Below are 72,089 nucleotides of genomic sequence, written 5' to 3' on the forward strand. Positions count from 1 at the left end.
GCACATTTTTGTGCCTACTCTGAATCTGAAGCATGGTTGCCTGAACCCACAGCTGCCTGCTCTGCTTCCGCCATTTCCATGACCCAGCAATTCTCCTTAGACTTGTGTGGTTCTACCACCTGCAACCAGGAATTCTGAGTGGTCTGTCTCGTCCTCTACCATTCAGCCTGGTGAGCAGCCATTTGCATGGCGTTTCTAATCCTTCCTATACTGTATGATAGCACAATGTATCACAAGGCATGAAATGGAACATTTTATCAGATGGCAAAGGGCCAGGGGTGATGTATCTGAGAGGTGGAGGAAATTTCATTCCCGTTGGTGAAAATTCTGACCAGTAGAAAGTATATGATGGCTGGAAACTGAAAACATAAATTCCCCATCTTTCCTCCAATGAACTGTTTATAGATAGCAATTACCTAGCCTATGTACAAACTTCCACAGACATCCTAACTAAATGGACACACTTGCCACACAATCTGCAAAGTAGCACTACATATGACCTTGAATAACCTCCTGGCCTTCCCTTCTTTGCCTTCACCTTCCCCACAAGGGATTTTCCGCCTCCCCAATAAAATTAGCAATTAATCTTTGTCCCAAGATTCAGGGAATTTCACTAAGATGCCCAGTTATAATTCATCTCTTTATACTAAACATCCTTGTATACATGTTGACGGCATTTTAAGTTCCCACAGCAGTAATGGGCAAACTGTTAACACATATTCCAAAAAAAGTTTTCTGGCTGGTCCTGGGGTTTGAACTCGGGGCCTGAGCACTGTCCCTGGCTTCTTTTTGTTCAAGGCTAGCACTCTGCCATTTGAACCACAGCACCATCACTGGCTTTTCCTGTTTATGTGGTGCTGAGGAATTGAACCCACTTCATGCATGCTAGGCAAGCACTCTACCACTAAGCCACATTCCCAGCCCCATATTCCAATTTATATATATATATATATATATATATATTTGGTGAAAAAGTAGTGTCATTCCACTTCAGCCCTAAAATGTCAATGAGGAAATAGGTACTGACTTGCTATATTAGGAATGAGCATGATAAGGTCCCATTTTGTCATGTCACTGAAAGCTCAAAACCTCAATAAAAATGTATGACAAAATAAAATTTCTTTACTTACAAAGAGTAAGAATGGTGTCTTAACTCTGCCACCTACTTTGGTGGGATATTGAAAATCAAATTCCTTATATTCTCAGTTCTCTTTCTTCTTCTATAATGTGTCCCAGGAATCCATATTTTATGATTTTATAAAACAGTACAGTACTTTGAACACTGGAGGTGTTCAATATTTGGTAGCCATAAACTTCATTATCATCATTGTATCTCTATAATAAAGCAAGAAAGACAAAATCGAGTTTCCTATTGAACTGTTGCAAAAGCCGTGACACGTTTGAATTATGAGGAGGTATTTTGTTTACAAGTGGTAGTGCTGCAACTTAAATAAGCTGAAATGCAAAAGGAAATTTCTGACTCAGGTAACAGAGAAACCTGAATCTGTCTTTGAGTGTCAGAGCTCAAGCACTTTGTTCTACTCTTTCTTACTCTCTATCAAGCCTCCTTTCCTCAGTGTTTTCACTCCATTCACTCTTGAAAATACTGTTCCATAATACCCGTGAACTCATCCAGGATTTCTTCTTCCCAGTGAAAAGAAAAGGAACTTTTTCCAAGATCTACATATCAGTTCTATGGGAAGGACACTGAAGGCTTCTTCCCATTTCACGATGTCATCTATCAGAATAGTTTTGAGGAGATGATATACTATGATTGACCAAGTCTGATCATCTTTCCTGTTTAGTGACCAATAGGACAAAACCCACTATGTATCAAGATCAAGACTGCAAAAACTTTCTAGGCCTTTGGAGATGTATACATGCACACATGGGTTAGCAAACTTTTTCTCTGAAGGTAGGCTGAGCATAGGTCAGCCAGTTCTTTCACTAAAGACAGAGCTTAGGCCTTAGGCTAGGCTTACAAGCCATGGAAGATCTCAGTTACATATTCTTCATTTTTGGTATTGTCCACTTGTTTTTTGCTTTTACAACCTTATTCAAATATTACAAAGAGTTCTTAGTTCACTGGTGGTATAAAACCAGGACCAAAGTCATATTTTTTCCAAACTTTGCACAAAAGTATAACACAAGAAAGCGGAATACAAAGTGGTAGTATGTTGAAGACAAGTGTAAATGTTTAGCATTTTAAAACACTATTTTGGGGAGTAGTTTGGGGTACAGTGGGGAGTTGAAGAAACTCTTCAGCAGTCAACAAATATTTGAGAGTAACTGCTTGGGAAATTCCAAAGTTAAAAAGGGACCCATCATTGGGGAATTTAAAGATGCCCAAGTTACCTATATTTTATATATCAATGTATAATTAGAGAGGAATAAAATAGATATTCTAGAACTTTCAAGGAGGCAACAGAAAGAACAAAAGAAAAAAGGGAGAACCTTATAGCAATATCTATCCTTCTTTCCAGTGAAGTAATCTGAATATCAAATCATACGAATAGAGGCAGATACAAACTTTTTTTTTTCCCTGCCCTAGTGAATTCCCTTCCAAATCTGTTTTAATATTAGAAATTTTATGAATATTAGTGTTCTTCAACATAAGTAAATAGAAAAAAAGATGATTCGGCCTTCCTCTCCCAGTCTACCCACTCCCTCTGTCATCACTTCTCTGCCTTTTTATTTCATTTTCTAACAGTGCAATTAAACGTTGAAAAGCCCAAGGTTTTTGTTCACTATTAAGGAAATACAGCAAAATAAGTCATCATTTAGGAGAAACCACAAGATTAAGGGCCATTTTTGAAGATTCACCTCTGAACAGTAGACTAGTAGATTGGAAATTGGTCTGTAAACTTTTGTGAAGAAAAATGTATCTTGGAACTGGAGAGATGGGTCGAGTAATAGAGTACCAACCATGAACAAGACACCCAAGAAAGATCACAGTGCCCTAATTTCAAGTCCCAGTACTGGCCACAAAACTAATGTGTCTTCAAAGCAATTCTACACTTCTATCAGAAAAGATGGCATTGCCTCATTCATAAGTGTCAGGGTCTTTAGCTCCCCCCCACCCGTGTTCCCCTGACCTGTGGGAGAGATGGGGAAGGCACGCCCCAACTGGACCAGCCAAGCAAGGAAAGGGTCGACAGACTGCCCGCACCCAGCCCTCCCTCACCGGAGGACAATCAGAGGGCCTGGGAGTCAAGTCAGCGCAAGATCTCGTTTATTGGGGAAGTATGTGCCACTAATATAAGGCACAGGAGCCAATCAGGTCTAAGATAGGTAGGAAGGGGAGGGGTGTGCACCTATCTAGGGACTGTAAGGGGAGGCATGAGCTGTCCATCAAGTGCAGAAGAGCCAGGGCATCACAGCCCACAGAACCGCCTCCGGGTTATAACCAAAGACACTTGTAGCAGCTGTGTGTTGTTGTTAGGCGCCGCCATCTTAGCCACACGTGGCCCCAAGACTGAGAAACAGGCGGGGCCAGCTAGTTGACTTCCAGGTGTGCCCCACACATAAGGAAATGGGAAGACTTGGAAAAAAATCCTATTAAATGAAGTGAGCCAGGCCCAAAGAAACAGGCTCCATGGTTTCCCTCATTTGTAATAATAAGTATATATCTAAGATAGTCCTAGCAGAGAATCACAATAGCTCAATAGCTATATACATAGGACCATATAAAATGATACTAATCGAAATGAACTCTGAGATATGGAAACCATAGGGATTTTTTGGTTTGTTTGTTTTTGTTTTTTAATATACTGTGTGAAATTCTTTTTTCTTTCATTTTTTCCCTTTATCTTATCCCCTCTTGTCACTGTTTTTTTATTTTGGTACCCTGTGACTTGTATATACATTTATCTGATTTAGGGAAGGGAAGGAGAACATCAAAATGGTGAGACAAAGAAAAAAGGGTGACCCAAGGCAAAAGCAATACTCAGAAGACACTATGTTGGAAATGGACTTTACAACTTGGGGAGAGGGTTGTCAGGGGGATGGGAAAGTGGGAGAAAAACCAGGGAGAAGGTAACAATGTTTGACAAGAAATGTATTCATTACCTTACTTATTTAATTATAACTCCTTTGCACATAATGTTTATAATAAAATAAAACAAAATTTAAAAAATTAAATGTGCCTTGATTTTCACTAATAACTAAGTAAAACTTAGTATTTTCTTGAGTTTTAAGACTAATCATCAAACTATGTTGGTATTAGACATACTTGTGACTTACAAAGAAAAATCAAAACATTTTCATATTGTATCTTATATGGTGCTTTACATTATGCCATAAATATTATATTGGAGCTATTTGTATCTCAAAATATAAATTCTACTTATCACTACTTAGAGGTTTTGATAGTTATTAGACCTGCCACTAGACCCAATTATACAGTATGTTAATAAAAGTATGTATACTTCAATCAACTTGCTATTTTTATATTTTGACATTTCTAGTTCAACGTAATTGGATTCTTATATAATCTTGCATATTTTTGTATACTAAAGAACATTTTTCTAACCCCAGCTACTTAGGAGTTGGAGATAGGACCATAGATTAAGGCCAGCTGTAAGAAAAGCTAAGTAAGATCCTATCTCAAAGAACAAGTTTTCTATGATGGGTCATACCTGTAGTATGTAGGAGGCAGAGATAGGAGGACTGTCCTTCAAGAAGGTCCTAAACAAAGGCCAACACCCTGTTTAAACAATAACTACAACAAAAACTTGGGTGTGGCCTAACTGGTAGAATCTCAGTGCTGCCACATAAAAAGAACTTTTTTTCCTGAAAAGTGTCCATAGATCTCAACATTGTGAAGAAAAAAATCACCATAGCTCAAAATTGTTTTATAGCTGCTGCTTTACATAAAGTTGATTATTAAACTCCTATTTGTAATATCTTTCTCTTGGTTTTCTCAGCTTTATATTCTCTCTATGTGTCTCTCTCTGTCGCTGTCTCTCTCAGTCTGTCTGTCTGTCTGTCTGTCTCTCTCTCTCTCTCTCTCTCTCTCTCTCTCTCACACACACACACACACACACACACATTGGCATGTCCTATGGCTCATACCTGGGTCCCCTTAGCTTTCCCATCTAGAATCTATATTCTCTCACCTCATCCATCGATTTATAGATCACTGATAAATTGAGAATACCAGAGCTCCATGTCCCGCCTATCTTACCAATCCTCTCCTCACCACTTGATGATCTGATAGGGATTGCTTATTTAAGATTTAAAGTTTTCATCATCATTCCACTACTAGAATACGCAGTGACCCCAGTTGTTTCCATCACAAGAAGTGACAGTTTGCTTTAGCCAAGCAAAACAGGCAAAACATACTTGAGTTCTATTTTTCCTCTTGTGCTTCATATTCAACTATCATCAAGTTCTTATAAACTCAACTTTGAAAGCACATTTTAAATCTACTCTTTCTCACACCTTCTCCCTACTTTCATCTGCTACTCAAAATATAGTAGCCTACTCTTTCAAATCTTTACTTCCATTCTTGCCCTATGACAAATAATTTTGCTCACACCAAGAACGTTATCTTTTAAAATAGGAAATATTTCAGAAGGGAAGCAGAGAAATGAATAATATAATAAATATATCCTACCACCAAGTAACACATTTTTTTCATGATAATGAATCAGGTCCGTGTTTTTCTTCTTAAAATCATATTTTTGTTGTTGTTGTTTGCCAGTTAGTGGGCTTGAACTCAGGACCAGAGTACTGGCCCTGGATTCCTTTTTCTCAAAGCTAGAACTCTACCACTTGAGCCACAGCTCCTCTTCCAGCTTTTTCTGTTTATGTGGTGCTGAGGAATCGAACCTAGGGCTTCTTGCATGCTAGGCAAGCAGTCTACCACTAAAACACATTCCCAGGCCTGCAAATCATCTTGTTGTAAGACATTGTATTTTAAAACAAATGACCAAGTCTTTGCCATGGTTTAAAAAGCCCTGCATGAGCCAAGTCTTGCCCATATCTATAACACTGACACTTATTCCTTCCCTACAACACACCATGGTCAGTCAGCGTGACCTCATTGTTGCCCTTAAACCTGCTAAGCTCATCCAGCCCCACAGGCTTTGTATTCACCATTCTCTCTGCCTACGTTTCTCTTTCACCAGACATTTGCATGTTGAGGCTTTCAAATCCTAACAGAAAATCTCCATGGAAAGGTCTTCTGATTGCCCAACATAAGGAACTCCCCCACTAATCACTCTCTATCACATTACTCTTCTTCATAATAATATTTAAAACTAGATATTTATGTTGTATGTTTTAGCTTCCTATTTATCTCACCTCCATGCACATGATTTATCATATGAGCTCCATGATATATGAGATATTTAATCTTAACTCCTGTTAAGTACTCACTCAATAAATGTCTGGGAAAGGTGGGAGGTAAGGCAGGAAAGAAGAAAAGTAGAAAAGAAGAAAGGAGGGCTGGGATGTAGCTCAGTGGCAAAGCGCTTGCCTAGCAAGTACAACGTCCTGGGTTTGATCCCAAGTACCAATAAAGAAAAGACAAAAAAAATACAGTTAAAAAACACAACCAGAAAAAAAAAAAACACAACCAGAAGAGAAGAAAGGAGAAAAGGAAAAGGAAAAGGAGGAAGTAATTTAACATTTTAAGCATATCATTTGGTCATGGTAGCACTTCCCTATAATTTAACATTCAAGTGTCTGAGGCTGGAGAATCACAAATTCTGTGCCATCCTGTGCTACACAGGAAGACCCTCTCTCAAATACAAAGAAACAATAAGAAAATCAGTCATAAAATGATTTAAAGCAGCATCTCAATAGATATTTCCAGAGAGTGAAACTATTTCACAGTGCCCAGTAACTTAAAAAAAGTATGCTTAGATCTTAAAGAAAAGACAATTGTTTAAAGATGATGAAAGCCAAACAATCACTGTTACAGCTCAAGAAGCCTAATTACAAAATATGCCACCCACTCATCTTTCCACTCATCTTGTCCCTGTGCACATTGCCACGCTAACCATGAAAGGTTCTGTGTGGTCACTCAACCAGAGAACAGTGTCCAAGCTTTCCACCCAGCTGAGCTGATTGTCTCCTAGAGAAAAATGGCATTAACAAGAAAATGGTTAACTAGACACTGAGCACAGTAATGATTCCTAAAGGTGAGAATTCTAAAGGCAGTCTCTGTCATGTTGTCCAAATGTGCCACATAGATAGAACTGTAGGATGCCAGAGCTCAAATCTAGTTGCTTTATGCTAGACAACTGGATTCCTATTCAAACTCTCCACACAAAGAGGTTGCTTGGAAAACTGGTGGATTCCTAAGGATTCAAGTTGAGACGGTCCTTCTAGGTGCTCCATGCCTGGGCCTTACACAGTCTTGTGAAGACCAGTTATGAATTAGTCACTACACTGAAGATATGGAGGTTCCCATACCCATTTCACACTAATCTCTGATATTGGGAATAAGAAATTAGCTTCTCTAACCACCAGTTCCTAGCTAGAAAATGGCAACAATGAGAGGACCCACCTCACATGGTTGTTTTCAAAATAAAATGAAGTGACACAAAGCAAGAACATAGTATATCACCTGTGATTAAAAACAGTAGCTCAAGGAATATATTCATTATTGGTTACCAAAAAAACAACAAGCAGCAAGCCTTTGCTCTCTGTTTACAGTTTACTGGAGGAAAAAGACATACAAACAATATATGTGATGCTATAAAAATTTTGTGATGGAGATATATCCAGAAGAAATCAGGATCACTAGAAGCCCAGCAAATTTGAAGATAGAAAATGGTTCTTGGGGCTTGAATGCAGGGTCTCACACTCTTGCTTGGCATTTTTGCTCAAGGCTGGCGCTCTACCACTTGAGCCACAACTCCACTTCTGCTCTTTGGTGGTTAACTGGAAATAAGGGTCTTATAAACTCTACTACCTGGGCTGTTTTTAGCTCTGATCTTCATATCTCAGCTTCTTGAGTAGCTAGGATTACAGGCATGATCCACCAGTGCCTGGCCTACTTTATGTTTTACCTCCTTGTCCCAAATGTCTACACCCCCAACTAACCTTCAGAAAAGCATTCAGTGCATTGATGATCTCAATTATAGACTTCTCACCATACCAATTTTATTCATTAGCATCCTTTGCTGTAATTTTTCCCTATTTCTTTGTATCCCATAAAGAATCGATTTTTTGTATCTTATTCTATGATACTATGCTTTTGTTTTTGATGTACTGGGTGGGGAGAAGAGAAATAAAATTAAAATGCACTAGATAAGAAGAACACGGAGTCAATCCACTGAAACTCATTACATGTCCAGAGACTTTTGTGATCATCAAGAAGAAAAACTGGGATCGTGTGACCCTAAAAATCATGGCAACTGTTTAATGCCAAAGCACAGTCATACTTCCTGGTGTGGTATACAGCCTTTTTGTTGGTACACAGAACTTATTAGTGTTTAATAGATACTTACATATTCATTTTTTACCAAAAAATGTACCAGTCATTGTGCTAGGCTTTGGGAGACAAGCCCTGCAAACAACTATTATCTTCTCTACTCTCAGTGAATTTCTTCATTTACTGGTATATTACTTTTTCATACTGCAAAACAAATGACCATAAATTTAGTAGCTTAAAACAAGATTCATTTGTTGTACAATTACTGATCTGTGGATCCATAGTTCAGGTACAAGATAAACAAATCTTTTGTTTGGGGTATCACAAGGCTATAATCAAAGTGTCAGCCAGGACTGGATTCTCATCAGGAGGCTCAACAGAGGAAGGGTCAGTATGCAGACTCCCTCAGGTCACTGCAGATTTCCTTTCTTTTGTAGCTAGCTATAGGACTCAAGGCAACTGGCTTCTTCAAAGCTATCAAAGACAGTCTCTAGAGAGAGCTTGAAAACAAAACAGTTTTACATAATGTAGCCTAACACGAATGCTATTCCATTACTCAAACCATATTCCACTGGTTTCACAGATACCCAGATCAAGGACAAGAATTTGAATGAATAACTCTGAGGAGGTGGGATCAGGGTTATATTGAAATCTGTCTATCACAGTGGTACATGTCATAGTCAGTCCAGAATGTTCCATACTTTACTCAGTGTGGGGATGTTAATGGTGATTGAAGACTTTCTGGATGAAGAAACAAAATGTGGTAAAGAGGGTGTCTATAAGTTATACAGACATGTATTACACTGTGAATGTTTCAGGCAGAGAGCCTGATAGAATTATTTAAAATAATTATTTTTTTGTTATTTTTATTCTTGATAGATACTCAAATCATGTTTTATTTTGTTTGTATTCTATGGATCAGTGGCATTTCACCAAGGGAAAATTCCCTACCATGGGCGTAAGGTCATACTCGATTAAGTTCACCTAGTCTCTTAAATTGATTTTAAAGGGAAAGTTCTTTTAAAATCATGTTTTTTTTCTCTTATGGATAAATATTTTAATGTGTCTTAAAGATAGAATACTTTCATTTAATGAGCTCCCATCATTATTTAAAACAGTGATATCCTAAAAGTTTGATACACCCTTGGTCCTGAATGATCCCAGCTCAGACCTCAGCTCTTGGTCAATCTCTGAAGTAATTATTTTCTGAAAAGTAATGCCTCATGGGTAGGAGAGCACCAGCTGTTGAGCGTTCAGTATTACATGCCAAGAGCACCATCAGTTGCCCAAATAAAATAGGTATCCAAGCCAGGTGGGATTGTTTATTCTAATTTGCTCTCTCAAACTGGAATGTGGCCAGTTTGTGAAATGTGCTTGCAAAACAATAAACTATTAGTGATTGCAAGACACCATCCTATCATATGTACTCCATTTCAAGAAGGCCACTCACTCCAACATGAGGACTGTCGTTCTTATAATGGGTTGTATGGGAGAGTTTTGCTGAGTAGATTTAAGATGGTCTTGCCACATACTGAGAATAGCAATGTGAAATGATACATAAGGTCACTTGATTTACTCCCCTAACCATTTTACCTCTTCATATCATATAATAGTCTTAAATATATACAATAATTTTTTTCTTCTAAATAAGAAGACCCCTGGATTTGGTCTTTTGCTAAATTCCCAACATTTTTTTAGATTTCTCAACTATGTGTCCCATTGATTCCAGAAAAGTTGTATGTGTCTTTGTTTACATCTGAGAAGAGACTTTCTTCAACCATTCCACAACAACAACAATAAACCACTTTCCATTGTGATACACAGATCATATTTCAAATAATCTCTGGGCTAGAGGACTGTCATTTGCTGATGGAATCCACCCTATGATTTTACAAATGAACATGATTGTATTCTTCCACCTCTATGATACTTATGTGAGGACCTAAGTCCTGTAGCCAGTGAGTAGGTCTAGCAGACTATTCCACAGCTACATTTTAAGATGGCTGTCTTTTCCTTCACTCAACACTGTGTTCCTAATATAGATGAATTAACCAATCTAGGGGTGCCTGAGTGTGTGCTAAGGTTCATAAGGAATGTCAAGGGCCCATCTTTGGGGTTTAATAACACACCAAAATGGATTAATTCAGAGCTATCTACAAGTACCCCAATAAAATGCAGGTCATTACAATTCAGATCTCTAGTGTCCTGGCCCCACCAATCTAACCCTCATAATTCCCTGAAAATTAAACACTTGCTTTCAGAAATTTTGAAGTAGGGGGTTGTCACTAACCAGAAGTCTATATCTGTCCAGTTTATAGAATGATCTTGACTTTTATTTTATCATGACATTTCAAAATTCCTTTTACAATATTCTTTTTGCCCCTCATATTTTCCAGGCCTTCACATTTCTTAACATGATACTTTTAGGAAACAACCAAGTTATACATAATGCATTTTTGTTCCTAAATTAACAAAGTGACTTTAGATCTGTGAAGGGTGTTAAAAATTATATAAGCTATGTAAGTATTTTTATTTGTTCATACATTTCCAGTTTCCTTCAGGGCTTAAAAGTTTCAAAGAACTTTGTATTTCTAAATAAACCCAGTTTATTATGTATGTGGGGGTACTGTTTAAACATGGCCATTTTTTTCCTTAGAAGCCTCACAACCAATTATTTTTTTTATTTTAATTTATAAAGGGGATGTCTAGGGGGCAGGTTACAGTTACCTATGTAAGGTAGTGAGTACATTTCTTGTCAAACTTGTTACCCCCTCCCTCATTTTCCTCCCACCTTCCCTCCTCCAAAGCTCCCCCCCCCAATTGGACAGTTCATTTCCAACATATTGTCTTGTGAGTATCACTGTTACATTAGTTCACCCTTTGTCCTTTGTCCCACCATTTTGATGTTCTCCTTGTGAGTAAAATGGACAATGGAAAAGAAATAGGCTGGATTCGATTGCCAACAGGCAAGGATTTTTATTGCCACTGAGGGGTACACACCTTCCTTTGGAATTGGAGGTTGTGCAAGGGGGTGAATTTGGGATCAGGCTTATGTGGGGTCTCCCTTAGGTCAAGTGAAGTGGGGGGCTTTTCGGTTGGGCCCATAATGGTCTGTTTACAGCTGGGCTTAGGTGAATTGCCCTACCTGCACATCAAAACAGGTTCACACATACCTAGGGTTTTGCCTGGTGCCTGTATGTGCCTGAGACAATAGAGTGGGGGGTCAATCCTTCGTATTCCATCTTTAGAAAAATAGAAAGAATGGGCCTAGAGGACAAAGGCAGATTCTTCACCCCTTCCCTTCCCTAATTCAGGTAAATGTATATACAGTACCTAGGGTACCAAAATCAAATACAGTGACAACAGGGGATAAACCATAGGAAAGTAAAATGAAAGAAAAAATAAATAATTTCACATAGTACATTACAAATAACAATTTTCAAAATTTTTAGAACTATCTTTAAGTAGTTATCTAAAAGAGTTGCCCTTTAAAAATTCAGATTATGAATACAATATATCTTGATCAGTGTCACCTCTTTCCACATTTTCACCCATCCCTCCCCTCTCCACTTTACTCTTCTTCATTTTGTAGGATATACATTGAATTCTTGACTGCATTCTCCCTCTCTTCATTCCTCTACCCTTTTTCCCTTGACCCCATCTCACCCCTTTCCAGTACCCACTTCCTGGTATTTTATTTTGCCAAACTTTGACTTTGCTTTCCTAAGAAATTACACTATTTGAAATCTCCCTTGAATCAACCGTATTTCAGTTAATACATTTATATATACTGGCATACCACCCAACATATTTACTTATAAGTTTATAAGCTAAATCTAGCTTCCACATATAAGGGAAAATATGAATACTTTGTCTCTCTGGGCCTGACTTCTCTTATCACAATTTTTCCAGGTCTTTCCACATTTCTTTACAAATGATACAATATCATTCTTTCTGATGGATGAGTAAAAGGCCATTGTGTGTATATACCACATTGTCTTGATCCATTCATCCATTGAGGGGTATGTGGGCTGGTTCCATACCTTGGCTATGGTAAATAGTGATGCAGTAAACATGATTGTGCTGGTGACTTCAATACATCCTGATTTGTAATCTTTTGGGAAAATGCTCAGGAGTGGAATTGTTGGGTCATAGCTATGTTTAATTTTTTTTGAGGAACCTCCACACTGCATTCCAAGGTGATTGAACAAGTTTACATTCCCATCCACAGTGTATTAGGGATTCCTGTCACAATCAGTTTCTTTTTAACTTCCCATAATACCAAACAGTCATTTGGTTATACCTATTCTCAAGCCATAGACTATGTAGGGTCCTTGTATCCTTATTCAATGTAGTCAAGTAAACATTGAGATAGGTATATGAATTCAACTATTTTACTTGAGGGATGAGCCCAGGAAACACTAGTAGGGAAGTAATAAGGAAGGAAACAGCAGCCAGTTCAAGGTGTGTTGTCAGTGAGCAGGTGTCTATTATATGTTCTTACTTAATCCTACTAGAGACTTCTGAGGGTATTTATTGAGTAATTTTTAATGTTATCTCATCTGAATTCCAAGAAACTGAAATGTTCACTCTTTAAATCCTTTCCATGATTATTCACGGGACTGTCCCCAAAGGGTACTAACTCTTAAATATTTCTGCCTTTCCAAGAAAAATTCCATAATCAGAGAGTTATAATTACCCATAAAAAGGATGTAGATGGCATGCAGTGATCCAGACAGCAAAGTAAATATGTACAATGCCCCCAATATATTTGCAACAATATCTAAAGGAAAAAGCTTAATATATATTTCTTGACAACAACTGCAATTATCATTAGTTGTTTTTTTATAGCATTGTAAAAGAATATTACACTCAATGGAATTTCAGTTCCTTGATGTTTACTGAAGTCATTTCATTACATACCAAGGCATCACAACAGAATAAAATGAGCCTTGAATTTGGGATGAAGCACAGTTGGATCTGAACCCAGACTCTAGCCTTACCAACAATTGTGCATGGCTCTGGATCTCAGTTTCTTCAATGTTTAGTAGGCTTCTGAAACTAATGATGATAACAGGAAAGACATATATGACATGACCTTACTACATACAAGACACCATTGGAATGTTTTTACAGATATTAATGTACATATTCTTCATGGCACTCAAGGAGATGAGAACTGTTGGGGGGTAGAATCTTTAAGAGGTGGACCTGTCATCATTAGGAATATTCCCTTCAAGGGGATTGTGAGACATTGGCCTTTTCTTGTTTCTCTTCTGCTTCTAGGGTCATAACATAAGCATTTTCCCGTGCCATATGCTTTTACCATTATGTACAGCCATCACCATAGGCTCAAAGTGATGCCAACACCAGATATTGGCTTAGAAATCTCTAGAACCATTAATCAGAATAAGGATTTTCTCTTTATGATTGACTCAAGCATTTAACTATAGTAACATAAAAAGATGACTAATATACACAGAACTTTCTAGGTCTCCTTTATTACTAGCAATCTGTAATGCTTGACCTCTGATAAAATCATGCAGGTACAGGCTGTATTGATTGTTCACATGTTTTGATTCCTGTTTTGCCCAACTTGTGCCATTACTCTTGTGGAGTAATTTATAAGATGTATTTATAGAAGCTAGGGAAATGTTAAAATATCCTGTTTCTAGTAGATTTTTAATATACCTCTTCTGGAAAGGGCAATCTATTTCTGCACCAAAGAAAGATGTGTTTTAAATATTTTCCTTAAGAAAGTGAATCAATGTATCTTTCCAATATCCATGCAAACATGTCACTAACCATGGAAGTTGTAGACCGTCAGAAACTTATCTTCTGTCAACTTTATTACTAGCATACCTACTTTCAAATTTAACCTATACTTTTAAAGTAAAATTCCATCATTAGTATAGAGTAGAATTTTCTATTTCTACTGAAAGTAGCATATACCATCTCCAGATAATAATTACAGGCTAATTTTATCCTATAAACTACAGCCCAAAAATAACTCAGAATATTGCTTTTGGGTGCTTTAAAGGTTCTTTTAAGTCATTTCATTATAAGAAAATTATGTGATGTATGAATGAAACATGTTGCATTTTGTACCACACATAGAGCATCGTGTTAAAATCTGAGACCCAATGCTAGTGATTTCTCTTAAATGACCCCGTCCTTTAAGCTGCTTAAAACATGACAAGTGAGAGGTATTTGCCAGTAATATAAGAAGTAAATGAATGATGTGTAAATCTCTAGGCTCTAAGGGTAAGGAAAATATGGAATTGGACAACTTGAAGAGTTATTGTAATTGTGTGTAATAATTTTGGCAAATTTAATTCATTTGTTCATTTATTTACCAAGGAATTACTGAGCACCACTTATGTATCAAAATTTTGCTGTGAAGAAAATAATTCTTGTAATAAACAAATCTGAATCCTGCCTTCACGGAGCTTACAGTTTATTCAGGTGAGTAGCAGATGAACTTCAATCCTAACTTATTGCCTCTATCTCATTCCCTTGCCAATTCCCCTTACCAGGTTCAGGAGGGTTAAGAATAATGTTCCTCTATAAGAAACAGGAAAGGTCATCTTTTTAACTTTAAAATTCCTCAGGATCCAAAAAAATTGAGAAGGAATAAAGCTAAGCAGACAGAGGAATGAGTATGCAATTTACCACATATTTAAGGAACAAGATTCAAAGAAAGAGATTTGATGAGCAATACTCATGCTAGACAACACCAAAAGACAAGACTAAAACTATTTGCTTTCTCTGAACCTTGGGAGACAGTTGTTATGGTTATTCTCTAATGAAAAAAAAAACAACCTTCCTAAAGCGAGAAAGAAATGACAGGGGAAAGAAGGGACCAGATGATGCTATGAAATGTGCGTGACACTCTGGAAAGCAGTATGGGGATTCCTCAGAAGGCTAAACATAGAGCTCCTCTATGACCCAGCAGCCCCACTTTTGGGCATCTATCCAAAAGACCACACACAAGAACACACTAAAGCCACCAGCACAACAAAGTTCATTGCAGCACAATTTGTCATAGCTAAAATATGGAAACAACCCAGATGCCCCTCATTAGACAAATGAATCAGGAAAATGTGGTACATATACACAATGGAACTTTATGCCTCTATCAGAAAGAATGGCATTGCCCCATTCATAAGGAAATGGAAGAACTTGAAAAAAATTATAGTAAGTGAAGTGAGCCAGACCCAAAGGAACATGGACTCTATGGTCTCCCTCACAGGGAATAATTAGCACAGGTTTAGGCTAGTCACAGCAGAGGATCACAAGAGCCCAATAGATATACCCTTATGAACAAATAAGATGATGCTAAGTGAAATGAACTCCACGTTATGGAAACGAGTGTTATATCATTGCTGTAATTACTTTCAACATGCCATGTGAAACTGTAGCTTCTTTTGTTGATGATCCTCTTGTATCCCCTTTCTGTGGTTGTACCTGCACTATCACTGTATCTCATCTGAATACACTGGATACTGTATATACTGGTATTAGAGGTAGGGAAGTGAAAGGGAATATCAAAATCGAGAGACAAAGGATAAAAAGACAAACGACTCCAAAAGCAATACTTGCAAAACCATTTGGTGTAACCAACTAAACAACTCATGGGGGGAGAGGGAAAGAGGAAGGGGGAGGGGGAATGAGGGAGGAGGTAACAAATAGTACAAGAAATGTACCCAAGGCCTAACGTATGAAACTGTAACCCCTCTGTACATCAATTTGACAATAAAATAAAATTTTTAAATAAAATAAAATGTCAGTGATGAAAGCCCTTCTAAGTAGTAAAAAACAATATTCAATGTTCACCCCTTTGAGCAAGAATTCATTTGGTTCATTTCTAACTTTACACTTAGCTGTTGCACAATGAACAACACCTAAGGCTGGCTGTGATAACATAACTCAAGCACACCTCTTGACACATACTTTGATTTCTTATCAGATGACCTGACTGACTTTGACAGATTTTTCTGTTTCAGGACAGTGTTCAGGATAGGGTTTAAGTATAGCTAGACCTGATTCCATTCATCCCTATAGGCTCTCCATCCAACAGTCTTGGAATGATTCATGCTTACATTTCGCTTATCTATGAGGCACTATTCATTTTCCTTTTGATGCTACTTGAAAATATTCTCACCTTGACCCCAAATAGAAATGAAATTCCCATAGATTTCTTGACCTCTTCTGTGTCAACTCTTGGAATATTCCCTCCTAAGATCTTTCTAAATTACCCTTGTATATCAGAATTCTAGTTATTCTAGCCACTCTAAATCTTAAGGATCACTATCCCACAAAGAGTTGTCAAACTGCATTTATGCAGCTTAGTGGCTTCATATATATAAGACAGTAATTTTCAAATTCAAGAGCATTTTGCCATGCTCTGACTTGCACATTAAACATATATTTCAGAAGGATGGATCCTCGCAATCCACATTTGTGACAAGCTTCTAGGTAAATCTGATACTCATTTGAAATGTATACTTCTCTCAAAGATGGTCCATGGATGCACACATTAATTCCCTAAGTCATATCATAACTATGTTGAAAAGTCCATGAAGATGTACTCATCTAAACATTGATAAATATGTTCACCTCTTAACAATTCTGTTTTATAAAGTTCTACTGTATACATTAACTCTTTGAATTTTATATGCTTAAAATTTACAGTAACTGCAGGTCCTAGAAACAAGAAACCTAAAGCAAACGATTATACATTATTATAAAATAAAGCTAAAATATAGTAGGATCTTTGCAGACATTTCTCATTGGCTGAACTAAATTTATAAATGAAAGAATAATTTCCAACATTGTGAATGATGAATAAGTTATAATTCAGTGCTACCTGTGTCAAAACCTGCAGACAGCTCCATATCCAGTGTAACCTGCTCAATTTCCCCCATCTCTTCCTGTAACATGGCCAGGTACCATTTCATAGAACAAGGTGTTCAAAAGCATAAGCCTTGCCATTAGGCATTGCAATACATTCTCATGAGGCTGGATAGAATATTTTTTACCAGAAAATCTGAAAATATTCAGTAGAAGAAAATAAACGCATAAAGACAATAGTAGATATCACGGTACATTCTGTTTTAAATGGGCATGATTTCTAAAAGAAATATATATTTCTTAATTTCAATGAAGACATTTTTATTTTTCATGATTTGGGCCTCATCCACCCCCCCAAAAAAAACTTTGCTCATTCTCTGATGTTATTCAATCACCATTTTTGGAGATTACATATCATTTTCTGGGCACTGGCTTTTCCAGATGCTCTAGGAGCTCCCATCTGCCCACACCTTAGCTCTCATCATATCCTTCATTGAACAACATGAACTTTCTTAAGACGCCACCTGACTTTCCCACATAAGTGTTCTTGGACCTAACTAGGGTACAGGAAGACAAAAATGGCAGGAGCTAAGGTAAAGCAGACTTCAAAGAAGGATAGGATTTGGTGGATAAACTTGTCAGCTTTCTCCCACTTATGTGGGAGAAATAGAACAAAAGTTCCTTACAGAAGTGAGCCCCAGTTGCCCACAGCAACAGTATACTTATTACTATGTTCTGAGCTGTCTTTTATTCCTTCTGTCACTCAGCTCCTTCCTCACAGAGCTTCTTGGAATCACCTTCCAAATAATTTGCTTGTGTTCAAAGGCTAGTCTGTAGGTCAGATACTGGGAAAACTCTTATTATGAGACTGAATATAGGCCAGTGGGGAGAAAAACAGAATCCTGCCCTTGAAAGGCTCAAATCTAGTTTGAGAAAGAGGCTCAGCCAAGCTCGTGCTAGTTGGTAACATAATGTGTTCAGACTATCTAGTGAAAAGACGCTCGCTGAGCGTTAAGGAATGCTTTACAAATGAGATAAGAGTATTAGCTCTCCAAAAGTACACGGAAATGAGAAGAGAAGAAGCATTTAGGATAGTAAAATAGGATACGAAAAGCCTGGCATTCCTACCATCTATCCCCTCACCTCTTATATACACACCATAACTCATATACACATGTGTGTGTGCATACACACACACACACAAATATCTGTGAGAGATTTTATGTACTTTCAGTGTAATATATACTATTCAGAAGAAATTCAGAATATGGATGCATAAAAGGAATTTGTTGCTTGGTAGCTGGTCCCTCAAAATGGCCTCCAATGCACTTTGCATCACCATAAGTAACCTTCTGTGTAGTTCTTTCCCATGCTAAATCTGACCTAACTTAAGGACTCTTCTCTAGCCAATAAAATGCAGTGGAAATAAATGATCTAAGTAAGTAAGCATTGCAATTTTTTGGAAGACATTAATGTTTCTGTTTTTCAGTATTGGAATATCATGTAAGAGGTATAGGCAACCTGGTGGAGACACCACAAAGGGTGATTGAGTGGAGAGACTGAGAGAGGGATTGAGATGGAAATTAGGCAGATGGAGGGCAAGAGAGAGGAAGGAGGAGAGGTAAGGGAGGGAGAGAGATCCTAAGGTTCTAGGGTTTCTAGTGAGTACAACTACTCAAGCAAAGTTCCAGATGTGTGAATTCCATCATCTTTGACAGTCAAGCCCCAGTTGCTATCTGATCTTACGGTCTTTACTGAAAGTAGCAGAGGAACCATTCAGCTTAAATAGCTATGGAATGTTTTTTTTTAAGTTTGTCATTTAAAGCCACTCACTTTTTGTTGGTTTTGCAACAATAGGGAATCAAAATAGTTGTCAAAAGGCAAAGGGACTAGGTTTTCATTTAGTTATGCACAAAAGTAATTGTCAAAGCAACAGTCCTTATAGGGTTCAATGAGGCAATCTTAGATTGAGCAGATGGGAATCGTTAAGCGAGCAGTTAATATTTATCAAGGTTTTGCTATGTTCTACACACTATAAAATGATTACCTAATTTAAATGTAACAAAATAAAACTATGAAGAAGGCACTGTTGTATTCCAATTTTATTAATATAGAAAACAGAAACTCAGAGAGATCGACAAGTTCAGCCCAGGTCACAATGTCAGACCCAAGATGAAGGCCAGGAAATTTGAATCCTAATATCTTTGTTCTTTGCATTCCTATACTATGAGTGTCCCCAAAGGTAGGAAGGGTTATACCACAGACATATGTATTTTTATTTTTATTTATTTATTTTTTTTGGCCAGTCCTCGGGCTTGGACTCAGGGCCTGAGCACTGTCCCTGGCTTCTTTTTGCTCAAGGATAGCACTCTGCCACTTGAGCCACAGCGCCACTTCTGGCCGTTTTCTGTATATGTGGTGCTGGGGAATTGAACCTAGGGCCTTATGTATACAAGGCAAGCACTGTTGCCACTAGGCCAAATCCCCAGTCCTCACAGACATATTTAGAAAGTACAATTTACAAGTGTAGTGAATGAGTGTGATGTTCCTGGGTCATAAAGTGTATCTGACAAAGACACTGACATTTACCTCAAGGGATGGGTTACTATGCAAGGTATATAACTGCATTCTATAGAATTAAATGTAGGTAAAAAGTAACCAACTACATAAATGAAAAATTAACATGAACATGTGGCATTACATTGTACATTTAAGTAGTATTTTGTAGAATTGATAGTATTTTTTGTTTTAATTTTTATTGTCCATGTGATATTCAGAGGGGTCACAATTACATATGTAAAGCAGTGAGTATATTTCTGGTCAAAGTTGTTATCCCCTCCCTCATTTTTCTCCCACCTTGCCTCCTCCCTATTTCCCTCTCCTCAGTTGTACAGTTGGTTTACTACATACTATCTTCTAAGTATTTCTGTTGCATTGGCTCACCTTTTATCCTTTGTCTTACCATTTGATGTTCCCCTTCCCTAGTTACAATAAACATATATACAATACCCAGGGTGTCAAAATCAAATGCAGTAACAACAGGATCTAAACCACGGGAAGATAAACAAAAGAAAAAATTTCATACAATGAGTTAAAAATAACAACTATGAGAAACCACTTGTTTCCATATCTTGGAGTTCATTTCACTTAGCATCATCTTCTGTGATCATATGTACATAGCTATTGAGCTACTGTGATCTTCTGCTAGGACTATCCAAGATATATACTAATTATTACCAATGAGAGAGACCATGGAGTCTATATTTCTTCGGGTCTGGCTCACTTCACTTAGTATGATTTTCTTGCAAGGCTTTCCATATCCTCATGAATGGGGCAATGTCATTTTTTCTGATAGAAGCATAGAATTCCATTGTGTATATGTACCACGTGTTCTTGATCCATTCATCTACTGAGGGACATCTGAGTTGGTTCCATATTATAGCTATAGTAAATAGTGCTGCAATGAACATGGTTGTGCTGGTAGCTTTAGTAGGGTCTTGTTTGTGTTCCTTTGGGTAAATGCCCAAAAGTGAGGTTGCTGGGTCATAGGGAAGCTCTGTGTTTAGCATTCTGAGGAACCACCATACTGCTTTCCAGAGTGGTTGAACAAGTTTGCACAACCACCAACAGTGTAGCAGGATTCCCTTTTGGCCATATTCCTACCAGCATGTTGTCATTAGTTTTCTTTGTAATGGCCATTCTTACTAGGATGTGATGGAATCTCAATGTTGCTTTGCTTTGCATTGCTTTTATGGCTGGGGATGTTGAACACTTCTTTTTGTGTCTCTTGGCCATTCTCAATTTCTCTTCAGAAAAGCTCCTCTTTAAGTCTTTAGCCCACTTATTAGTGGGGCAGTTGGGAAACAATTTTTTGAGTTGTAAATATAGAGATGAGGCCCTTGTCTGCTGTATGTACAGTGAAGATTTTCTCCCAATCTGTAGGCTTTCTATTTATCTTGCATGCTATGTCATTTGGCATGCAGAAGGTCTGTAGTTTGATGCAATCCCATTTGTCCAACCTTTCTTTGATTTGTTGTATTTCTGGGCCTTTATTAAGAAAATGTCAACCTGTGTGAAGGAGTCCACATGTTTCTCTGATTCCTTCCTGCAATGTTTTCAGGGTATTTGCTTTCACCTCAAGGTCTTTGATCCATTTGGACTTGATTCTGGTGCAGGGTGATATATAAGCATCTAGCTTTAGTTGGTTACAGGTCTTTAACCAATTTTTCCAGCACCATTTGTTGGAGAGGCAGTCTTTCTTCCACTATTAATATCTCCTTTATCAAAGATTCAGTGGCCATGGGTCTGGGAATACATTTCTGGGTCTTCAGTTCTATTCCATTGGTCCTCAGGCCTTTCTTGTGACAATACCAAGCTGTTTTTATTACTGTAGCTTTGTAATTGAGTTTGAAGTTTGGTATTGATATTCCTCTAACATTGTTCTTCCTGCTTAGGATTGTTTTTGCTATTCAGGGTGTTATTGTTTCATATGAATTTTTGGCTTGCTTCCTCTATTTCATTAAAGAATGGTGTTGGGATATTGATGGACATTGCATTGAATTTGTAGATACCCTTTGGCAGTATTGCCATTTTCATGATGTTAATCCTCCCAATCCAGGAGCATGTGAGGTTTTTCCAATTCCTTAGTTCTGCTTTAATTTCCTTTTGCAGGTTTTTAAAGTTTTCATCATAGAAGTCTTTTACTTCCTTGGTTAAGGTTATTCCTAGGTATTTGATTTTTGTCAAGCTGTCATAAAAGGAGTTACTTGTCTGATTTTAGTCTCGCTCTTTACGTTGTTGGCATACAGAAAAGCCATTGATTTGGGGGATATATTTTATGTCCGGCTACTTTGCCAAAATATTGGATCAGCTCAAGTAACCTTGGAGTAGAATCCATAGGGTTCTTTAAATACAGGATCATGTCATCTGCAAAGTGAGAGGGAGTTTTAATTCATTTTTCTCTATTTGTATTCCCTTTATATATGTGTCTTGCCTAATTGCTCTGGGTAGGAATTCTAGCAGTATGTTGAAGAGGAGTGAAGAGAGTGGACATCCTTTTCTTGCTCCTGATTTTAAAGGAAATGGCTTTAACTTTTTGCCATTTAGTATAATGTTAGCTGTAGGTCTGTCATACACAACCTTCATTATATTCAAGAATGTTCCATGGATTCCTACTTTCTCCAAAGCTTTCATCATAAATGGGTGTTGGAACCTATCAGATGATTGCTCTGCATGTATAAAAATAATCATGGTTCTTGTCCTTGCCCCTATTGATGTGGTGAATTACATAATTGATTTGTATCCCTGAAATAAATCCAGTTTGAACATAGTGTATAATTCTTTTGATGACTTGTTGAAGTCAATTGACCAGAATGTTGTTGAGAAATCTTGCATTGATGTTCATCGAAGAAATGGGTCTAGTCCTCTTTCTTTAATGAGACCCTGTCTGGTTTGGGGATGAGGGTTATGCTGGCTTTATAGAATGAGCTTAGTAGTGAACTTTTGCTTTCAATTTCATTGAAGAGTTTGAGAAGTACTGGTGTGAGTTCTGCTTTGAAGGACTTAGAGAATTCAGCTGTGTATCCATCTGGTCCTGGGATTTTCTTGGATGGAAGGTCTCTTACTGCTGTTCTTCTTTATTACTTGGTATGGGTCTATTTAGTTGGTTTAAATCTTCTTGGTTTAGTTTTGTCATATCAATATTTGCTAGAAATTTGTCCATTTCTACCAGATTCTGAAATTTGTTAACATAAAGGTTTGATAAATATTTCCTTATAACATTCTGAATCTTGGTTGTTTCTGTCATGATGTTTACATTCTCATCTGTGATTTAGTTTACTTGGGTGTGCGCTCTTCTTTTTTGTAAGATTTGCTAAGATTCGTCAATTTTGTTAATTTTGAACTCTATTTCATTTAATCCTGATTGAATTTTAATTATTTGTTTACATCCATTGGCTTGGGGTTTGGCTTGTTGTTCTTTTTCAAGGAGTTTAAGGTGCATCATTGAATTGTTAGATTGCAATTTCTCCAATTTGTTGACATAGGCACTGAGACCTATAAATTTTCCTCTGAGTACTGCCTTTACTGTGTCCCAGAGGAGCTGGTATTTTTTATGCTCATTTTGGTTAAATAGCATAAACGTTTGAATTTCCATTCTGAATTTTTCAATGACCCACTAGTGGTTCGACAATGTATTGTTCAGTCTCCATGAGTTACAGGATTTTCTATGTTGGCTTTTAGTGTTGTAGTATGAGAGAATTCATGGAGTGCATGGAATTGTGTCAATATTTCTGAATTTGTAGATATGTGCTTTATGTCCTAAAATGTGGTCTATTTGGAGAACAATTCATGTGCTGCTGAGATGAATGTATATTCTGGTGTTGTTGGGTGGAATATTCTGTATCTACAAATAAGTCTAGGTTAATTCTAGTTGATCTATGAAATCGTTTAGTTCTGAGGTTTCTCTGTTGAGTTTTTGCTGTGTTGACATATCCAGAGGTGACAGTGGTGTGTTAAAGACTCCAACAATCCAACAATCAATGTGTTTGGGTCTGTGGGTGTTTTTAGTGTCAATAGTGTTTGATTAAGTTGGGTGCTCCAGCATTGGCTGTGTAGATATTTAGGATGGTTATATCCTCCTGTAGGAGAGATTCATTTTAGTATGTCTTTGTTTCTTCTCACTAATTTTCATTTGAATTCAATTTTATCTCATACTAGAATTGCAACTCCAACCTGTTTACGGGGCTTTTGCTTGATAAATTTTATCCCAGCCTTCCACTTTCAGGATTATGTTTGCTTTTGTTAGCAAGATGTGTCTCTTAAAGACAGCAGAAAGATGGATCTTGCTTTTTTATCTAATGTGTCACTTGGTGTAATTTGAGAGTCAAATCCAATAATATTGAGAATTAGTGTTGTTCAGTCTGAATTTTGTATATACCCCAATGGAGGAAGTCTAATAAAAACTGTTGGCAGTGTATCTAGGGATGAAGTAGAAAAAGAAGAAAAATTAAAAGAAAGAAAGGATGGGGGGGTAATGAAAATTTAAGAAAATTAAATAATGAAAAAAATTTAAAAAAAAGAATTAGAGCAAAGAATTCTTCAATTTATTTGGGTGATCTTGTGTCTCCCCTGTCTAGTCTCTTTATGGAGCCTCTGATTTTTTTGCAGTGGTCAGTTTTCCTGTGGCTTAATTGTTTTCTTTTTTTTCTCAAATTTTTATTATCAAACTGATGTACAGAGAGGTTACAGTTTCATACGTTAGGCATTGGATACATTACTTGTACTGTTTGTTACCTTGTCCCTCATACCCCCTCCCTCCTCCCCCTTTCCCTCCCCCCCCCTCAGGTGTTCAGTTCACTTACACCAAACAGTTTTGCAAGTATTGCTTTTGTAGTTGTTTGTCTTATCAGTTTGTTTGAGCTGGCAGGAAGAGGGTCTGCGGTATGGTCTCTATAATCCTCTTCCCAGGCTAGTTTATTGCTAGAGCAGTTGGTTCTGCATGTTTTGAAGGAAGGAGGTGACTATTTTGGAGTTGCTTCCAGGGAGCTTGAGAGTAGATGGGGTTGTGGCCTGTCTGGGATCAGTGGCTTTTCGGAGAGGGTATAGCTACTGAAACACTCTTTTGGCCCTGCCTGGCGCCTCTCTTTGCTTCTAAGGTGTAACCAGTTTTTCTTCTTTAAATTTTTTTTAAATTGTTTAAACTCCAGCAGCTGGCTAGCAGCTGGCTAAGTTACAGTTCTGCAGAGGAGTGGGGGGGGGGCTCTTCTGCCTGTGTTTCCCTGGGGATGAAAGTGCCCCGCCTTAGGAGGAGTTCATTCCCCTGGGAAGAGCTGACTTTTGCTGCTCAGATTCCTTTGCCTTTTTCAAAAATGGGCCCTGATTAGGCAGGCTCAATTTACCTCCTGGCTGTTCCCTGTGTCTGTCCCAGAGTCAAAGATGGCATTTTTCTCTGGTGAGAGGGGAACGGTAGCTTCCAAATGCTGTCCTGTGGGCACAAGTGAAAATGTCTTTGGTGGGGTATTCATGCTTTCTTTGGTTTTTCAGACCATCCTCAATCTGCGTCTGTCTGTGGCCTGTAGGCTGAAGGCATCCTCTCCTAGCTGCCAGTGTGCACTGGAAGTGAGTGGTGAGCCACGTGCTCTGTCTCCGCTGCTCTCATGCTGGTTTTGTCAGCCATTATGGCCACCCGTGTGGACACACTGCCATTGGCATATGCTCAAATCTGTCTCCTCAAGCAGGCTGCCTAAATATGTCTAATGACCAAAAATTCTATACTATTATGGCTTACTTGTTGTGACTCTCCAGCTGTGTACCTTTCACTGGAACACTAACATTTGTTTCTTGGAGAGAACTCAGCAGTCCTGGGGCTTGGACTCAGGGCCTGAGCACTGTTCCTGGATTCTTTTTGCTCAAGGCTCTACCACTTGAGCCACAGTGCCACTTCTGGCTTTTTCTATATACGTGGTGCTGAGGAATTGAACCCAGGGCTTCATGTACACAAGGCAAGCACTCTTGCCACTAGGCCATATTCCCAGCCCCTCAAGCTTTTAGAATTCTTATACTTAGGCTAGAGCAACTTACCATAAAAACTACAGAAAAAACATATTTTCCTCCCACATTGCCCAAAGGGAAGGTTTTTTTTTAAGTATATGGGAATTAGAAAGGAAGAGTTCAGCAAAATATTTTAAGAAATACAGCAGCACCATAAAATAGTATATTAATACAATTTTTCAAGAACCAAAAGAATTTTTAAAGATATAACAGTGGATATATTCACTAGAAAAGAATCACTATTCACACATTCATCCATTCTGAAGCACCAGAGATAGGATTGAGAATATCCCTAGGAGGGCCATGGACACTTGAAGAGCAAAGAAATAAATCAAAGATGCCATAAAGAGGTAGTAACTTTGGTTTTATTGTGTTTTAGAGAGAGAGAAACAAAATGTTCCACTATTCTGCTTTAACAAATTAACAAAAGAGAATACAAACTATCAACCAGCATAAAGTTTATAATAAAATTATGTCTCTCTTCTATCTTAAAAGCAACTCAGGAAATAAGAAAAAGACAGAAAACTATAAGAGGAAATTAAGAGTAAGAACTGAACATTGGCATGAAGAAGAAGTAGTAAAAGAAAATCAGAAAATAATGGAAGGAAAGAGCTAGAAAATAAAGTACAAAGATAGAAGATATGCATAAATAATTCAAAACTGTTCCATTTGTCTATTTTTACCCCACAAATTGCACAAAAATATGGCTCAAAACAATAACAATCATTGATTTGCCTATGATTCTGTTGTTGGGAGGTGCTCACAAAGAACAACCAATTATTCTTCTACTCATTGTCACCTGGGAAAGCTCAATGTTAGAATATAACTCATTAGACAGGAGCATTGAATGCTAGAACCATCAAACACTTGCTAACTCACAAGCCTGGTGGTTGATGCTGTGTTAGTTGAGTCTGTCTTCTGGAACACTTACTTACACATGATCTCTCCAAGTGACCTTGTATTCTTTCAATGTATCATTAATGGGCTTCAAGAGTGAGTGCCCTGAGGTCACATGGGAATATCACCTTGAATAACATAGCCAAGCAGGCCATTAGAACCACTTTGGCTAGAGTAAAAGACATGTTAACATTCAATTTAGCACTACACACTATGTTGGAAATGAACTATACAACCTGTATGGGGATTCTGGAGGGGAGAAACTGGGAGAAAAATGAGGGAGGGGATAACACTGTTCAAAAAGAAATATACTCATTACCTGACTTATGTAACTGTAACTCCTCTGTACATCACCTTTACAATAAAAACTAAAATTTAAAAAACACAGATGTGGGTATGATAGTGCACACTCATAATTCCAGCACTTAGGAAACTGAGGCAAGCAAATTACAAGTTCAAGGCCAGCTTGCCATACATAGTACATTCCAAGCCAATGTAGTCAACATAGTGAGACCCTCTCCCCTCAAAAAAAAAAAAAAAAGAAGAATCTGGGTATGATAATAACGGCCTATAATTCTGGATTTGGGAGACAGAGATAAGATCATGGCTCAAGGCCAGCCTGGGCAGTGAGACCAATGACCCCTTATTTCTGCAAAAATCAGGGCATGATGACATGCATTTGTAATCCCAGGTACTGTAAAGAGGATCTCAGTCCCATGTAAGACCCCATCTGAAAAAAGCAAACACAAAAGGCCCAAGTTAAGTAGACAGCTTGCCAAGGAACCAAAGGCCCTGAGTTCAAACCATCAATAATAATAATAATAAAGTTCAGTAAAAAGGATCCTAAATCTCATTTCACTATGGAAGTAAAACAAATGTCACAACATTTTAAAACATTTGGGATAGGAAATATTTCCAGTCACCTTGGAATATTTAATCATCTGCCGTAGGGAATGCAAAGAACATATCCACATGCTGGTGGCTTATGCTTTAATCCTAGCTTCTCAGGAGACTGAGATCTGAGGATCACAGTTCAAAGCCAGCCTAGGCAGGAAACTCCATGAGACTCTTAACTCCAACTAACCACCAAAAATCCAGAACTGGAGCTGTGTCTCAAGTGGTAGAGTACTAGCCTTGAGCACGAAAGCATAGGGACAGGACCCAGACCCTGAGTTCAAGCGCCAAGACCAGTACACATACAAAAAGAACTACATAGAAATATATGGCATGATTCACACACACAACTATTGACATATAACTGACATATGAGAAGCTGTGGAACACACACACACACACACACACACACACACACACACACACACACACCAAAGAGCAAATTAAAAGAAATACATAAACTAAGACAAATAATTAAGAAGGCCTAGTCTTGCCTCAATTACTCTCATCAACTTTGATCCTTTTATTTCTATTTTTACTAATCATTTTCAATACAAGGTCACTTTTTTTTGTAACTGTAGACGCCTTTATTAGGTATTTTTACTAATAAGCTATGCCAAAGACTGAATGCAGCCCTTAAAGTGTCTTTTACTGTTGGCATAGAAATAAAAAAAAACACAAGATTTGAAAGAATAAAACATTGTGCAATTCACACAGAATAGGGAATTGAATAAACCCAGGCCTTGCTGGTGCTATATCACATGGACTCTCCAATGTACCAAACAACCATTACAAAATGAAAGCAATGTTGCCCAACGTATGATACTGTAACCTCTCTGTACATCAGTTTGATAATAAAAATTTGAGAAAAAAAAAAAGAATGTTGGAAGGGGTGAGGTTGATCAGATGTATTGCATTTATAAACAACTTTGTTAAATGGCAACTCTTTTGTAAAACTTCTTTAAAATAATAAAAATGTGAAAATGATAAAAAAAAACAAAAAAAACCAAAATGAAAGCAATGTCTTTCCCTAGCATACATCCTCAGGAAAGAGGAAAAATAGATTTTATTGGGGTAATATCATGCCTCAGCCAGAGTAAAGTTTCATTTCCCCTAAGCACACCATGCTCTTTTTAGTACAGTGAATTTTCCAAAGATGGTCACAACAATATTGCCCATCCCACACACTTTTCTGAAAATATGACCTTGACATTGCCTCATTAAGAGGCAGAATCTAATTCCCATCCCCATTGATCCAGGTTGTCATGGGTGACTTGCTTGTAATAATAGACTGTGGAGAAAGTAATTCTGTGTGACTTCCAAGGGTGAATGTGAAGAACCTCACAGTTTCTTCATCAGATGTTGAAATGGTTACTCTCTGGATACTCTCTCTTGAGACACTTTCTCTCTTTGGACACACTCATTTGCAACCCATACAGTAGGAAACACAGGCACATGGATGAACCACATGAGGGAAATCTGATGAAGAGGCAAGCCATTGAGTCATCCCAGGCAGGAAGCCTCTGAGTGATTCTAGCCACCAGTTCCCAAGCCATTGTAGAAAACTAAGTCTTCCAAAGGGAGGATCTAGATGTGGAAAAACTGATACAATCCTTCCCACCAATTTCAGACCCACAAAATCAACAGTTGTTCTTTTTTATTTTTTTTTAAGTCTTAGACTGGGTGCTGGTGATTCATGTCTGTAATCCTAGCTGCTCATCAGGCTGAGATGTGAGGTTCAAAGCCAGCCCTGGCAGAAAAGTCTATGAGACTCTTATCTCCAACTAATCACACACACACACACACACACACACACACAAACACACACACACACACACACACACAGAGAGAGAGAGAGAGAGAGAGAGAGAGAGAGAGAGAATTGGAAATGTGGCTAAGTGGTAGAGTGCTAGCCTTGAGTTCTAAAGATCAGGGACAGAACCAAGGCCCTGAGTTCAAGCCCCAGGACCAGCACACAAAAAATGTTTATTGTGCTTAATATTGAGGATATAATTGTTATACCTCTATAGCTAACCCAAAATACATTTTCTTGGCAAACAAGATTCCTTCTTCCCAATCTGCCTCCTACTCATATTTTCATTTCTTATTTTACCCATATTTTTCTCCAACTACAAAAAATAACAATAGATTTGCGTTGATAGTACAATTTAAAAGTAAATCCTTGCCCATTCCTTTTCTAAACGAATTACTCTAGATAAAGTTTGAATTTTTCCTTATTCCCATACCTGTCCATAGAGAGGATCAGAAATTTAAACTATGATTGACTTGCTAAAACCACTAATAGAACAACTGCATAACACACAAGGCTAGTTGGTAATACATAATTTCTTACCCTCAAAGAATAAAAAAAGAAATACTAGAAATCAAAAGATCCACAACAGAGATGCATAATGCCTTCGATGGTATTAACTGGATAGAGCCAAAAGAACTCATTGCAAACTGGTTTGAGGCCAGTCTAAACAAGTCAACAGAACCTGTCTCAACTGTGTTGAAGAAGAATGGCTGGTCATATAACAGTATCTGTGACACTTTATTTTTTATTTATTTGGTGGTACAGAGAATTAAACTCAAGAGTTTATGCTTATACAGCTTGCTTACTCAGATGGCACACTACCACTTGATTTACACCTCTAGCCTGTCTTTTTGCTGATCATTTTGGAGATGGAATCTCATGAACATTTCTTCCCTAGCCATCCTCAAATCAGAATCCTTCCCATTTCAGCCTCCCAAGTAAGTAGAATTACAGGTGTGGGTCATACCTGGTGTATTAGCTCTGTCAATAAAGAATAAATTTCTACAAAGAAGCAACAAATCAAAGCCCATCTCAAACATAAACTAGGCATAGTGGTTTCACACCAACCTTACAAAAATAAATGAGGGAATGGGAACCTGATTTCGGTGATATAATGATTGGTTGCCTAAGCAAGCATGAGTCTGTAGGTTCAAAAGAAATCACTGAGCTTGAAGATCTGTCAGTAGACACTCTGCTAGAAGTCAAAGTGAAAAGAGCCTGAAAAAAGTAGAACATGATATTCAAGAACTGTGGGACAAGTACATGGCAGGTTGGGTAAATGACAGTATTCTTATCTGTCATCCATATTTGTCCCAAAGTTACTTACAGATGAATAATCTAATACTTATGTGTACATTCATATGTGTAGGAGGAAGCTTAACTTATGAATCATGTGGAGAAACCTGAAATGTTGACATAATCTCAATATTTAGAGTTAGATAGTAAAAGTAGCATTTAAAAGTGAGTATGTTTCCATGAAGAAAAAAGATCTTCCTGAGGACATTTTTGTAATTTATAAATACGAACAACATGGTATCACAGTACAATGTAAGCAGAACCTAGTCTCTCCTATCCCTCTTCGACATTTTCATGAGGGCTAGCTATTCCTCTTTCACAGCTCAGTTTGATTCCTCCTGGGAATCACAAAAATCTGTCTTCTTTGGTAACTTTGGCCCATGACCTTGTCCTTACCACTGAGAATTCATACCATTTCTGGTGTGATTTCAGTATTTTGCTGTGTTAATAATACTACAATTCATTGCTTTTTGGCGTTTTTATCTGCAGTGGTCTTGTTGTCCAAGTAGATATAGATCTAGTGCTAGATTTAGTCCAATCCATTTTTATCTCATATACAACAGGACAAATAGAAAGTACTCAGCGAGTACTTCTAAATTAACGTTTCCAGGACTTTGTCATTTAAAGTGTACCCAGAAAACTAGCATCATTGCCATGACCCAGCGCCACACAGCACAATGCTGTAAAATAGACAGAGGCTGCAAGTGGTGACTGGAAACTGTCACAACTTGACCTTGCAGGACTAGACCTCATCAATGGTAAGGTTTACTCCATCACCAAATTGTTAACCATAATCAAATTGGCCAGTCCCAACAGAGGTTGGTACTTTCTCTTCCCCTGGCAAATTCTTCATTTTTCAATCAGATCTAGTTTAAAAGTTCCACACAAAAAAGGCCTTTCCACACCTTACAATCATCTGACGTATGAGCTCTTGTTGATCTCACTCATCTACTCATATTCTTTAACAGTTCACTCCTAAATTAGATTAAGCTGAAGAAGGCGCAGCTCTTACACTCTGATACATAGTAAATTCTAGGCTAGCTTTAGTTCTGGTACACAATAGGTACCAATTGAGTATGGCCATTCTTGTCCTTTCAGTTCATACACACATTAGATGCTTTACTATATAATGATATGTGAACCACATGGAAGAGTCAGGGAAAAGTAACTAGGCCTTATAATCACTAGAGCTGAAATTTTAACTAATCTATCACATTGCTATATAGATTAGAGAGACCAAAGAGCAATGTGCAAGCTATCCAAATTTTGATCTCCACTTAATCTCTTCTTATAATGCTTTTCTGAAATACCATGCAGATGATATATCTGTTTGGACCTACTCCCTGATAGGGAAATATCAGTGACTGAAAGCCACGACTCTGCTTAAAGGGAGTCCAATCAAGCAACCAATGGTCAATGGAAGGTTTGCAATCCATTTCCCCTGGTTTCTTTTTTATTAGCATGTATTGGTTGTACAAGTGACATTTCCACACATGCACACAATGTACCTTAATCCAACTCATCTTCTCTTTCTCCTTCTTCCTCCCCTTCTCCCTTCTTACAACAATTTCAACAGATTTCATTGTTCTGTTTTTGTACATAGATAGTTTAGCCATATTCAACATCCATCACACTCTGTCAGCCAGCCCTTCTCCCAGATAGGACCTATTTCTGATTCCTGTCATTAATTTTTAAGTGTATATTAATTGTTCAAAGGGTTTTAATCGTGGCATTTCTCACATGCACATATTGTAATTTAATCAGATTAATCCTATTTTATTGCTCCTTCCCATCCCCTCTACCCTCTATTATTCAATAGCTTTCAGCGTTTTGTTATGTCATCTTCAGACAACAACACAATGTATTTTAATATTATTCACTCTATGTCATTCTTTTCTCCTCTCCCCTTCCCTCTAATTCCCCTCAGATAGTCCTACATTTACAAACACATGATATATACATGTAAGTATGTATATACATGGATGTATCAATGTGTATATGTGTATCGTTTAGGTCTATCTTCCACATATGTGAGAGAGAATGCATTTTTTATCCTTGTTCTGTGACTTTTTCAAAAGTGAAGCAGTTGGTCTTAGACTATGGGATTAACATAGACAGCTCAAATAAACTGAGATCTTTATTTCCTTCTCTATACGTGTGCAACCAAACATCTAAGACTTAAATATTGATTATGCCTGGTACAAAATACATACTAATTGCCAATATCCCCAATGGCCACTGGAATAAGTGAGTATATTGTTTTTCATCCATATCTTTCAACATTGTATGTACTTGTATTTGAGGTCAGCATTAAACTATATTGATACAATGTTAGAGTCGAGTGGCTTTGGTTGATACGCATTGTCTAATTTTAGCCTACAAAATACAAGACTGGGGACTGGGAATGTGGCTTAGAGGTAGAGTGCTTGCCTTGCATGCATGAAGACCAAGGTTCTATTCCTCAGCACCACATAAACAGAAAGAACTGGAAGTGGCATTGTGGCTCAAGTGGTAGAGTGCTAGCCTTGAGCAAAGAGAAGCCAGAGACTGTGCTCAGGCCCTGAGAACAAGCTCCAGGATTGGCCAAAAAGAAAAAAAAAGATACAAGACTGCATCTTACTGTTGTACATGTGTGATTTGAATGTACTTAGTGTAGCTTAATATTTTGATGGGTAAGTCTCATAAACATGCAATTATTGGTCCTTATACAGCTTCATTTAATTGGTTCTAGTATTTTTGTCTAGTATTTTAGTCGTGTATCATTTTGTCATTTTTAATTGAGGTGGTACTCAGAACTAGCCAAAAGCCGCAAGAATTCACATTTAGAAAATACCTTTTCACTGTATTTAGATTTTTCATCTTTCACAGTCTTTCTTGAAGACATTTCTGAGGAATTTTTCATCAGACAAATACATTATTTTTGGTGACTGATGACAGTCTGACTTCACAAGCGTCCTTTTTGAAAGGTTACTAAGACTTGACATGTTAACATCCCATAAATCTCCCATGCTCCAAGTCTAAAACATACATCACCTTTACCAGCAGCAATGCTTGTTCTCCTCCAATAGTTTTGCCTAAGAAAGGAAAACAGGGAGCTACTTTGTACTGACATAAACCTGTACCATGCCTCTGATATTTTATGTGCATACCCCCAGTCTCTTTTCCAGCCTCAAAGAAAACATGTGTGACCTTTGATAGTTCTGAAAAATCTTGTAAATCTCTCACTGATGTTTAATAATTTCATTATTCTTATTGGAATGATGTCCCAGACTGCTTGTGGAACTGAGCTCATGGGTAAATGTTCAGTCTCATGCTGTTTTAACAACATTGGCTCCATCATCATCAGTGCAAATAGAAACAGTGGAAAGAATTTGACGAATGAGATATTTATCTTGAATTTCAGCTGTGATTATGTTTTCCCAGGCACTGCAGTGCACGTGCACTTCGTGGGAGACGAAGAACCAGCACAGTGGCACTGAGTCCCCTGTGAGGGCTTACTCAATATTTGCTGGTAATAATTATGATGTAATGCCACGAGGCAGCCATCAGTTAACAGACTCTGTGAATTTAAATCAGCCCTGATTTAATTTGCCCTTCAGGAAAGGTTAAAACATGGAGAAGCTCACATTCTGTAGAAATATGCACTTCAGCTTTTGGATGAATATAAGTTGTATGTATCCTTTTAAAAGAAGATGCTCAATTTTTCCATCTTCTAAGTGTGTCCTCTAATCCTGGATGCCATAAATGTCAGTATAATTATAATGCACAGATAAGAAGATGAATACTAGCATGTAGCACAGTGATGTAATATAGCACATACTAGTAATTCCAACTACGTAGGAGACCCTAGAAAACAGGTCTGTGGCTGGCTTTTGGCAAAACCAAGACCTACTTTAGAAATTAACTAAAGGAAGCCTACTGGGGAAATGAATAAAATGGTATCTCACCTACCTAGCAAGCAGGAAGTTCTTAAATTCCAATCTTGGGAAGGAAGGGAGGGAGGGGCAGAGAGAGGGAGGGGGGAGAGAGGGAGGGAGAGAGGGAGGGAGGGAGGGAGGGAGGGAAGAAGGGAGGGAGGGAGGCAATATTTCTTAATCTTTATTGAACATAAAAATCACAGGGAAAGAATTCAAAATCATTATATCCAGCCTACACCTTAGAACAATTACATCACAACTTGGGAATAACAGTATGTACACAACCGTACTAATAAAAAAACACTGGGCTGGGGTTATAGCCTAGTGGCAAGAGTGCCTGCCTCGGATACACGAGGCCCTAGGTTCGATTCCCCAGCGCCACATATACAGAAAACGGCCAGAAGCGGCGCTGTGGCTCAAGTGGCAGAGTGCTAGCCTTGAGCGGGAAGAAGCCAGGGACAGTGCTCAGGCCCTGAGTCCAAGGCCCAGGACTGGCCAAAAAAAAAACAAAACAAAACAAAAAAACATGGTATTGGCATAAAAGCAGACACACAGGATAGCCTTTTTGATTAATGATGCTGAGAAAATTGGACAGCTATATACAAAAAAAATTAAACAGGGCCCCCATCTTTCACCTATTAACTACAAAAAATAAACATGAAATATATTGTAGAATTAAATGCAATACTTGAAAGTATTCAACAGAAAAAGAGGAAATGTTTGAGGATACTAGAATGAGCTATGATGTGTTTATTCATTTGTGCATTTGCTTCTTTGTTTAGAAATAAGAATGGCACAGGAAACAAAAGCAAAAATAGACAAATAGGATTATACTGATCTAAAAGTCATCTGCACAGCCATGGAATAATCAGCATGCTATAGATTTAAGGGGTTTATGTAAGCAACTCAAAAATTCAATATGAATAACCCAAACATAAAAGGACAAAAGATCAAACTGAACACTTCTCAAAAGAAGACATACAAATGGTCATCAGATACATGAAAAATGCTCATCATCAGTAATCATTAGGGAAATGCAAATCAAAACCACAAGGAGCTAGCACCTTACCTCAGTAAAAATGACTAACACCAAAGATTAAAAACTAAAAATGTTCTGCCAAGTCTAATAAGAAAATGAAAGTCTTAAACACTGTTGATAGGGATACAAATTAGTATAGCCTTTGTGGAAAACAGTATGGAATTCATTAAAAAATTAGAGACATAAATAAATAATAAATGACCCAGCAATTCCAATCCCAAACCTATATCCAAAGGAAATAACACCAATATGTGGAAGAAATATCAGCAACCCCATTTTCACTTGAGTACTACTGTATTCACAATAGCAAGAAACCATAAGTGTCCATTCACTGATGAATGGATAATGAAAATGTAATAGATACACACAAGACTATTCAGCCATAAAATAGAATAAAATCTCATCATTTGCAACAACATGGGTAGAATTGGAAGACATTATGGCCAGTGAAATAAACCAGACACAGAAAGACAAGTACTGTCTGATCTTACTCATCTGTGCAATCAGAAAAGTTAATCTAAAAGTTGAGCACAGAATGTTGGTTTATCAGGGAACAAGGGATATATGGACAGTTCATTAATGAATGCTTAGTTATAGGAACAAGCAAGAAGTTCTAGTGTGCTGCTATACAATAGAGTAACTACAGATAACAACACACCACACATTTCAAAACACTAGAAGAAAATGTTTTGAAAGCTGTCATTAAAAGTAAATCATAAATATTTGAGGAAATAAAATATCTTTAACCTAACTGCAGCATTATACAATGAGTATTGAAATTTACATGATGCCATGCATTTCATGTTTTGCCTATAAATAAATGATAATATTTTTTAAAATTATAAAAATTGGAAATCTAAGCCCTACAAAACCATTAGACAGGTGACAATGATCTGGAATGATTCTATCAAGCAAAATCCTGTGCTAATGGGTAGAAATAGGATATGTTAATGTGACAGCTTTTAGCGATTATTGCAGTCTCTAAATAATTTTATAAGGCAATGTGTTACAGAATCCCTAGATTCTAACTCTTTCTGCACTTCTTTATAGCTCTTGTGCACATTATTTGTCATGTCATTGCTTCCATTTTCCCTTTTGTAAAATGTACTATTGGTAACACCAACACCTACATTGTATTATGAAGACTAAGCAAAGACAGGGTCAACAAATATTATCTGAGTACATTGGAACCCGTGTATACTGGTATTAGAGAATACCAAAATCCAGAGACACAGGATAAAAAGACAAACAACTACAAAAGCAATACTTGCAAGACTGTTTGGTGTAAATCAACTGAACAACTCATGGGGAGAGAGGGAAAGGGGGAGGGGGGAGGGGGAACGAGGGAGGAGGTAACAAACAGTACAAGAAATGTATCCAATGCCTAATGTACAAAACTGTAACCCCTCTGTACATCAGTTTGACAATAAAAATTAAAAATAAATAAACCATCCTATGGTATAGTACACGCTCAATGTGTATGAGGCCCTAGGTTCAATGTCCAACACTAAAAAGCAGGAACCTATTATTTCACCTTCATTGCTCATACATTTCATACAAGCACTTTAATCTGTCATTGAAGCACTGAAGAAGTTATAGACATTAGGAAAATGTGTTCCCCCAGAAAACAATATTTACACAAACAGGTAATAGCCTACATTTGGCCCACAGACTAAGTTTCCTGTACTTTCCCTGATACATGCTGCCAGGTTTGCATCATAAGTTGTTATACTTGTCAGTATGAAGCATGGAAAGACCATCTCCCTACATTTTGTACATTTTCCGTTCTCTCTCAGCTCCACAGTAGGCCTTCTCTCAAGTTCACTAGCTTCTAGCATGTGCAATGACGCTACAATGACTTATAATTTTAGAAATGGAGAGAGCAGTTAGGTCTCTCCTGTTGATGAGTGTTCTCTTTCCCCATAGCCACCATGGGGAAAGGAAAGCTTAGACCAGATCATAGGGCCAGGAGGGTACCACTCCCAGTGGTCCATCACTTTACAGGAGCAAACACCACAGATACACAGGCTATTAGGAAAAACTGTGAATTAAACCAAGAGTTGTAAGGAGCTGCCAAAATCCCAGAGATGTAATAAATCATGACTGTCAACTTCTCAGCATGAGTAATAAAAAAATCAATTCACTTAGCCAGAAACATATTTGAAAATTATGCTTTAAACAATAGTAATGTGCAGAGCTAATAAACAGAGAAACAGTTCTGCTATTGCATCTCTTAAGGAAGGACAGAAGAGAGTGACACCAGGAGTTGATTGTTTCTTTTGCAGCCAGAAAGGAGTAGCTGTGTGAGTCAGCAGTTAGAAATGAAACTGAATGGAGTGGTATATTCCTTCCTTGGGATATTAAACTCATTAGTTTTTACAGGTTACATCTCAAAGGCCATATCTTTCCCTGGGCCTAACTTGTTCCTTGGTACTTTCAATAAGTCATCTATTCACTAATCATTTAGTAATCACCTCTGACATGCCAAGCATTGTGCTCAGGGCTGGAAATGCAGAGTCCAGGAAACCACTGATCTTGTTGTCAAGATCTTTCTTTGGGCACTCATTGATTTTTCGAATTTAAATTCCCACACTACCTAACTTACCACAGGGGGGAAAATTGTAAGGACCAAATAATGTCATTTTCTCCAGTAGTTTCAAAGACTCTTATCATTACTTGGCACCATGTTAATTCATTTCTGATATATTTTCAGAGCCAAGTTTTTCTGTCTTCTTGCAACTGTCAAGGACAGACACCGAGTGTGCAGGTGTCTTACTCATTAAATCCTTTCCAACTAAACTCCAAAGTGTTTTCATCTTTTAATGAAACACTGTAAGCTATCTGACCTGTCTCAATGTGTGGAAAGACTTGTGAGGAAAGAAAGGAAAAGGACCAGAACAACTGATAGGAATAATGTGTCACAGCTACTATCTACAAATAAAAACACAAATGTAAGATAAGAATGACCAAATACTTGTATAGTATTTAACCTTTGATTCAGGAGCATTTTTGTAGCAGGAAAAATGATGCCTTTCTCTAAAGATACCCACATCTTAATGACTGTAAACTATGATTATGTCACTTTATTATTTTTCTTATTCATTGTCAAAGTGATATACAGAGAGGTTACAGTTTCATACATTAGGCCTTGGGTACATTTCTTGTACTGTTTGTTACCTCTTCCCTCATTCCCCCCCTTCCTCCTCCCCCTTTCCCTCTCCCCCCATGAGGTGTTCATTTGGTTTACACCAAATGGTTTTGCAGTATTGCTTTTGGAGTCGTTTGTCTTTTTATCCTTTGTCTCTGGATTTTGATATTCCCTTTCACTTCCCTAGTTCTAATACCAGTATATACAGTATCCAGTGTACTCAGATGAGACACAGTGATAGTATGAGTACAACCACCAGAAGGGGATACAAGAGGATCATCAACAATAGAAGCTACAGTTTCACATGGCATGTTGAAAATAATTACAACAGTGATATAACAGTCGTTTCTATATCATGGAGTTCATTTCACTTAGTGTCATCTTATGCGTTCATAAGGGCATAGCTATTAGGCTCTTGTGATCCTCTGCTGTGACTAGCCTAAACCTGTGCTAGTTATTCCCTATGAGGGAGACCATAGAGTCCATGTTCCTTTGGGTCTGGCTCACTTCACTTACTATAATTTTTTCCAAGTCCTTCCATTTCCTTACAAATGGGGCAATGTCATTCTTGCTGATAGAGACATAAAATTCCATTGTGTATATGTACCACATTTTCCTGATCCATTCGTCTACTGAGAGGCATCTGGGTTGGTTCCATATTTTAGGTATGACAAAATGTGCTGTGATGAACATTGTTGTGCTGGTGGCTTTAGTGTGTTCTTGTTTGTGGTCTTTTGGGTAGATGCCCAAAAGTGGGGCTACTGGGTCAAAGGGGAGCTCTATGTTTAGCCTTCTGAGGAATCTCCATACTGCTTGCCAGAGTGGCTGAACCAGTTTACATTCCCACCAACAATAAAGTAGGGTTCCCTTTTGGCCACATCCCCTCCAACATTTATTATATTTATATAGTTTTCTTGATAAAGGACATTCTTACTGGGGTGAGGTGGAATCTCAATGTTGTTTTGATTGGCATTTCTTTTATGGCCAGTGATGTAGAGCACTTTTTCATATGTCTCTTGGCCATTCTCATTTCCTCATCAGAGAAGTCTCTTTCTAAGTCTTTAGCCCACTTGTTGAGAGGGCTATAGGTTCTTTGCGGTTTTGTTTTGGAGGAATGTAATTTTTTTTTAGTTCTGCATATATTTTAGATATGAGGCCTTTGTCTGTTGTATGGCTGGTAAAGATCTTTTCCCAATCTGTGGGCTTTCTGTTTATCTTGCAAGCTATGTCCTTTGCCCTGCAGAAGCTCTGCAGTTTGATGCAGTCCCATTTGTCCAACCTTTCTTTGATTTGTAGCCTTTCTGGGTCTTTGTTAAGGAAGTTTCATCCTGTGCCAAGGAGCCCAAGTGTTTCTACTACTCCTTCTTTTAGTGGAAAACATTTTTTTTAAGATTTCCAAAGTTTAATTACAAAAATGACTGTGATTTCTGTCTTGTTTATTAGCTTATGTCATCCATCTTTGGAAGCCTTGCTCTTAAGAAAACAAAATTGCTGTGTATGGGCTGTTTTAGGTTGTTTGCTGTCCAAGCAACAAACAACTGTCATCTAGGAACTAAATTGTTCCCAAAATAGTAGAAGCAAGCATGAAAGTGGATTGTTCTACAGTTGAGCCTTGTCTGCTATCTTTGTTGCAGCCTGGAGAGATTCCTTGAGTCAGAAGCAGTCAGTTTCCCTCTTCTTATTCTTATTTCTAGTCAGTTCTTGGGCTTCAACTCAAGAACTTGTGCTCTCATTGGGCTTTTTTGCTTGAGGATGGCTCTCTACTGCTTGAGCCACATCTCTACTTCCATCTTTTTGTTGGTTAATTAAAAATAAGTGTCTTTTGGACATTTCTACTTAGGGTGGCTTCAAACCCCGATCCTCCAGAGTATCTAGGATTACAAGCATGCACCACCAACACCCTGCCCTTATTTTGTTGTTGTTGGTGTTATTCATATAAATGGTGAGACCCTATAATATTTGCAAAGCAATTTGTTAAACAGCAGTTGAAAACATTATTTTATTGAATCAATGGATTGTCTGAGTGTCTTCAATGATATATAGTTTTAAAAATATTATGAATTCTTCATAGTGTATATTTTAAGTTTAATTTTTTGTTATAAATATTTCCATAACCTGCAACAGCAAGGACATATTTCTGTTACAGAGGAAAGAAATAAATGTAAATTTATGAGGGGATTTGCATTTCAGACACTGGATAGAAGTCTGCTTTATTTCAAACTCAATTAACAATACTATGGCCATACCACCCTGAACGCAACCAATCTTGTCTGATTATGTCATTTTAAAAGGCAAAAAGGGTAGGACTTCCAGGAAGACGGTGGAGGAGCAGCAGAGCTCTAGCTGAGCTCCCTCTGACACTGCAGTTTTCTCACCCCATAGAAACTTCTACTCCTATATAGACAGCCAGAGTAAGTTCTAACAGTACAGGGATTCTGGCCAGGAAGGAAAAATAGACTTTGCTGGTCTGAAAACACAGATCTGAGCTCTGGGGGGCGTCCCACCACCGCGCCAGTGCCGGCGCTGGCACAGCGCCCCGTGCTCCCCGCAGCTAAAGCACTCAACGGAGACTGGGGAGAAATCTCCAGACGGCGGCATACAGATTGCAGGCTGAGCACAGACGGGAGGAAATCGCAGAGAAAGCATGAGTGAGTACCCCACAAATGACATTCTCACCCACGCCCATAGAGCAGCTTCAGGGAGGTAGCCCTTCCCCCACTGCCAGAGAAAAGCACCGTCTTTGACGCTGGCATAGGGTCAGACCAGTCTGGAACTAATGCCGGCCTGGGGAAAGTGAGGACAAAGCGGCCATCTTTGAATAGGGCAAGAGGGACAAACCAGTGAGAGCCAGCTCTGCCCAGGAGAACACCCCCTGCCCAGGCGGGAGGCTTGTCCTGGGCCTCGGCACAGCTAGAGGTGCCCGCCCTGCCCACTGGAATTCCTAAATTAAAAGCGAAAGCGGTGAGCAGCTATCGCCGGCACAGAACAGCCACACAGGAGACAGATAACTTCCCGAGACAGATAAACAAACAATCCCATTTAGAAGCCCAATTCCCAGCCTGTAAGGGAGCTGAATTACATAGCCGCCCCGACCACGAGGGAGGAGCCTCCCCCAGGCAAGCAACTCTCATCTGGGTAAACCAGGCCAGAGTCGCCCCGCCCTGCTGAGTCCACAGCCTATTCAAAGCCAGGCATTAAAGGCAACAGCCCCACAGCAGACAGAGGAGCCGGTTCCCGAGACTATTCACATCCCCATCTACAGTAGACGCCCAAGGCCTACCTGCCAGCAGTGCGAACCACAGAGCCCAGGATTTCACCAACAGGGGAGGAGGGTCAGAGCAGATCCACCCCCTGCAAACTGAAAGCAAGTCAAACCAGCCAAGAAGCAAAATAGACTGCAGACCACAGCAAGGAAACTGGAGACTGTAGAAAGACCACCCAAACAAGAAGGACTCCATTTTTTTTCTTCTCCAACGTTTTTTAAGCTTTTTAAATTTTTTTTTATTTTTTCACTTCTGAAACATCGTTGTTTTTTGGGTTTTTTTCCATTTTTACTTGTGTGTTTTATCAAGTTTTTCTTTTTTTTTTTGGTTGTTCGTTTTTCTGGTTCTTTTTTTCCTTTTTATTTTTTTTAAAAATAATTTTTCTCTGTTTTGTGCATCTGTCTTACAGTATTTTTTCTTTATTTCTCTTTGCATTCTCTTTCTTTAAAAATTACTTTCCTATGAATGACACCTCCACTCTTTTCTGCTAACTCTCCATTGTCTATCATTTTAACCTTGTTTCTACTGATTCTACACTCCTCCACATTTCCACATCACTGAAACTAAACCAAAATCATCACCCCCTTCCCCCCCCACATACATTCTCTATTCTCTTTACTACCTCTAACTTACCCTTATGACTTACTTTCAGGACTTCCAGATTCAATTGACTCCTGGTTATTGGATAGAGGGTATCCTTGCTTAATCCGAGTGAATCAAAGGGGTTCATAGAGAAATCCAGTCCAAAAAGAACTTAATATAAGAACAAGAATTGCTCATAGGGTTGTAACAGTAAATAAGTAACTACTGAATACAGGGCTCAAGACTGGTTGTTATATTGAAATTGTATTCTTTAGGAACACCAAATATAATTTTACATACAGGTATACAAGATATCTGTATATAATTGTGAACTTCTAAGATTTACACAACAGTGCTTGGTAAGGTCTGCTTTGGGTCTTAAATGGTGCTCACAGGTGCTTGTAGATTGGCATTCCCAATCCAAATGGGCAGAAGAAACACAAGAAAGATGGCAAACAATGGTGTCTTATCTCCCACTCAAAACAAGCAGGAAGCAGAACAGTCAATCAGAGACATAGAAGAGAACCCTAAAAATGCTCTACAAAGTCTACTGATAAACATGATAAATTAAAAGCTTGAATCAATACAGCAATCCTTCCATAAAGTAATAGATGATTTCATGGCCTCGACAAATAGAAAGATAAATGAAATTCAAGGGTCAAATGAAAAGATAGCTACCCAGCTAAAAGATTTGAGAGGCAGCACTCAAAACCAAATTAATGAAGTTAATGAAGTAAAGAAGTCCATACAGGACCTAAGAGATGACATGGAAATCATCAGGAAAGACCAGTAAGAAGGAAAAGAGATTCGAAATCAAGTAACTAGCCTACAGTCCTGACTAACTGAAGCAGAGGATCGAAGCTCAGGAGCTGAAGATTCCCTAGAATCTATGGAGAAAGATCAAAAAGCAAAACAAAACCAATCCAATCGACAAAAGAGATCACTCCAGGAGCTCCAAGACACAATCAGGAATCCCAATTTAAGGATAATAGCTACTGAGGAAAACCTGGAGAAAGAAGTTAATGGAATAGGCAACCTATTTCACAGAATATTAGCGGAGAACTTCCCAAATATCCCAGAAGGATAGGCCTATAAAGATACAAGAAGCGTTTAGAACCCCAAACTGACCAGACCAGAACCAGACATCCCACCGACACATTATGATAGAAACAGAATCAATACAGTCCAAGGAAAGAATCCTTAAAGCAGTTAGGGAGGAGAAAACAATCACATATAAAGGAAAAGCAATCAGAATTACCCCAGACTTCTCAGCAGAGACCATGAAAGCAAGGAGAACCTGGATTGAGGTATGCCAAACCCTAAATAAAAATAACTACCAACCAAGAATACTGTACCCAGCTAAACTCTCATTCTTAGCTGAAGGTCAAATAAAAGTCTTCCACAATAAGGAAAAACTAAAACAATATATCTCCACCAAACCAACTTTACAGAAAATCCTCAAAGCTGTACTATACAGGGAAATTAATCAAGATCCCAATACAGACAGAAATGAACCCTAAATAGTAAACCAGAATATCAGATCAAGAAATGGGAAGACACAGTTTTTAACAAGATAGTGATAATGAAAGGAACAAAGGATCAGCTCTCAATCCTAACTCTCAACATTAATGGACTTAATTCTCCAATCAAATGACATAGGCTCATAAGTTGGATCAAAAATCAAGGTCCATCTTTCTGCTGCCTCCAAGAGACACATCTATCCAGCAAAAGTAAACATCTTCTAAAAGTGAAAGGCTGGAATCAAATCTATCAATCAAATGGCCCCCATAAGCAGGCTGGTGTTGCAATCCTAGCATCAGACAAAATTGACTTCAAATTTAAAAAGGTAAGAAGGTTACTACATACTAGTAAAGGGATCTCTCCAACAGGAAGATAGAACCATCCTAAATATCTACACACCAAATACAGCAGTACCCAACTTCATCAAACAAACACTACTGACTCTAAAAACAGTCATAGACCCAAACACAGTGATAGTTGGGGACTTTAACACTCCACTATCACCTCTTGACAGATCAAAATGCCAAAAACTGATCAAAGAAACCACAGAACTATACAATTGCATAGACCAACTAGACTTAACTGACATCTACAGAATATTCCACCGAGCAACAACAGAATACACATTCTTCTCAGCGGCACATAGAACATTCTCCAAAATAGATCACATCTTAGGGCACACAAAAAATCTGTACAAATTCAGAAGTATCAAAACCATTCCCTGCATTTTCTCAGACCACAATGGAATAAAATTAGAGCTCTACTCAAACAGCCACCACAGAAAATCCTACAATTCATGGAGACTAAACAACACACTGCTGAACCATCAGTGGGTCATTGAAGAAATTAAAATGGAAATTCAAATGTTTATGGAATTAAACCAAGATAAGGACACAAAGTACCAGCTCTTTGGGACACAGCAAAGGCAGTACTCAGAGGAAAATTTATATTTCTGAGTGCATACACCAACAAACTGGAGAAAAAGCAACTCAATCATTTAAGGAAGCACCTTAATTTCCTTGAAAGAGAACAACAAGCCAAACCCCAAGTCAATAGATGGAAACAAATAATTAAAATCAAATCAGAATTAAATCAATTAAAGACAAAAAAAACCATTGAAAGAATAAACAAAACAAAGAGTTTGTTCTTTGAAAAAATCAACAAAATAGACAGACCCCTAGCAAACCTGACCAAAAAACGAAGGCAGCACAAGATAAGAGATGAAACAGGTAATATCACCACAGAAAAAAACAAAATTCAGAACACAATAAGGGTGAAAAAAGATAAACAACTACATAAGCAATACTTGCAAAACTGTTTGGTGTAAATAACTGAACAACTCATGGGGGGGGAGGAAAAGAGGGATGGGGGAGGGGAAATGAGGGACGAGGTAACAAACAGTACAAGAAATGTATCCAGTGCCTAATGTATGAAACTGTAACCTCTCTGTGTAATTTAGTTGGATAATAAAAACTTTAAAAAAAAGGCAAAATGATGTTATCAGATTAAGTTAAGCACCATGAGCTGGGAAAACTATCCTGGTTTATCAGCTTGGGAAAATAAAATCACAGTGGTCCTTATAAAGGAAAAAAAAGTGGCAGGAGAATCACAAAGATGAAGAGAGAGAAAATGAGTTGAAAATTCAACATTGCTATCTTTGAAGACAGAGAAAAAGAGTTATGAGCTAAGGAACTTAAAATGCTTTTAGATACTAGAAAAGGCAATGGGAAATGGAAATCAATTCTTCCCCATAGCATCTATAAAGAACTACAGCTCAATGTCTTCCAGAACTGGTAAGATAAATTTATATTATTGTTAAACACCAGCACTAGGGTAATTTGCTATAGCAATTATAGTTTCTCACGCAGAGAAACTAAGACAGAACGCCTGTATAGCTATATTGCCAATAGATGCAGAAGGGGACAGAAAGGTACCCTTTTATTTATGTGTGTTCATTTGCCACCCTAGTTAATTCGTTTATAGTTATGATGTAAGTAAGGCATTTATTTTTAAGCCTCTGCTTCTCTATTGTAAATAACATAAAACCATCACAATGGTTTGTCGGGAAGTTGAGGATATTCTATTGGCACAGCCCATTGTGTACTCAATTATTGGTTAAACTAATGACTGAAAACACAAGAAAATAGAGAGTAGCACATGGGGAGCTGGAGCAAATGTTTTCTAAGAGATAACAAAGGATATATGTTGGGACCTATGTGGGTATGGCTGAAACCATTTTCTAGCCCTGGAGAGCTTCAAGACTTGTAGAAACACAATAATTGATAAAGTTTAATATATTCATCTTGAGAGTCAAATGGCAAAGATTTAAAAAGAACAGAATATATTACATTGCCTATTAATATTATTACATAGTCTTATTGTATATTCATTTTAAATTCCCTCATTTATGATTAAATTAGCATACAAAATAGTATGGATAGTTTAGAGTAATATTTATAATTACATAAGCAATCAAGGTCACAGTGGTGTTTGGGGAAGGAAGGCGATATTTTTGCCCTGATGTGGGGACAGTAGCAGGAACATGTTTAGCCACACTTGAATTAAAAGGTGACAAGATTCTGACATAGCCATAACTATGGCCACCCAGTCCCAGAGGCTGACATGATAGAAGAAAACTTTATGAGGCACTTGATAGGGGACAACTACCAAATTGAAAATGTAAGGGCACTGTGCTGTAAGAAAAGTGATCATTTAAAAATTGAGTGACAAACCTTTGACTGACAAACCTTTCTACTGGAGGAAGTTGCTCTGTAGGGATAAATGGCTCAAGTTAGCTCTAAGATGAATAGAAGCACGACTATGGTGGGGAAAAAATAATCTACAGGCAGGCTGAGTTGCTGTATGGAAATGGAACAACCATCAAAGAGGTGGGGGAGGAAAGGAAGGGAGGAGAGAACACAAAAAGATGGTAGCTCAGTTGAGTACTCAAGAAAGCACCATGAATATAATTTTTACATTTGGTCCAGTGATGAAACAGACTTTTTTTTTTTTTTTTTTGGCCAGTCCTGGGCCTTGGACTCAGGGCCTGAGCACTGTCCCTGGCTTCTTTTTGCTCAAGGATAGCACTCTGCCACTTGAGCCACAGCGCCACTTCTGGCCGTTTTCTGTATATGTGGTGCTGGGGAATTGAACCCAGGGCCTCATGTATACAAGGCAAGCACTCTTGCCACTAGGCCATATCCCCAGCCCAAAACAGACTTTTTAATAAAGAGAAAAAGAAGCAATATTCCTTTATGTAGTGATTCAATGTGAATGTAAAACACTGAAATATTTAAAAATTTTAAACCAAAGTTTATTTATCATCATGTAATATAATAAAAACCTATAACAAAATGTCTATATCTCAGTTACAGGTAACTAGGTTTTTAAAATCAGTTTGTCTTTAAATAATTTGCTATCTCATGCTCACTAATACCATGACCAAATAAAACTCAGGTAAAGAGAAGGGTCTTTGCTGAAGTACTGAAAAGGCTTGGGTCTCATATTTGTCCTGAAGAGAAGTACCCATTTTTCTGATAAAATTTTGATTCATCAGAAATTGGAATTCTGTTACCATAAACTATGGAGTAGAAACAAACATGTTAAAAATGGAAACAAGGAAACATTTGGTTTATTTAAGAATACATACTAAAACATATGCATCTACATTTCCTGAATTTTCAAATCTTGGCCCAAAGTATCTTGGGAAAGCAGATATACTCAAGATATTTCTTGGCATACATGTTTGAGTTGTAAATACTAGGAGAATAACATTCATCTAAATAATTTTGTCAAGATCAACAACATTTAGAACATAATCTGATTTCATCAATGTTAGTGTAGAATGCTAATTTAGTCAAGTTATGTAAACCAATTTCTGACAGCTGATTTATTTGCATTCATTTTTCCACAAAGTAGGAGAGTTTGGAGGTAGTGTTTGTTGTTGAGGGGCCCTGAGACTTGGTACAGAGTAGTAACCGAAGAGTCCACATTCAGTGGAAGCCACTGGTTCCACACGATGGCAAGGGCAAATGGCTGGAAGCTGAATATGGACTCTCATTTGAGTTGGAACATTTCCTAGGACCTTCAGTCTATCATGCGTTCTATCTCAAGGATCACCTCTGAGTTCTAAAAGTGAAGATCTAAGAAATATCTAGTTTGGGGCTCGCCAAGAGAAGCCAAGAGTAATTTTCATGAAATGTGCTTAAAGTCTACTCTATTAAAAAAAACCCTTTGTCTTCAGAGAAATGGACTTGACCAGAGTCTTGTCCTAGAGATCCTCTCACTACAGCATTTCTGCCACAATGAGCTGAGAAGACAGCTGCATAAAAAGAAACAGATGGTGATCAGAGATCAGTCTACTAAGAAACTATCTCAATAGGTTTAGAGTTTTAAGAATACTCTTAATACAAGCCAAGTGCTGGTGGATCACACCTGCATTCTAGCTATTCAGGAAGCTGAGATCTGAGGATCATTGTTTGAAGTCATCCAGGGCAGGAAAGCCCATTGAAACTCCTATCACCAATTAACCAGGAAAAAGAGCCTGGAAGTGGAGCAGTGGCTCCAGTGGTAGAGTGCTAGTCTTCAGCAAAAAAAAAGCTCAGGGGCAATGAAAAGGCCTTGAGTTTAAGGCCCAGTGCTGTCAAAGAAAGAAAGAGAGAGGGGGAAGGAAGGAAGGAAGGAAGGAAGGAAGGAAGGAAGGAAGGAAGGAAGGAAGGAAGGAAGGAAGGAAGGAAGGAAGGAAGGAAGGGAGGGAGGGAGGGAGAGAGGGAGGGAGGGAGGGAGGGAGGGAGGGAGGGAGGGAGGGAGGGAGGGAAAGAAGGAAGGAAAAGAAGGTAGAAAGAAAGAAAGAAATCAAGCAAGAAAGAAACAAGCAAGCTAGATCACAGCTGATAGAACTGAACATTGGGATTTCTCTATGAGAACAGTATGTAGGGAAGTGCAGAATCAACGAGGGGGGGGGGCAGTGGAGGAGTTTGAATTCTCTGGCATTTACACCCACAACATACAAACAAAGCCCAACTCATAGCCAAAATAACATAAATCTTCTCAAGGGAGGCCTATTTACATTGGTTTTTATTACCTGGCAGATGTCCAAATTTCAATTAAAAAATACAAGTTGTGCCAAAAGACAAAAATAAAAGACAAAAGAAACAGAAAACATTCTGAAGAGGCAAGGCATGCATCAGGACCAGACTCAGATCTGACACAGATGTTGAGTTACCAACCAGAATACTTTATTTTTTTTCTTTTCTTATTTTTTGAATATTTTTATTCTCTTTAAGTACTTGTACAAAGAAGATGCTACTTGCCAGAACAGTTTATGAATACAATGCATTTCAATCAATGCCACCTCTTTCTTTCTTTTTTCAAATTTTTATTATCAAACTGATGTACAGAGAGGTTACAGTTTCATACGTTAGGCATTGGATGGATACATTTCTTGTACTGTTTGTTACCTTGTCCCTCCTATCCCCCTCCCCCCTCCCCCTTACCCTTCCCCCCCCACAGGTGTTGTTCAGTTCACTTACACCAAACAGTTTTGCAAGTATTGCTTTTGTAGTTGTTTGTCTTTTTTTACCCTGTGTCTCTCAATTTTGGTATTCCCTTTCAATTTCCTAGTTCCAATACCAGTATACATGGTTTCCAATATACTCAGATAAGATTACAGAGATAGTGTAGGTACAACCACATGAAGGTGATACAAGAACATCATCAATAATAGAAGCTACAGATACACATGGGACATTGAAAGTAGTTACAACTGTGATATAACAATTGTCTCCATAACATGGAGTTCATTTCACTTAGCATCATCTTAGGTGTTCATAAGGGTATAGCTATTGGGCCTTGTGATGCTCTGCTATGACTTGCCTAAACCTGTACTAATTATTCCCAATAAGGGAGACCATAGAGTCCATGTTTCTTTGGGTCTGGCTCACTTCACTTAGTATAATTTTTTCCAAGTCCTTCCATTTCCTTACAAATGGGACAATGTCATTCTTTCTAATAGAGGCATAAAATTCCATTGTGTACATGTACCACATTTTCCTGATCCATTCGTCTACTGAGGGGCATCTGGGTTGGTTCCAGATTCTTGCTATGACAAATTGTGCTGCGATGAACATTCCAACCAGAATACTTTAAATAACTATAAATAGACTCTAACTGCCAAAGGAGACAGCACATAGGAATACAGTAGAAAAAGAAAGCAGAGCTATGGAAGCTATAAGAAATAATCAAAAAGGAGCACTACAAGGCAAAAGACACTATCATATAAGTGAAGAGATTCTTCAGTACATTCATCATTAGATCTCCATATGGCTGAGGAAAGAATCTATATGCTCACAAACAATAAAAACTCCCTAAACTAAAATGTATAGAGAAAATAAGAACAAGAAAGAACAAAAAACAAAACACTTAGGAATACCAAAAACTGGGGAAAATTTCAAAAGATACAATATGTATGCAACTGGAAAAGCAAAAACCAGTTGGAGAGAGCAAAGAAGAAGAAGAAATTTTAGAAATAATAAGAAAACTTTCCAAAACTAATTACATACAGTAAACTACATCAAGGAAGCCAAGAGACTACCAAAGCAAAAACACAAGAATATAGTAGAATGTAATGTTTGAAATACTAAAGGAAAAGAATCACCAACCTTTATATATAAAGAATTTATTCATAGCCAGGTGCTGGTGGCTCACATCTGTAATCTTATCTACTCGGGAGGCTAAGACCTGTGGAATGTGGTTCAAAGCTAGCCCAGGCAGGGAATTCTATAATACAATTAACCAACAAAAAGCCAGAAGTGAAGGTATGGCTTAAGTGGCTAAGTACCAGTTTTCAACAAAAAGGCTAAGTGAGAGCATGTGGCTTTTAGTTCAAGTCCCAATACTGATACACAAAAAATGTTTTTAAGAAAGTTTTTTAAAGTGAGACCATTACTCAGGCAAATAACATATGAGACAACTCATCATCATCAGGTTAGCCCTTCAAGAAATTTTTTTTAATAAATAACTTTCCAGAGTGGTTGAATATGTTTACACTCCCACCAACAGTGCAGTATTCCCTTTTGGCCACATCCCCGGCAGCATCTGCACTCTGGAAAGCAGTATGGAGGTTCCTCAAAAGAATAAATATAGAGTACCCCTAATACCCAGCAACCCCACTTCTAGGCATCTATCCAAAGGACCATAAACAGGCCATACTAAGTCTACCAGCACAACCATGTTCAATGCAGCATTATTTACCATAGCTAAAATATGGAACCAACCTATATGCCCCTGAGTAGATGAATGGTCAGAAAAAGTGGTATATGTACACAATGGAATTCTATGCCTCTATCAGAAAGAATGACACTGCCCCATCCATAAGGAAATGGAAAGACGTGGAAAAAGTCACACTAAGTGAAGTGAGCCAGACCCAAAGAAACAGATTTTTCTGTCGCTGGTAATAATTAGTATATATCTTGGATAATCCTAGCAGAGGATCTCAATAGCTCAATAACTATGTACATATGATCATATAAGATGATGCTAAGTGAAATGAACTCCAAGATAGGGAAACAAGTGATTTTTCATTGTTGTTGTTATTTTTAATGTATTATGTGAATTTTTTTCTTTTTTCTTGTGTTTTTCTTCCCTATAGTTGAGCCTCTGTTGTCACTGTATTTTATTTTGGTACCCTGGGTATTGTATATGTTGGGGTTCAGCTTTGGCCTTGAGGGGGAAGGGCAAAGGGGAGCGCTCCCGAGACACCGCCCTTCCCCCAGCCCTGGGGGAATGCAGAAGCAGGCCACAATTCTCTGGGTCCGGAACCAGAAGAACTTGCTTTGCGACCAGCCCCCCAACTTTCTTGCCAGCCCATGTGCTCCCCATCTTCGCGGTCTTTGCCCATGGGCTGGTGCTATGCAGGTGATGTTAGCTCATGAGGGGGTCTTATGACAAGCTCGTCAGCCTATCGCCAGCTCTTGGTCAATCACCCCTTTTCTCGTCACCACTATTATATCAACTGTTAGCCACTCCCTTATTAGATCAGATTTGCCCTTGAAGCGTCTCCAAGACCCTGTGTACTCCTGGCTTCCTTCAAGGGTAAGGAGGGAGGATAAGCGATCTCGTATGGCTGCGTGCACCTGAGGTCTTTCCTGAGCCCCCCACTCCACTCTGGCCTTACCTGCAGGCTGGGTGACCAGGGGAGAGGGTGAGAAAGGGAGCGATTAGAGTAAAGCCTGACCCCCCATGCCAGGGGAGGAGACCCGAGCCCGGCAGTATATACATTAATCTGAATTAGGGAAGGGAGAGAGATGTCAAAATAGTGAGACAAAGGATAAAAGGTGAAACAACGCAACAGTGATACTTACAAGACAATATGTTGGAAATTGACTGTACAACATGGAGGGGAATTGGGAAGGAGGGGACATGGGAGAAAAATGAGAGAGGAGGTAACAAGTTTGACGAGAAATGTAGTCACTACCTTATGTATGTAACTGTAGCCCCTCTTTATATCACCTTGACAATAAAATTAAATTTAAGAAAAAAAACTTTCCTTAGGCAGAAGGAAAGTCATAAAAACGAGAAGACTAGATCTGCATAAAGGACAGAAGAGGTTCAGAGAAGGAATAAGTATTTTATCTTTTCTATCCTTAACTGATCTAAAATATAACTGCTTAAAGTAACAAAAGTAAAAATGTAACAATGTCACAATGGATAGGAAAGAGGAATTGTGAATTCATTGTTATAAGGCATATAAACTACATGCAAAGTGCAATAATGTTATCTGAAGATGAAGTTACATTAGGTAAACATGTACATTGTAAATGTTAGGGAAACCACCAAAATATTTTCTAAAGGAAGTATAATTGCTACCCTAAAAAAAAGTTAAAAACCTAAATTAAAGTCTCAATTAAAGCTAGAAAAAGAAACCTTTGGAGAAAACATAAAAATGGTTACAAACATTGATTCATATCAACCCAAATATAGTAATAAGTACTTTAAATCTGAGTGTCCTAAAAACTGCAATTAAATATAGCAGTTATGATAGTGGCTATGAAATGAGATCTAGTTCTATGTTGTCTACAAAAAGACAATTTTATATATAAATACTGATGGGTTACAAATAAAATGATGGTGAAATATATTCCTGACACCACTAATCAAAGTAAGTTAAAATAGCTTTATTGCATTAACACAGCAGATTTCAGAGCAAGAAAAATTATTAAAGATGAAGAAGACTATTGTTTTATAAGAAAAAGGTCAGTTTACTAAGAATATGAATGCACCTAAAAATAGAATGTCAAAATATATGAAGCAAAAACTGACAGAAATAAAAGAATAAAGTGAAAAAAAATCTACCGTTACAAATGGAGACCAGTTCCTTTCATCTCCATCAGTAATTATTATATCAAGCAGACAGAAAATCAATAAGTATATAGTTGACCTGAATGATATTATCAATGAAATTAATTTAATTGACCGAACAGAGTACATATTTTTGTCTAGTTTGCATGAGACATTCACCAAGACAGTTTATACTTTGGGTCATAAAATAAACTTTAACCAACTTAAAAGAATAAAAATCATATAAAGGATAATTTCAGGCCCCAATGAAATTAAATTAGAAATTATTACACTAGAGATGCCTGGAAAAGTCCCCAAATATTTAAAACTTTAACTACATATTTGTAAATACAATATAGATTAAGCTCAAGAATTCTGATTTTTTTTTTTTACTCAGCTATAAGGCGTGAACCCAGGGCCTGGACACTGTCCCTGAGCATTTTTGCTCAAGGTTAGCACTCTACCTCTTTTTTTAATGTTTGCTGAATTGTTTAATGATAATTTTCTAGAAAATATATACATTGTGTATATTAGAGTTACAAAGTATCGACTTGAAGACTGCTCCTTGTGTACTATGGGGTCTCTGGTCAGTATGGTCATATTCAAACAGACATTTTGTAAAAACTTCAGTATTGTTACACAGAAAACAAAATCCAATGGGACTGACTACCCAGGACATAAAATTGACCTACTGTCCTGAACATCTATTAAGTTTCATCCAAGTAAAGGGCATTTTTTATGTATTAGTATTTCAAAATAATTCTAAATGTCTCTGTTGAATGAACTTGAACTTCTCCATAGTAGTTACATGTTCAGAATTATTATAATAATTGTTTTTCTTACAAGTTCAGGTTGATTCTAAAGTAGAACTATTAATACAAAACATAAAAAATACAATGGGAAATAAGAATAAAAATTACTTAATCGAACAGGTTATTATTTAACACATTTGTTATACTTAGTTGATAACAAATAATTACAAACATAGAAATTTCAATCTTTTTGCTTTGTGACACTAAATAGCCCTCTACCTATTTGAGCCACAACTCTACTTCCTGTTTTTGAGTGGCTAATTGGAGATAATCTCACTGAGACTTTTCTGCTCAGGTTTGCTTTGAACCATGATCCTCAGATCTCAGTCCCTTGAGTAATTAGGACTAAAGATATAAACCAGTGCCCAGCTGATTCTGAAGTAGTTTAAGTAAATGACAATATGTCACCAAGATTAGTGCAATGCAGCTTAAGCAGAATTTAGAGGAAATTTGTAGCATTAAATGCATATGTTAGAAAGGAAGACAGGTCAAAAATCAGAAACCTAATCTTGAGAAACAAAAATGAGAGCAATTTAAATCTAAAGGAGACACAGGTAAAGAAAATAAAAGTTATAGCAGAAATCTCTGGTGTTACAAGCATAGAGATCTACAGACCAGTATAACTCAGTAATATACAAGCAGTCTTGTAGCTAAGACGAATAAACAGTAAATAGACCTGACAAACACTACCTTGTTTTGATGACCAAAGTCAAGATCAATAGTGAGAAGCATACCCTCATGCCTATAATGTAAAGAAAATGGCAACTTAGCTCTGTGACCTTCCTCCCCAAAACATAATAAACCAGTCAAATCAGACTTTTTTTAAATTCCACACAAACCCCAATTGAAGGACATTCTACAGAAAACCCTACCAGTTCCCATCAAAACTGTCAGTTAGGGCTGGGATATGGCCTAGTGGCAAAGAGTGCTTTCCTCATATACATGAAGGCCTGGGTTCAATTCCCCAGCTCCACATATACAGAAGACCAGGAGTGGCGCTGTAGCTCAAGTGGCAGAGTGCTGGCCTTGAGCAGGAAGAAGCCAGGGACAGTGCTCAAGCCCTGAGTCCAAGCCCCAGGACTGGCAGAAAAAAAACAACAAAAAAAAAAAAACCAAAACCTGTCAGTTATCCAAAAATAGGGATAGTCCAAGAAACAGCTACAATCTAGAGGATTCTAAGGAGAAACAATCACTAACCAAAACATAGCATCCTAAATAATCTACTAGAACACCACAAATGCACATTAGGGGGAAATAGAGGGAATCTGAATAATGGATGGAGTTTAACTGCTAATTGTGGATTAATATTGATTTATCATTGGGGACAAGTATACTGTGCCAAAGATGTTGATAATAAGTGGCACTGGCTAAAGAGTTCATGAGAATTTTCTGGGCTATCTTTACAATAATTCTGTAAATCTACAATTGTAAAATAAAAGTTTTGTTCTTTAAATGATACTGTAAAATATTACTAAAATATTAGGGTTTCTTTTGTTTTGTTTTTTGCCAGTCCTGGATCTCGAACTCGGCCTGAGCACTGTCCCTGGCTTCTTTTCTGCCACTTGAGCCATAGCGCCACCTCTGGCTGTTTTCTGCATATGTGGTGGTGGGGAATTGAACCGAAGGCTTCATGTATACGAGGCAAGCACTCTTGCCATCAGGTCATATTCCCAGCCCCCATATTAGTTTAAAGTTATCATAGCATTCTCAAAGATTTTAGGTGAGTATAGGCATTGTGATTTTACCCTAGTCCCCAATTATAATGTCAATATATAAGAATACATTTGTCCAACTGAGAGATTAGTGAATTAGAAGATTAACCATCAGTAAATGTTAATCTGGTTTTGAAAAATGAGAGAGAAGGTTAAAGAGCACAAGTTGACTATATTGTTTTGCTTTTGAATTATATTGCTTTGAGCTAATCACTGTTATGAGACAGGCTTGTTTAGTATTGTTCTTCCTGGACTTTCTCTGGCTAATCTTAGTGAGTAGTTGAATGGCTAACAGCAGATCCAAGGAAGGAAGAGAGAAGGAAAACTTCAATAGAGGGAAAGGCCAGATCTGGAACACAAGCTCTTAACTAACTTCACTACAGAAGCTCCATGATTTTTCTTTTACTTTCTTCTGATTTTTAAACAACAACCCTATTGTTCATTAGGAATTTTCTTCTGTCCCAATTTCTGGCACTTTTAAATTGTGAGAATGATTTCTCTTTCTGGATCAGTAGTCTTTCAAAACAATCATTTCACTAAGAATGGAGGGGCTGGGGATATAGCCTAGTGGCAAGAGTGCCTGCCTCGGATACACGAGGCCCTAGGTTCGATTCCCCAGCACCACATATACAGAAAAAACGGCCAGAAGCGGTGCTGTGGCTCAAGTGGCAGAGTGCTAGCCTTGAGCGGGAAGAAGCCAGGGACAGTGCTCAGGCCCTGAGTCCAAGGCCCAGGACTGGCCAAAAAAAAAAAAAAAGAATGGAAAAAAACTAAGGTTAGAAGTTGAGTGAGTTTTGTCTTGGCAACATATCTTTGTGTTTTTATATTTTGTTGTGACTCGTTTGCCTTGTGCCTGTCACCATCCAGGGTAACATCTTAATCACAGGCTGCAACTTTTAGTTTGAGTTTTGAAAGCTGTATTTTTCAAACATGTTCTTTATGTCCAAATCAAAGACAAGTTTTTCAATGTCAGGAATGACAATGCGAGAGCATACATGCAAGCACATATGTGTATATGTGCACACACACACACACACACACACACACACACACAATCTTCAGCCCAGAGCTTCACTTGCATTTGAGTTCAAATACTTTCTTTTGTTCTCTTCCCTTTGTTTCTAAACATCTAGTGTCATAAAATGGAAAGGAAGTTAAGGTTTTGATTATTTTTATTATCCACTGACCTTAAATAGAATCACAATCATCATCTTTTCAAATCACTGTTGAACATTCTTTCCTACTTAAGATACAGAGGTCTTTCAAGTAGAAGCATTCTGACCTTCAAGCACATATAATTTAAGCATGTGAGCATCTTGCATTATTGCTTGATTCTTTGTATTTTCAATTTCGTTCATCTGTTCTGAGCTCCATGCCAATAGTGATTAAGTTAAAGAAACTTACTATGTTCAGAGCATCTTCCAATATGAGGGAATTTTTTTTTTGCATCTCTCCAACCAGTTACTTCTTCCCACAAATGTTCCTACCTTTTAAATAGAAATCCTGCTTGCAAGCACCTCCAAGGGAAAAAATGGTATAGTTTTTGGCTGTTGAGAATCGTGGAACTATAACCCACTGGAAATAATTAGTTCAGCATTTCCTGTTACTTATAAGTCATAATTTGTTTAGCATGTTAAACAAATATATACCATAGATAAATTGTATTCGTCTTCAAAGTTTATTCTCTACGTAAAGATTTATAGCACTCAAAACTTGTCTTCAATGCTGGGCACCACTGGCTCACACCTGTAATCCTAGGTACTCAGAAGGCTGAGATCTGAGGATCACAGTTTGAAGCCAGCCTGAGCAGAAAAGTTCATGTGACTCTTATCTCCAAAATACTGCTCAGAAAAAGACAGAAGTAGTACTGTGACTCAAGTAGTAGAGTGCTAGCCTTGAACTCAGAGGCTTAGAGACAGCGCCCAGGCCCTTAGTTCAAGCTCCAGGACAAGCAAAAACTAAAGAAAAACCAGATTTTTCTTCAAAGTTACATATATTAACTTAATAAAGTTTTTCTTTAAAGTTATTCTTTACCCCTTTAAGTTGTGACTCTTCTAGAATTTATATAACTAGAGGGGACAAAGCAATTTATAAGACCCATGCTCCATATCATGTTATATTCTTTAACATATGAGGATTAGGTACAGAGAACTGCAAGTACAAAAATAAACAAGTACACTGTTGCCATAATTAAATTTGCTAATTTACTTCTTCTGTAAGTTTTACTTTTATTTCCAACTGCTACTAGTGATTAGAAAACACAATTATTTGGCAATTAAAAATATGCTTACATTTACGTTCACTAATTTTACACTCACTGAGTTCTATGAATGCAAATGAATATAAATGCACACATTTTTGTCTTACTTTCATTTATAAAGAGCTTTACACCACTTACAGAAATCACAATAATGTAGCAAAATAAAGGCACTTAAAAAGGGATCCAGGGGCCAGTGGTGCCCACCTGTAATCCTGCAATCAGGAGGCTGAGATCTGAGGCCCACAGCTTGAAGCTATACCAGGCTGAAAAAAATCAGTGAGACTCGTTTTCAATTAGCCACCAAAAAAGCCAGAAGTGCCACCAAAAAAAGCCAGTAGTGGAGCTATGGTTCAAGTGGTAGAAGGCTAGCTTTAAGCAAAAAAGTTCATGGACAGTGCCTACACCCTAAATTCAAGCCACAGGACTGGAATTCACACACACACACACACACACACATACACACACACACACACACACATACACACACACATACACACACACACACGAATTTGAATGAGAGGGAAAATAATTATAAGACTAAAAGAGAGCTCAAAGTAAGGTTGAAACCACTGGCATTTATGCCAAAGTTAAACCATCATGTTAAGTTCTGATCTTTCCAAATGGTGATAGGAAAAAATACAATTTCAAGTTTCACAGAATGTAGAAGAAAAATATTAGTTTCTAAGGAAAAGCATAACTACTGCTGAGAACAGAGGGCAAAATGCCTTCCAATTCTGCTTCAGAAAGTCCAGAACTTAATTGTTTTTTATTTTTTTTTCTTATTTATTGCCAAAGTGATGTACGGAGAGGTTACAGTTTCATATGTTAGGCCTTGGGTACATTTCTTGTACTGTTTGTTACCTCCTCCCTCATTTCCCCCTCTCCCTCCTCCTTTACCACTCCCCCCATGAGTTGTTCAGTTGGTTTACACCAAATGGTTTTGCAAGTATTGCTTTTGGAGTCGTTTGCCTTTTTATCCTTTGTCTCTCGATTTTGGTATTCCCTTTCACTTCCCTAGTTCTAATACCAGTATATACAGTTTCCAATGTACTCAGATAAGATACAGTGTTAGTGCAGGTACAACCACAGGAAGGGGATACAAGAGGATCATCAACAATAGAAGCTACGGTTTCACATGGCATGTTGAAAGTAATTACAACAGTGATATATCACTCATTTCCATAACATGGAGTTCATTTCACTATTAGGCTAGTAGGCTCTTGTGATCCTCTGCTGTGACTAGCCTAAACCTGTGCTAAATATTTCCTATGAGGGATACCATGGAGTCCGTGTTTCTTTGGGTCTGCAGAGCTTAATTGTTGAAAAAAAAAACTTTTTATAGTACACAATGAAAAGTTTCTCAGAGTTATGACTTAAGTAATTAATACTAGGATTCTTTTTGATTGTCTGTATAACCTATTCACATATTCAGTTTTCTGGGTCAACAATTCATATATTTTAGATAATGACTCTGGTCTTATTCTTCAATATATCCCAAGTTTGATTTTGTTCATGAGACCAGGGATGGTATGGCTTTTAAACTGTAGAAGGACTATTGTTATGTTCACAGTGGTGACATTTAGATATCAAGGTCTGGGGACTGTTTTTGTTCATAATACTATTTATATTTACTTAGAAATATAATGTATGCATTCTTATGTATACACACACATACATACTTCAGTCCTCATCTTTCTTTTTTCTTGTCCAACTGATCTCTCTATTCATTTTATGTTCATTATCACCATTATCATTTTTTGTATACCAGTCTCCTGGTGTTTGAACTCAGGAACTGGGTGCTGAGATCTTTTGCTAAAGGTTAGTGCTCCATACCACCTGAGCCTCAGCTCCAGTTGTGGCTTTTTGATAGTTACTTGGAGATAAAAGTCTCAAAGGCTTTCATGCCCAGGCTGGCTTTGAACTGTGATCCTCCTATCTCAGATCTCAGTTTCCTGAGTAGCTAAGATTGCAGTTGCAAGCCACCATGTGTGGCTCTATTATAACCCTTATCGTTTTAATTCTACTCCCCACAGTGAGTGAGAACAATGTAGCTGGTTTCATTAGTAACACATGAAAACTTGCTATGAGGCTTTTGCCTAACCTTCATCCCAGATTTTGCTCACAAAACACCTCTTCAGTTTCCAAAGTCTTTTTTTCCTTTATTGTCAAAGTAAAGTACAGAGGGGTTACAGTTTCATATGTAAGGCAGTGAGTACAATTATTGTTCAACTTGTTAACTCCTCCCTCATTTTCCCCCACCTCAGTTTCCAAAGTTTTGGTCTTAAGATGTGTCTATTTCAAATCCCCCCATATTATGACATTTGTATTTGTCTGTGTGGTTTTTATTAACAGTATAATTGGCTTTTTTATCTACTATATTTTCAAATCACTTCTTTTTTTTCTTTCTTTAGTCATTTTTTATTGTCAAAGTGAAAGTACAGAGGGGTTAAAGTTTCATATGTAAGGAAGTGAGTACATTTCTTACCCAACTTGTTACCTCCTCCCTCCCCCCATGTTACCTCCCTTCCCTCTCTCCTTCTCCCCCCATGAATTGTACAGTTGGTTTACACCATATAGTTTTGTAAGTATTGCTCTTGAATTGGTTTGTCTTTTTATCCATTGTCTCTTGATTTTGGTATTCCCTTTCCCTTCCCTAGTTCCAACACACACACACACACACACACACACACGCTCACGCACACACACACACACACACACACACACACACACACATAATATCCAGGGTACTAAAATCAGTTACAGTGATATTAGGGGTAAAACCATGGGAAGGGGGTACAAAAAAAAAACACAAAAAAAGAAGGGCACAGTTTCACATGGCATGTTGAAAATAACTACAACAGTGATATACCACTTGTTTCCATAACTTGAAGCTCATTTCACTTAGCATCATCTTATGTGGTCATACGGGCATAGCTCTTGAGCTATTGTGACCTTCTGCTAGGCCTATCCTAGATGTGTACTAACTATTCCCTATGAGGGAAACCATAGAGTCCATGTCTCTTTTGGTCTGGCTCACTTCACTTAGAATGATTTTTTCCAAGCCCTTCCATTTCCTTACAAATGGGGCAGTGTCATCCTTTCTGATAGAGGCATAGAATTCCATTGTGTATATGTACCCCATTTTCCTGATCCATTCGTCTACTGAGGGGCATCTAGGTTACCATTGTGATTGTTATTTTCAATGTACCATATGAAATTATCCCTTTTTCTTTTGTCTTTCTTCCCCATGGTTTTACCCCTGATGTCACTGTAATTGATTTCAGTACCCTGGGTATTTTATATATGTCTATTGGAAATAGGGAAGGAAAAGAGAACATTAAAATGGAGAGACAAAGGGTAAAAGGCAAACCAATGCAACAGCAATACTTATAAAACTACATGGCATAATCCAACTGTACAATTCATGGGGAGAGGGAGTTGGGGAGGGGGGGAGGAAGGAAAAAAATGAAGGAGCAGATAACAAGCATGACAAGAAATGTACTTACTACCTTATATATGTAACTGTAACCCCTCTGTACATCACCTTGACAATAAAATTAAATTTTAAAAATTTACTGCAAAACTAAAGAGAGAGAAAGAGAGAGAGAGAGAGAGAGAGAGAGAGAGAGAGAGAATGATATGGTACCAGTGCCCCAAGAATATTTTTAACTTGTTCTGTCAAGAGCTTAGTTTAATTCTCAGTATCTCCCACAGAGAACAGGGCTTTGAAAAAACCAGAGGGAAAAGGATGATGGAGAAATGGGAGCTTATGAACTTATGTTCACATAGAATTAGACAAATCCAGTCTGAGACCCTTCCTAATGTAAGGCCCCTCATTATAACACCCTACAGCTTTTCTGCTACCATCTGTTCTCTATACATGTCTGGATACATATTACTTTAATGCTCCCAGATACAGGAGTAGAATAACTTAATATTTGAAGATGCAGATTGAGAGTACTCTGTGGAAGTGGGGTCAAGGGCCCTCACTATTTGGCTTCCTTCTTACCATAGACACTTCCATTGTCAACTCAGGTGACCTCACCAATCTTCTATGAGAACTCAATGTTCTGGCTATTCTAGAATTGTCTTGTATGAATTTATTTTTGTTAACGTACAGAGGTGTTTTCTACATCGAAGCTTGGGTTTCTTGTGCATGCATCAGAATCACCTGGGAAGTATTTGTTTATGTTTTATTGGCCCTATTCTGAAGAGTGTGACCTATAAATCTGAGAGAAAGCCCAGAAAACTCTGTTTCTAACGAGTCTTCCAGGTGACACAGATGTGCAGGCAGGCTTCCAACCTACTGAAATAAAGCTTATAGGTGGTGGTGTGGAAAGCCCTCAAAGACTCGCAAACAGCACTGATGCTTGGCTGACCTTCTCACTGGATGATGGCTTAATATTTTATCTGACAAATTCCCAAATGATTCTTCTTTTGGTTGTGATTTACTTGGAAGCCAAGTTACATGCTCTCTAAGGGGCAGACATGAGTCTGTCTTGCCCTTTGTTTATATGTTCAAAATAGTCCCATAATGTGTTTTTCATATTTTATTCTGTAGGCCATATTGTGAGTATATATGTGTATGTATTTATATATTATACAGATCTGTACCCATATACATATATATGTATATGAACTGAAATAAAAGGCTTTTACCTATATATGTCCCTGGACAATTAGTATATGTTGATGTTTTTGTTACAGTGAAGACTATTAGTACAAAATGTTTTGTAAATTAAATGCAGCTGAAGAGCTTCTCTGAAATTTTCTTCAAAGATATTATAGTTTGAAGCGGCTTTGTAGTAAATGAATCCATTGATCAGGTACGAAAATGTCGTTCCAGTAACTTAAAACCGTATCAATTGAAAGTGCATTGTGGAAACATTTTGCCAAATTTTTCCATATTGATTGTTTTTATATAAATGCTTGTCTCTTATCTACCAAGGTTATGTTCCAAGATCCCCTGTCATCCACTCAAAGTACTGATCCCCTCTTCTCCTATGTTTTTCCTTTCCACACATACCTATGATGAGGTTTCATTCATACCAAGCACAAGAGTTTAAAAATTATCGAAAGAAAGTAGAATATTTCTGACAGCATACTGTGAGAAGAGTTATGTGAATTCTCTCTTTCTCTCATCAAGACAAATGTTAATATTTTGGACTGTAGTTTAACACAGGAAAGTGAAACAACAGAAAACAAAATCCTAAATAAAGAATGGCTGCTGTCCACATATCTCTTTTCCCATGATGCCACTGTGCTTTGAACATAGACAACATTTTATCCTCATGTGGCTATTGCCACAAACACACCCAGAAATATCGAATCTTTATATAAATGACCATATGGAAAACCAAGCATACCACAAGAAAGGAAATACATTTAGGCTGGGCAGGCCTTAACCACAATAGCAAAGTGGATATTGTCTTTGGCAACTGCTTTGATTCTCCTATCACTCACCAATATTTGCCTGCCCCATGGCTCAGAATTACATATCCCAACTAAGCCGATCCCCTGGATTCAGTGGTCTTATCCCCTAAGAAGCTTTTTCTAACTACCTTATGTAACATAGCAATCCCCTGCTCAGCACCACAGGACTGTCTGTTTTGACATCCTGTCCTATCTTCTTCATAGCAGCTGTCACCTTTTGTTTATTATCGATCTCTACTGGAATAGAAAATGAGAAAGTAGGACCCTGTCTGTCTTCTCCTCACAGTATGATCTGAGCCAAGGCTGGCACATTATAGACACTCCAGAAATATTTGTTGACTTTAATAGAAGCAGTACAATGTGTTATAATCTGTTGGCCAAATAGAAGTGGAGTCACTCCTGGAAAATTTGATGAAAATATTAAAAGTGGTTAAAAAATAAAAGAGAAAATAGCATACCAAAAAATCCAAATGAGTTCATTATGAACTTAAAAAAATACCACTTGAACTTCTTAATTATTTCATAATTTTTAAAAAGTACACATTTTTAATTGTGGGAGGTATTTATATAAATATCAAACCACCCCATGTTTTAAATACACAAGTGACCCCCAACATTAGTCCTCAGGTAGATTTTATTGTTGTTGTTTTTCTTTGTTTTGAAATATATATATATGTATACTAAAAATTCTCTCTAAGCATAGAGATTTAAAATAAAACCCCCAACTTGTGAATGATTTTCTCATAGTCTCTGAGCTATTCACTGGTAGAGTATGGCTACAAAACCAAGTCTTTGTTTTCCAACACCAAAGTTCTCCTCATCATATCACCAGTGAAATAAATGAAATAATTTCTCTCCTCTATCAAATCTTATATAACCTCAATATATGTAACTGAGAAAGGCTGCATTTATTAGCATAAAATTCATTTTTGAACATTTGTGGTTATAAATGTCAATAAATTAGTTGCTACTTTTTATTCCACAGTATTGAGAAATGCTGACCAACTCAGAAAGAAGTTGCAAAGGTTAATTGTTCTAATAACTCTTTACATTCCTACAATGCTACTCAATGAAACTTATGTTGTTCAAGTAAACTGTGGAAAAGACTAAAAAACTAAGCTTGAAACAAAGACTGAAAAACTGCACCATTTAAGCCATGTTATTCTTTCCAACTTCAGCACACTCCTTTCAACTACTTTACCAGTTCAATACCAGAAATTATCATCAAGAAAAGAAATGTTGACTAAGGATGGAAGAGAGGCAGTAAGGGGGCAGGGGGAGGGAGCAGGGAGGAAGGGCAGCTATAGACGCGACTATGACAGCTGGTATAAAATAACAGCAAATGGTAAAAACCAAAAAAAAGTATTGACTTCAGTTTTAACTCTAGTGCATTTCATTGAGGATTAATTCAGCAAATGAGCAAATTTATTGATTTGTAAAAAGTGTCTTCCTTATGACTATATAGTTGAGAGCATTTTCTATTGAATGGGATGCTTTTAACAGTCTTTTCAAGACATCTAAATTTTAGTTGAGTGGTTTTCCTTTTGCCTTCAGCACCGCATTTTAAGGAAAAAGCAATTGACTTTTCCCAATCAACCTGCAACTCAATGGCAAGGCAAGAGACCTCAGGCCTTGCAAAAAGCACTCCTGGACTGTCCACCTCAGATACAGGGATGCTAAAGGGCACAGAGTAATGAGACTAGGGAACAGAAAGGGGGGCTGAGGAAGGATGAGGGGCAGACAACCTGACACATGGCTTATAAAATGGCTGATGAGCCAAAAGGGAAGAGACAGGAAAGACTAAAGGGCAGGAGAATCAAAAGGCCTCAGATTGCAGGAATGTTCTGTCTGTTTGTAGCCCTTCTATGGAGGTAAACTTTACAAGAAGTCAGACTTGGAAAATTAGTCAGTTTGCTGAGTATTTCTAAAATATTTAGAGGAAAATTAAAGCATTGCCAAGTCCCTGAATACAAAATACAACAAATGAACATAACAGGAAGTGAAGAAATTGGAAATAAGGATAAAAAAAATGAACTTTCTTGCAAATTCAAGTAAAGGCAAACCTTCTGATTGTCTGGGTTTTAGAATAATGCCTTTTCTGTCGCTTTATGTAGCTTTGTAGAGTGAGTATTGCCTGTTTGAACATTCACCTTCTCTTACTTTGAGAGATTTCTTCCCAAAACAACACCAAAGCAAAGCAAAACAAAATTACATTATCCAAGTTAATGAAGCCTGCTTTTTTTTAGATGACTAAATAAATTGGCCAGAGCTTAAAATCGGCCTAAAAGGAGTTATCTTTATTTAAAAAATGAGACTTTCTTAAACCTTAATTTACTTATCAGGTTTGGGACACACTTTCATTTAAACATGCCTCAGTTTTAGAGATTTAAAGGTGTTACCGTTTTTTCTCATTCTTGGTGGACTTGCTGCAAATGAGACATGCAACCATTTTATAAAAATGATAAATTGGCCTATTCAAAGAAACCCAGGATCCTATTCCTCATGTCTATTTCTCATCTCACACTCTATCACTTCCTAAAAGTATTAATAGTTGCATTTCATTTTCCTATATAAATATTTAAGGCCTGTAATTCTGTCCAGTTGATATTGGCAGTGCCTATGCACAGGGATGTTTCATTATCTGCTCCTTGTATCAACATAATCTTGTCAAACTTTGTTTCCAATACATAGGGCAGGCTGTATTTGTAATATTTGAATAAAGGGGTGCAGTCATATTACTTTCAATCATGGCCTGCTTACAAATCCCCAGCTAAGAGGTGCAGTTACATGGAACAATAACCCATGAGCAGTGTGCCAATATATTTTCATTAGTTAGTGACACCCAGCTGCAGAAAGAAATTAAGCTCTGTCCTTTAAAACCTCCTATCCCTTGTGGCAGTACCACAGCAGGCCAGATTGGCTTCACCAAACCTTCATATCATTGTTCATCAAATGCTCCAGCTGGGTTGTGTTCATCATAAATCCCAAGTCTGCAATTTTTCCATTCCATGGTCAGCTTGGATTCAAGGGCTATTGTTCTGGCATTTTTGAGAGAGTAGACAAGGAGATTGTCATGGGATAAAGCATTTCTTCTACTACGTTATTCTGGGTCTTCTGGAGAAAAGAAAAGAATTTATCTATGGAACCTTTGGAAAGAATGGTCAGTTTGGTATTATTTTGGAATTTTCCTTGATCTTTTAATTTTATAACAATACTCTCAGAGGAAAGTGAGTTGTTATATGTTTCACATCAAAGTAACTCAAATGGGGACACAGGGATGGAAACAAACACTTCAATTAGGAGCAGCTTCTTTTTATATTTTATCTTTGCTAAATTACCAGTTTGTTTTCTACTGTTCCTCATTCATCTTCTTTTTCTTTTAATACAAGGATTTGTTTATTACCTGGGTTGGCCTCATATCTTCAATCCTCTTCCTTCTGTCTCCCAAGTGCTAAGATTACAGATAGGCATCTATTCCTGGCTTCTTTTCTCATTCATATTAAAAGCTAGTTTATTAAACCCCCTTTTCCATAATAAATTGCTATTTTGATTTGTATGTCACCAATATCTACCTCTCCTACTTTTTAACCTTTTTATACTCTAGACCTCTTTCTACCCTTACATCACCCCCATATATTTGTACTAATAGAGAAAAATGGTAATGGCTAAACAGCCCATGCTAAAAGGACATCTCATAGTTTCTACCAAGTATGATGGAAATTCTAGCCAGATGGGCATCCCAGTTTCTGAGGAGGTAACATTGTAGGATTGCAAAAGGTGTTGTTGATCATTGCTGGGTGCTGGTGACTCATGCCTATAACCCTAGCTATTCACAAAGCTGAGATCTGAGAATCATGATTCAAAAACATCCTGAGCAGGAAAGTCCATGAGATTCTTTCTCCAATTAACCACAAAAAGAAAAAGATGTGGAGCTGTGGCTCAAAAGGTAAAGTGCTAGCCTTGAGCACAAAATGGCTCAGGGACAGTGCCCAGGCCCTGAATTCAACCCCACGACTGCTACAAAGATCAATAATGAACATTTTCAACTTCTTTTCTGACTGAATTAGGATTTTCTGAGTACTGTGAAAAAAAGATAAAGCCTAAAAAATAGCTTCCTGAAACTTTAAGACCAAACGCCATGTAAGTAAATACTCAAAAAAACTAAGCCAACAAAGAAAAGTTGAAGAAATGAAATTATAATGATGGTCTTGAATATTACTTAACTTAATGGAAGAGATGTTCAAACAAAATATATGTACCAGTAAACCATACAACTACCAACGTCTGGCCATTTAAAATGACCAGAAATAGCACTATCACATGATTAAGTCAAACACATGTAGCTTGACATTATCTCTCAGTATTCTCTAGAAAAGAATACACTGTTTGTCCCCTCTCCTTTTTGAAATACTTCTTTAATTGATTCAATGACACCCTGTTTTCCTAACTGTGCCCCCTTGTGCATTGGCATTGTTCTTCTAGTTCCTTTGCTGGCCTTTCTTCTGCACCAGGAATATTAGTATCTCTTGGGACTTGTTAGAATGCAAATTCTTGGTCCTACCCCAGACCTAATGAATTTGAAAGTCTGGGATCTGAGCTTTGCAATCTGTTGTGACAAGCCCTCCAGGGGATTCTGCTGCAGAATAAGTTTTGAAAACTCCTGCTGTTTACTGACACAGTGAGTCTTAAAGTTGACTAAACATGAGGATTACTTGGAGAAGTTAAAGACTGTTCCTTTTGTCTCTCCATGGAATCTAATTTAATTGGTTTAAGGTATGGCCTGTTCATTGAAAGTTTTCAACTGTGTTTGAGTAATTCCTATATTCAGACAAATTTGGAGCTCACTACCTTCAACCTACTCTCTTATTAGACACTTTTCAGAAGAAAAACAGGAGATAAACCTGACAGAATACAAAATGAAATAGGAGTTTGGAGAAAGACGAAATGTTACGGGGTTCGAGGGAGGGGATTCCCATCCCTCCAAGAGTCCACCACTCAGAGACAGTCTCAAGCAAAAATATGGGTTTATTGGGGAAGCAAAAAGCAAACTGACTGGCCAGGGACACAGTGTTGTGCCAAGTCGCAAGACCACCCCCAAGAAGACCACCGAGATTCAGACACTCCGAAATGCAAAAGCAAGGCAAGGCTTTATTTAACGAGCTGCCAACTCGGGCCTCGTCCTACCCACCGACACAGCGGAGGTTAGGAGGAAGCCCCGAGCTGTGATTACACAGGGCTTATAAAGGCAAAGAACAAGGTTACAACAATCAGCTGTGCAAGCAAGATTAGAACACAGGTACAAATCTGATTGGCTCAGGGTTCGAATCTAAAATGGGGTTCACGTGGTGGGGCCTGACTTCAAAGTCTGGCACCTCATTTCCCCCTTTTTCCTTTTGGTACCTTGGGAGCCAATCATGGCTCCATTCTGTCCATTTCAATGGCTTGCATGTCTAGGGGATGATATAGAGGTAAGGCATGGGCCAGTAGGGCCAAAAGTAGTATCCGAAAATAACTCTGGTCCCTCGGTTTTAAAGGGGGGCTGATGGGTGAAGATCATCCATCTTCTGTAATTTCTTCAGGCTGACTCAGGGGCGTTGACCTTACCTAGCCAGGAACCTATAACCTTAGTCTACTTTACCAAGGGACTGCAGGATTCACCTCACTTTGGAGTGAGCTGCCAAAATAACATTAACACTAGCCAGGGTAGTAAGGAAAGAAGGCAAAAAGAAAATTATAACAATATTCAGTCTAACTTTCTTTTCTTGAGGCGAAGGCGAAGCGGCTGAGTTGGGTGCTTGGAGACCTCCCATGTTCCACCACAGTAGTTGTCATCCAGGGCAAAGGGGTCAGCTGGCCTGGCGTGGAAGCAATGAACCCAAGTGGCGATGCCGTCTAGGGTTCCTTCCACCGTGGTTCTTAGGATTTCAGTCCCCTGGTCTGAATAAATGGGGGGTAGGGACAGAAGCAGAATCATATCTTTTAGAGTCCAATTCATTTTCTCTACCTGTCCTGCACTCTGGGGTCTATAAGCACAATGCAATTTCCAATCTGTCCCCAGTGCTGCAGCTATTCCCTGACTTACTTTTGAGACGAAAGCCTGTCCGTTGTCTGACCCAATGGTGGATGGGAAGCCATACCTGGGTAGGATTTCTTCCAGGATCTTCTTAGCCACTACATTCGCAGTCTCATGCTTTGTTGGATAGGCTTCAACCCATCCTGAAAAGGTGTCTACAAAAACTAGCAAATATTCTGTGAAATCTACTTCCCAATACACACCTGGCCTATTCCCACAGAGGCGAGCTCCTTTAGTAATCTGTTGATTGGGGGCATTGGCAAGCTGACAGGCCTTTAACAGATCTCAATAAGGCCACAATCTCAGGTCTACAAGCTTTCTTTACTAAACAGATGTATGAGCTTAAAATTCTCACTGCCAGTCAGGGCTTTGAGTAAATGCGGGGGGTGAGATTTTAATCTATCCTCTCATTTGACAAACTTACCCTTACTAACCACTATCACAGATGACTGGTAAATTCCTGCCCAGTAGACAGACATGGGCATTGGAAAGGCATGCTTATGAACTATTCTTCTAGGACTTCCCGGCTTTAACTTTTGAAAGGCCAACAGTAGTGACTCTAGGATCTGACACCATCTCTGCCATCCAAGCAGTGGCTTACTGCCTCAATGCTCCATCACTTTTGTCCCAGGAGGAGTGACTTTCGACTTGGACTCAGGGCCTGAGTGCTGTCCCTCAGCTCTCCAGCTCAAGACTAGCACCTTACCACTTTTGAGCTCCACACAACTCCGTTCCCAGCACTCTGCTGGCTGATTAGAGACAAGTCTCTCACAGGGACCTTTCTTTGCCCGGGCTGGCTTCGAACCGCAGATTCAGATCAATGAGTCTTATAAGGGGCCACTTTACTCCAATTATAAGCAACAAGGTGGTCCACACAGAAGTAGTTTTTAAGTATGCTCTTACCTGGAACTTATTAGTCTTAGTAAAACATTTTAGCGTACCAAACAATTTTCTGCTTAAGAAGGTTGGGTGGGAGTCCCCTAGAGTTCTTTTTTTGCGGACATTCTCACTGATTGATTGTGGACTGTCACCTGTACATCTTTCCAGTGAGCTAAAGTCAAGTCCAGGGGAGTGGAAGGAACGTTCCCCATCATCCGTTTGTCAGTCAGGCACAGTGCAAGAAAAAAACACACAAAAATGAGCTATCTCCTTAACCTTCCTCCAGTGAGCTAGGATCAAGTCTAGGGGGCTAGATGGAGGTCCTCAAGATAGAACGTTATCCATAGCTCTGATCAGATGTTCAGTCCAAAAGGCTACAAGAAACAAACAATACAAAAGGAGGAAAACACACAGGCCTAAGAAAAGCTACGAGTTGGAGATCTCCCAAGCTGGCCCACAACCTCCTACAAGGGTGCAGAAGGAATGGACCCGAGTTGGCCCACAACCTCCTGTAAGAAGGAGTGGACCCGAGTTGGCCCACAACCTCCTTCGGAGTCTGGGATCTCGGGGTCTCTGGGGCTATCCCGGACGAAACCCCAAATGTTGTGCCAAGTCGCAAGACCACCCCCAAGAAGACCACCGAGATTCAGACACTCCGAAATGCAAAAGCAAGGCAAGGCTTTATTTAACGAGCTGCCAACTCGGGCCTCGTCCTACCCACCGACACAGCGGAGGTTAGGAGGGAGCCCCGAGCTGTGATTACACAGGGCTTATAAAGGCAAAGAACAAGGTTACAACAATCAGCTGTGCAAGCAAGATTAGAACACAGGTACAAATCTGATTGGCTCAGGGTTCGATTCTAAAATGGGGTTCACGTGGTGGGGCCTGACTTCAAAGTCTGGCACCTCAACAGTGCAGACTCAGAGCTGACACTGTGACCCGGAGCAGTCCTCAAATTGGGGTTTATAAAGGTAAAAGCATAGCACAGATGTAGGGGCTTGATGCAGGGGTGGAGCAAGCAACAAACAAGTTAAGCAAGCCATTTACAAAAGCAGAATTTTGGGGTCAGGTTGACCCAATAATCAAGATGGAATCAGCTCTACTTCCCCCAACATTTGCTACCAACTTTCCCTAGTCAAGATGGAGTCAGCTGTACTCGCTACAACAATAGAAAGTACGTTACAAACACATAATGCTTTTTGCTCTGTGAAAAGAAATCTGAGTCCGTTTCTAGAACTTTTTCAAATGATGATTAATTCTCCAGGTGAGGATATTCTTCTCCGTGTTAAAAAAAAGCCTTGTTTTTGTGGTTGTCAAACTTCCAGAAAGTTTGCTATCAGATTCTGAAGGCAGAAAATATATAAAGAAACAGTATAATTTTTTAAATAGCTATTTTGGGCCACAAGAATATTGGTTATAATCATT

Source organism: Perognathus longimembris, chromosome 28 (genome assembly GCF_023159225.1).
Source record: "Perognathus longimembris pacificus isolate PPM17 chromosome 28, ASM2315922v1, whole genome shotgun sequence".
Classification (NCBI taxonomy): Eukaryota; Metazoa; Chordata; class Mammalia; order Rodentia; family Heteromyidae; genus Perognathus; species Perognathus longimembris.